The sequence below is a fragment of the Balaenoptera acutorostrata genome, chromosome 3 (genome assembly GCF_949987535.1).
Source record: "Balaenoptera acutorostrata chromosome 3, mBalAcu1.1, whole genome shotgun sequence".
Taxonomy (NCBI): domain Eukaryota; kingdom Metazoa; phylum Chordata; class Mammalia; order Artiodactyla; family Balaenopteridae; genus Balaenoptera; species Balaenoptera acutorostrata.
This window is the reverse complement of record NC_080066.1, coordinates 104,569,580-104,634,382: the sequence shown is the minus strand read 5'-3', so window position 1 is coordinate 104,634,382 and position 64,803 is coordinate 104,569,580. Positions and strand designations below refer to the sequence as shown.

Below are 64,803 nucleotides of genomic sequence, written 5' to 3'. Positions count from 1 at the left end.
CCCGTGTGCCACAACTACTGAGCCTGCGCTCTAGAGCTCGTGAACCACAACTACTGAGCCCACGTGCCACAACTACTGAAGCCCGCGTGCCTAGAGCCCGTGCTCTGCAACAAGAGAAGCCACCGCAATGAGAAGCCTGCACACCACAATGAAGAGTAGCTCCCGCTCGCCGCAACTAGAGAAAGCCCGTGCACAGCAACGAACACCCAACACAGCCAAAAATAAATAAAAATGAAGATAAACTTAAAAAAATAATAAAGAAGTAAAAATGAGAAGGAACCATATAGCATTATTGGCAAGAGGATTGTGGATAGACTATTACAAGGTCATTTGTCAGATTACCTTATAGAAACCCCACAGGCAATTAGTTTCCTCAGCGGAACCGAGCTGAGGACTAATGCAGCTTGGTGTCTGGTGCCAACACACTGGCATAAAAGTGGAGCATGGAATATGTTCCTGAATCTTGAGCTTTTCCTCACTCTCTCTCACAGGACCAAGTCTATTTTAAATACAGTAGGCCAGGACCAGAAGGGGGCAGTATTAGGTGACCAGCAGAGTTATACAAGTTATAGAGCTAGTTATTGATGGTGAGGGTGTTGGCTAACCACGCACAGGGCAGGCAGCAAGCAGTGCTGAAATGCCACACTAAAGAAAAGAAACAGCATAATTGGAGTCAGTGGACCAACCAGCTCCTAGAGAAACATGAGGAAAAGGCAAAGAACTCACAGCCTTGACTGGCAATAGCTGCTGTTGCTCATTATGGAAGGGAAGGCAGGTCTTCTCAGTACATTTGCCTAAAAAGATAACACTGTTAGCAGGGTAATCTTCGGAAGAGGGAGTAAATTACAGTTGTGTGTACATAGGAGAGAGCGTGTGTGTGTATGTATCTGTCATGGAGGTGGTGTGTGAAACGGGTGGTGACTCTGTGTGTCTCTCTCCTACAGATGCCTCTGGATCTGTAAGGAACCCGAGAGTTAGGTAGAGGGAGAGATGCTGTCTGCTGGGAGCAAGGGAGAAGGGCTTTGCTGTCCTTGACTGACCTCTCTGCTTTGTGGGCCCTGCACACTCCAGGCTAGCCCATGGGGATTCAGTGCCCCCCTGTGGCTGGCATGGTTCTTCCTAACTTTCCCCAGCTCCCAGGTCCCTTCCTGAGTCCCCCACTGTTCTTTGTGATTCTAGCAGTAGCTATGGTGGGAGGGCCTGATACCATGGTCAGCCGTGGTCTGTGGCTCCTGCCCATTCTCAAGATCGGCGCTCAGAGGCTCAGAGGAGAGGTGGGGCGACTTCACAGATGTTGAACCGCAAACTACCGCCCTTCTGTCTCGGCTTCAGGCTTAGGACTCTGTTTCTCCCTTCCTCTCATTTTCAAGGAATGTTTCCCTGACTTTAGGAACAGAAGCCCAAGATAGCTAAGCAAGGGTGCTATGGGAAGGAGATTAAAACTAGAAGAACACGGTCATGAGAGCCTTGGGTTGTCAGCTTGAAAATTCTGGAACTCATAAAGAGATATTAAAGGGTGATTCTCCAAAGGAACACACAAAGCAGTGAAACTACAGCAGGAGGGATAGATGTTAAGCTTTAAAGAGTACTCCTCTAATAGGGAAAAGCCAGACTGGGAGACGTGACCTTTCTAGAGAGATTTTAGGACTAACTGGAAAGTGAGAGTCTATTCTGACCAGAGGCCAGGGGTGTGGTCAGGGTAAACCATGCCCAGAACAAAGTAGTCGTTTGCACACTCTCTCCTCACCAACATCAGAATTTTTGGCCAGTTGGATAAATATACAGTAAAAGTAGAATGCTTTCTGTTTTTGACATTCAATGAGTCTAAAGACAGTAACTCAGAATAAAACTGAAATAAAAAGGAAAGCATTGACAACTGGTGTCTTTAGATTTAGTCCTTAAGCATTCCCACAGACTGGGGGTGGGCATAACCCCTGTCTGCACCCCTTTGGCTTCACCTTTGCTAGTAACCATGGGCTCTTCCTCAGGTCAGCGGGGGGAATGTGAGGGTATCTGGCCAGTCGGCACACTCACATGTACCAACCCACTCCAAATCTGGCAGCTGCTTCTTGTACTCTGTCACCCAGAGCCAGGAGCAAGGGACCGTTTCCTCTGGTGAGGGAGGCAAGACACTGGAAAGCTGTCCTTCAGGGGAGGGCGAAGTAGCATGAATTGTCTCCTAAGAATTAGTCTGGAGCTCTTTGGTTTTTGTTCCTGGGTGTATCTTGTTGACGTGTGTTCTCTAACTGGCCTCCCTCCTGGCTCTGGGGTATTCACAAAACTGGTTTCCCTTTGATGCTGTTCCCCGGCTCCCTTTCTTCACAAATTCTTATCTTACAACAGCAATATCCAAGCCCGATTCTCAACTTGTAAGCAAGGGAAAGGTGGAAAGCTCGAGGGGGTTGCTTCAGAAAATCATTTATTGGTGCAAAAATGGAAAGCTGGCTCAAAGCGGGAGGGCAATTGGAGGTCTCATTCTTTTGTTTTTGTTTCTGTTTAAATATATAAAAATAGATGGGGTGGAGAACGAGGGATGGGGAAGGGACACAGGAGTTGAGAAGACTTGAAAACTGATTCACATAAACTCTCTTGTGACTATTCCAACTAGCTTCTCCTCTTATCTACTTTCCTAACCTGTATATCTTCACTCCTATTTTTATCTTTCAACTCTCATGATTCTAATTTTCTTCAGTTACAACCTATCTCTCAAGGCTGAGAGAATCAAGGTTCACTCCTGAATCTGGCTTCTAGTCACCATGCCCCAGCTAACTCAGTTGTCCCTCCTGTCCTATGGTTCTCATGCCTGTTCTTATTCCATTCTTCCTCATTTCCAGCTCATTCAGAAATCACGTTCATCTTCTGCTCCCTTAGAGCCCTCTCTGGCTCCTTGCTGGGGATTCAGAGCTTTTGAAAATGATCACGATTGTTCCTTTTCCTGATCCCAATGTTCTCTCTCTGCAGCATTCCCTGTCTCTATTCTAGCTCTTGATACAATAGGGTTCAAACTAAAGATGATTCCAGTCCTGGTTGGTAAGGATCTTGGGAAAGGAAAAGGAAATGGTCATTGGAAGGATGGCTGAAAGCAGAGGAGGCTAAAGGGGAATCTAAAGTCTCCTGGGATGGGAGGAGGCAAGAAAATGCATGACCCACCCATGCTTGAAATCTCCAGCCTCTGTTCATTGACCTCAAATGCTGAGCGCATCAGTGACACAGAAACATGTGAAGAGCCTCGGAATCTAATGTGCTTCTCCTCAAGCCTCCTTTCTATAGCCATACAAATCCTCTGTACCAGAAATAGCTCTCTAACTTCCATATAATCATGTCCTTTCCAATTTCTCCTTCCAAAGTCTGGGCAAGATCACTGGAGCTGAAAGCAGCAGAGAATCAGTGGTGTGTGGGACGTCTTCTGTTTGCCTCTCCAGACTTCTTTAGGACCTGTACCTCACAAGGCTGACCTATCTGCAGTGCATCAACAGACATTTTCGTCCTTGGCTTCTTTGGTTTGGCTTCTTTCGTTCTTGGTTTGGGTATGGCCAACAGGAGACATTGGCAGTAGGTCAAAGAGTAGAAGGAGAGTGAGGGTATTCCTCTGGTTTCCTCCTGGTCGAGTCCCTGCAGGTTGGTTGCATCCCTGCACCGAGGCCACACCTCTTATTGGATGGCCCTCTAGTTTTTGGTAACTGCTCCCTCTGTTCAGCCTAGGTAACAGTATTGTTATTATTCAGCCCCAGGGAATTACACCATCCCTTGTTGCTCTGTCTAAACCCTGCCCACACCTTTCTATATACTCCCTTTATTAAACTTGCCTCACTTATCCAATGTGTTCTCTGCTTTCTTATGAGACCCTAACAAAGAAGATGGGGAGGGAAAGGTAAGGAAGAAGAGAATCTACACCTTGAGCTTTTCTTAGAATCACAGAAACACGGGTTTGAACCCCAGCTAGCTATCAAGTTATTTCACTTTTCTAAATGCACTTCCCTAGACTTAACATAGGGATAAGATCTACCTGGCAGGCTTGGGAAGGGGAGATAATGTATGTGAAAGCAATAGCACAGCGCCAGGTGCTCAATGTAGAAATTCTATTATTACTACCTGTGAGTGTATTCCATGTGAGAACATTTAATGCTGAAGGGAAAACGGAATAGGATGGTGCTTCAGGGAGATTATTTCCCATGTCAGACATTTTAATTTAGCTTTGCCTGAAGCTTGCCTTCTCGCTGACCCCTGTGTGTGTAAGCTGGGCTGCTGAGGAGGTGTGTGTATCTTAATTTATGGGGAGGGGGATGGGACGGACAGGGGACAGACTGAGACAAGAATGAAACGCGGGAGGCCTGGTCCACGTTAAGGCCACTTGGGCTTCCACACCGAAAGTACGAGAAGGGGCAAAGTGGGAAAGCTGTTGCGCTCAAAGGGCACACCTTCTCTTTCCCAGTTTCTCCACTAAGTCTGATATATTCCTCCATCTCGCGGGTCAGGGGCTGGGCAACAGCCATCCTGCTCCTCCTCAGTTGCACATAACGTACATGTCCTTAGCAGCTTCTAAGAGAAGCAACACATTGTGGGAGTCACTCAAACTGAAAGGCAAATTGTCCAGCAGGGAGGGGCTGGAGCCCTAGCGGCAGGTCAGGCATGCAGAAGGAAAACCGCTAAGTCGTGGCGGAGCCAAGTAATCACCCCAGGCATTTCTCTGGTGCCTTTCTCCCTCTCCAAACACACTGCTTCTTAATCCCTCAGCACAAGGCAGCTGGAGGGAGACAGAGACTCAAAGAAGAGCAAGAGTGGCCCTGAAGCCACACAGGGCTCAGCGTGAAACATAGCAACCAGATGGAAATAGGCTCCATTTAGCCTTATCTCAAGAGTCTGTTGGACACTTTGTGGGAGACTGATAATAGGCACTGGGAGTGGGGTGGGTGTGGTTAGCATAGGAAAAAAATCTAGATCCCTGTGGTTTCTGTTTTTAAACCTCTTCTCTCTAAATTCTGGGAACTCTGGCTCAGTTTCTCAACACCTGTGCATAAGGTGGTAGTAGGTCGTTGGAATTTCAGCAATGCTCCCATGTCTCGAGAGGCATGGCCTGCAACTGACAGAATGGCTGGGGGCCCAATTCCAGAAAATAAGACTGCATCCCACACTCACCCTTCCCGCTCTCCACTCCACCACACCTCCTGTACCAGGTGCCTCCTAGGCAACCCGGAGAAATGAAGTATAGCATGGCTGAAGGGGAAGGATAAAATGGACATTTTATTATACAACAGTAGGATAAACGGGACAAGAGTCAAATCTGGTGTGATGGTCTTTATATCAATCCTCCAGTTTATAGGCACTCCACTGAAACATCCTTTTCTCAGTTCTGCATAAGAAATGGCATCTCGCGTAGCGAAAAGCTGGGGTCCAGGTTACGGAATGATGCCTAGTGAATGTCACTTTGTCTCAGTGAAGAAATGTCAGAGGGCTAAGGTCATTTGGGAGGCATCTCTTGGGGGTAGGGAGGTCATCTTAGATCCATCAGAAAAGTCAGGTATCTCTCAGGCCCACAAGGCAATAAAGGCCATGAAAGCAAAACCGGCGGCTACACAGCCCCACTTGGCCAGAGGGGCTTCAGGACCTGCGAGCTCCTGGGGCAGAATTTCCAGGAAGGTGACATACAGGAAGGTGCCAGCTGCCATGCCTTCTAACACAGCCTGGGCCAAGCCTTGTCCCCCTTCAGAGATTCCCTGAGGCACAGCCAGCCCTAGGGCTAGGCCCACGGGGGACATGAGAGCTAATGACAGTATGGAGAGCATGGCCCAACGTGATCCAGTGCCTACCTGCACCAGCCGCAGTCCTACACCAAACACTACGAGCCCCTTGTGAGCCAGGATGGCAAGACAGAGCTGCACGGTAGCTGCGACTGTTGGCTGCAGTCCCACAGCTAGACCTTCAAACACGGAGTGAAAGGAGAGAGAGAGCAAGAGGACGAGGGCTCGCAGGGGACCTCGTGATGGTGAGGGTAGAGGTCCATGGCTATGGGGTTCAAGGACATTAGCCATACCCCATTCTTGCTCCTGCACTTTTGATCTTCCAGCAGCCCCAGGACAGCACTGCAATGCCAGCGACTCCAAAAGGAAGACAAAGAAGAAGCCCAGGGAGATGATGAGCTCTCCATAGGGATACTCCATCTAGGAACAGAAAGAAGGGTTGTGAGATGGGAAAGGAAGGCAAGAAATTGCATTGGATGGACATGGGATTGGGAGACTGAAGAGAATGGGAAGTGTGGTAATAGAACGAAAAAAAGGGAAATGAAGCCAAGAGTAGACACGGACGTTCGACAACAAGAATACCAGAGGAACTAAGGGAAACAGTATCAATAGGTTTAAAAAATGGGAAAATGATATGAAGCATGTCAAAGGGTCCAGAGAAAGAATGGAAGGCTAAACAAGAGTTCTTTCTGGGGTTTCATAAGCCCAAAAGGATTGGGGGGCTCCTCTTTTCCTCCACAATGCCAGAGCTGAGGAGCAGAAGGAATTCCTGGAATTCCACACGTAAATCCTCTCCAAAAGGTCTGGGCATGAAAGGTATCTCTGGTTCTCCTTACTCTCCAGGTAGGGGCTGGTGGGAGATACTTACATAAGCTGAATCAGCATCATCAGAATTCCCCTCACTGTTTGTGCTGTTCTAGGGAGAAAAAAAGCACAAATTAGACGAGGGAAAGAGCAGCTCAGCTTCCCGTCCTGTGCCTTCGGCTCCATCACTTTCCTTAAAGGCCAGTCTGACCTGCTTCCATCATTCCGCGCAAGAGCTGTCATCTTCCCTGCTGTTCCTCCTGTGTCCTTGGCTTCATTACTTTCCCCCCTTTCTCCTCCTGGTTCTGTTCATCATTCTGACCTCACAGCCCTGCAGCTCAGCAACTCTGCTGCTCACCTGTATCACCAACTTCTGGATCTCTGATTCAATTCCCTCCAAGGCTTCAGCAGTCATGTGCATGAAACCCGCTCCCAGGAAAATGCCAGCAGAAGTGCAACTCAGGAGGCTGAGGACTCGGCGATGACGACCTAATAAAAAGCAGGAGTTACAATCCAGCTGGCAAAGAGGAGATAGACAACGATGACTAAAGAGCCACAGGCAGCGCCCCATGTCCCAAGCTTGGGGATGATGAGAGAATCAGAGCAAGATATCAGGATAGGGTGACAAGGCTGAGTCAGACTTAGGTTATGGGGACAAAGACGTGGTCGGGCTGTACCTGTGGCTGTAGCAGTCTGGAACCATTTGAAGCAGACGGGGAAAAGGCCACAGACCAGAGTGAGAACCAGCAGGGAAAACAGGCAGCCAATTTTTACTCCTAGTAGTGGCTCCATCCTTGTGGTGCAGGGTAAGTAGAGGCCTCAGAATAACAAACGGAGTTACAATCTCGGCAGCAGGAGTGGTGTCTCAGGTGGTCAAAGCTGGAGCGTCCACTCTTCTGAGTTTCAGAAGGCTATTGGGTCTTCTTTCTGGTCTGTGTGGCCTCTTCTTGCGCAGCCTTGCATAGAAAACTTGCCCAGCCCCAGCTTCCCACCCTTCCCCTACATGGAGGCCCCTCCCCTGGCTGACGCCTTCCTGAATTTAGAAATCAGAAACTCCAGACTCCCTGCCAGGCACAGCCTGGTGCTGTGTCTTCGCCTCCTCTTCAATGCTCCAACTAACCCAAGGGCTGTGCAGTCTTAGTTCTAGCCTAGGGCTGTTCTAATCCAAAACGGGAGTCTATGGTAGCTCTCCCCAGCTGTTTTGTGTTGGGGACAATCTGGTCCTGCCTCACTCAGGACATTTGATCTAAGCCTTCTATACCCTCTCTACCCCACCTCGTCTTATAGGTTGCTATGCTGATACCTGAACTGCACCCTTTCAGAGGGGATTTGGGGCCACTTGGGGTAAGGAGGAGGGCCTGGGAAGTGGAGCTGCCACCATTCCGTGGGAACTAGCAGAGGAGGGGGACTCCCCTATCTTGTAACCCCAGAAAAACAGCTCCAGGCATGGAAATGTCTAGAAGGAAGATTTCTAGTACTACAACATCAATACTGCTATAACTTTTGACTATGCCTGTTTCCTGATATAAATTATAGGAGAGGGACTGAGAGTTTTAAGACAAAGAAAGTTGCTCTAGCTCTGAAACAGCAAGGCCTAAGGGAAAACTGAAGGCTCCTGCCTGGATATATGAGGGTGGAGATAGATTCAGGCCTGAGGGGAATCAACTCTTGAGAGAAATGTATGAAGTGAACTCTGAGGGGGCTGAGAAAGTTGAAAGGGAAGGAGGAAGAAAAAAATAGAAGCCAAGCAGCTGCTGATTCCCCTATTCAGGTGGCCTGCCTAACAACCCTGAGACCTGTTGAGCCAGTTCTCAGGGAGTTGCGGGTGGCTTTCCCCACTACTCCAGATTATCTCAGGACTCCCTGGGAAGTCCTGGAATCTGGTGGAAGCAGCAGGGTTCTTCCAGGACAGGGTGAGCTGGAGATTTGTGTGGGAAGCATTGAAAATCTGAGGATTCTCTTCATTATAGGGCAGGCCATGACAACAGACTTCTACACCTTTTAAGAATCACAAGATCCATTTCCATTCTTTGAAAACTTTTAATTATTATTAAAACCTAAGCGAACACAGCTATATAGGGGTACTGTTGCTGAAACTCAGCCTCTGTTCACCGGTGCTGAACAGACGCAGAGGTAGAGTTTTCGGTGAAGTATAAAAGAGTAGCTTTTATTGCTTTGCCAGGCAAAGGAGGCCACAGCAGGCTAATGCCCTAAAGACTGTGCCCTCCCTTAAGAGAGAACAGCAAGGGGTCTTATAGTTTGGAAGTGGAAAATAGGGCCATAGATAAGGATCAGGGTAGATGCAAGCTTGCATTCTTCACTTCTGGAAAATTTCAAAGCTCGTGTTAGCTGCTCTCCAGACTGGTTCTGGTGGTCCTTGAGATTACTGCACGGTGACCTTCTTTCTGGAATGAACAATGCTCACAAGGGAAGGGAGTGTTAGGGAGTGTTTCCTTGGAGGAGTAAACACCAGGTGCATAGTACAATTCTAGCTAGAAGGCAATCATCTGCAAAGTGCAATTAAACAAGAAAGAAAAGCATCTGTGAAAGGATGGCCGAGTGAGCTAAAAGAATAAGGCCTACTATAATGGAGGCTATTTTAACTAGTTTTTTGCTGTAAAAGTACCAGCACTCGCATCCTGGATACCAGGTAGCTTCAGCCTTGGCAGTCATGATAGAAGAAAACACTCGTTACACATCCTTGTCAACTCTCAGGGGGATCTTGAGCAGGTGATGGAGGAAGCTCAGATGGCGTGATCACAGGTAAACGATCTCCCCAGGAGCTGACACGGGCACAGCGATACAAATCCCTATATAAAACAGAGGGTCAATGTGGGCTGCAGGTTCTTGCTACCTTCCACTAATTTTGGTCACACCCTCTATACCTGCCATGTCTGCGGGCTGTGATCACAGCATGCTGCATACGCCCATCTGGACAGCACAGGTGACAATGCACATGGCGTGGCCGTTTAAGAACAGGCTGAGTGATTCGGGGCCAGCGATTAGCCTCCTCCAGAGACCCTCGGGCAAGGATTACCATCGAGAACTTTTCCTCCTTTGGCTTCTTGTTCTAAGTTAAGGATATAGAGATGGCTTAGAGGTAAAAGACAAGGGAAAAAAAAATTTTGAACTCCATTCCTGCAGCCCTTTTCATATTCTATAAGTCATGCACATTCAGGGCCTAAAATCTCCAAGCTATTCTCTGAATTTTCCAAATCCTCCTGCCTCTGAGTCTTTTTCACTGTGCTCTCCCAGGCTATTTTCTCCCTACCACAGCATTCCCAGAGTACATACCCAGCTGAAGGGGATGGCATGGTAGGCCTGGGAAAAGCTACAGGCCAGGGGCTTAGAGGCTGTCAACTGGGGACACGGAAGTTCATGGGGACACTGTGAACACAAACAAAAGACATGAAGTAAGACAAAAGAACAGATCATAAAACTGAAAACCTAAGAGTGAGAGTCAAGAAGGGCTAGGGATAAGGGAGCACAGGAGCAGAGGGTAGGAAAGCCAGAGGAATCACTAAGAAAGAAACTGGATAGGGACACAAAGTAGTGGAGGTGGCTTAGCTTTACTCTCTTACTTTTCCTGGCCACAGCTGAGTTCAGATCTTTGCGTGCTGGGAAAGGGAGAAGTAATACTCACCGGGGCAAAGACAAAACCAGGTCGAGGGTCCAAAGGTGACTTCTCTTTTCTCTGAAACCAAAGGAAATCAAAAAAATTAGGTTGGGCCTGAAGGGTCTATTCTCATAACTCAATCTCTGCACTCAGTAAATTGAGGACTCCTCTAACATTCAATTCTGGTAATTATTAACTATGTTCTTTGAATTAAGCTGGCTGCTTCTTTAATCCTCCAAACAAAGAACTTTCTCTTTGCAGCAGGAGAAAGGCAGAAACTTGGCACATAGTATGGTGCTCTCCCTTGTCAGCAACCTCCACTCTCAAAAAGATCCCACTCTAAGACAATTAAATTTATGATTATACACTGGCTCATACTGTCCCAAAGAGATAAGGTTCTTGGCTCAGAAATGCCTTGGATCAGGGGTCGGCAAACATGTTTTTTATAAAAGGCCCAGAGAGTAGGCAAAATCTGTTTCTTTCCTAACTGTTAAACTGCTGTTTGTACTGTGAAAACAGCCACAGACAACAGACATACAGCCACAGACACACAAACAAGCACGGCTCTTATAAAAACAGGTGGCAGGCCGGATCTGACCCACAGGCCCAAGTTTGCCAACCACTACCCCATATCATAATGACTTCATATGCCTACTATCTTGAGAGTCATCCTCACCATTGTATGACAGAGTCCCTTCAGTTTTCACAGGCGTGCCAGTAACTGGTGAGAATAGGTGGGGTATGGAGGGTAAGGTGAAAAAAGGAGAAAGAACCTTACGTTAAGGACCAGGTCCCTGGCGTCCATGAGAAGGGAGTGTCCAGCTTTTGTTCCATTCTCCACCAATACCTGATTACAAAAGGGGAAAATAAGAAGCCCCAAATTACACGAAAACATAAATGTCAGTAGCTCTGTAAGAACATTCCCAGATGGAATAGGGATCCTAAAAGAAATGGGCATTATATATAAGATGTGGATGGAGACCCTAAAAGAAGGACAAAGGGATCTATGTAAGAGAAAAATGGTCAAGAATGAAGACAAGCTCCAACGGGGAGAAGGAAAGGCATGAAACCCATGAAGCTGCTTTAAAACTTGAAGGGAAAAAGGGGTTTCTACTCACCAGAAAATGACCTGTCTTGCGCCACAAGGTTTGGACTACGTCCGTCCGGTTGGCCTTGCTGGGCAGTTCACTGAGAGAAAAGGCTGATACCACCACATCGAATTGTACCTGGTGCACAGGACAAGGAACATGACAGACCTGACATCTCCCTCTTCTAAGAGTACAACAAAGGTCTATCCCACTAAATTTCTTCTGCTTTCTTTTATTTTCTAACACTTAATGCTAGGTTGCAAAGCCAAGGCCACAGTTTTCCATGTGCACACTCCACATTTAGCATACTTTAAACATCGCCACTTGCCTTGGGTGATACAGGTAGAAACTGTCTGAAAAAGACACCTGGCACATAAGGCATCCCAGATCCTGAACCACCTGTAGAGGAAAAGAGAGATGTGGCAACTATGAGTGTACAGGTGTAAACTGAAGTGACATTCCGATAAGAAACATGGCCCCGAGAACAAAGAAAAACGCTAGCTGAGGGTGAGATGCAATAGAGTAAGCAACTATAAAAAAGGGCAGAGAGAATACTGGGTCACCTGTCCTGTTATTCTTACCCTACCCATTCACAGTCCAACAAAGGTCTCCAGCATCTTCTGCTGGACTATTGTATTGGAAGATCAGACTCATTTTTAACTTTTAGCCCTCTCCTCTACTCCCCAATAAAAGACCCTCTCTTGTACTCCTTTGCTTTTTTAACTCCTTCAACTTTGGAAAAGCCCTTCCTTATACTTTGTCCTCACCTTTCAGTAGCTTTTCTGCCAATTCCAACATGGCTGCTGAGCTGTCCACGCACATATATTCACGTAGGCTCTGGCCCCAAGTACTATGAGCAGCCCTAAAATGGCAAAAAGTAAATCGCCAGTTCTCATGACAGAGTCATCCCTACAAGAGACCCCTCTGTTCCCAACCCACCCTTGGAGAAACAGAGTGCTATGTTAAAATAGTTGGAAAAACTAATAGTGTTATTTTCTTATTTCATTTACAACTCCTTAAAAAAAGGCAGACTCAAAAACTATTTGTGCACAAAACAATCTTGATAATATGTAAAACCTCTACCCTAGACTAAATTCCTTTCCTTTTTTATCCTTCTAATCATGGATCTTTTTTTCACTTGACATTTCTTTATGTTCTGGCCCTAATCCATATACCTTCTCATGCCTTGTCTAATCTGAGGGAAGAAACATTCCAGTCCCCAACTTTCCTATTCTCCCTCTGGTTCTGCAGGTTCTTGATATTGGCATGGTGTAAGCAAGGCTCTCTAGAGCTAGAATTGACAGAGAAAGAGAAAGATACTCACCAGATGACAGAGCCAGTACCTGTGCCAAAGTCCATCAAGGTTTGTGGCTGGAACTCTGGAAGTCGAGCTTGGATCTAAAGAAATATACAACACCCCACAGTGGGGAAAGTAGATGCTTGGTCAACATGAATTAGGGGACCACAACAGAGAAAATGAGATATGAATGCCTTTTAAGATTCAATGTAAATGCTTTATAGAATAGAAAGCTCTTAAAACAGTGCTTCTAAACCTTTCTTGGGTCAAAAATTCCTTTCAGAGAATAGAGAACCTCCTAAAAAAAAAAAAAAATATGCACATGCAACGTCCCAAGTATCCTACCCCAGAAGACTACTTTATGAATAAGGGAACTGACGGTAGGAAACTGAGCGAATTTCACCTCATGGAATGCCCTGGAGACTGCTGCAAAGCCACCATCCAGTCTTGCTGCCATATACACCAGGCTCAGTCCCTCATTGTAGCTGCCAGAAAAACCAGAGAGTCATACCACTGGGAAATAACCTCTATCCCGTAGCTACCCTCTAGACTTTTAGGAAATGAAATCTTTGGAAAGGGCTCTTCCAGCTCAACACTTTCACTTCTCAACACAGAAGAGTCCTAGGGAGGCTTACAAGCCAGGTCGCTTTTTCAAACACAAAATTGTGTAACTGTACTTCCCCAAGTCTCCTTCTTCTGCAGCCCTTCTAGTCTCCCTTACCTCAACTCTTGCCAATGATAGGTAGTTCTACGCAGAGCATGCAGCACTTCTCCACAAAGTTTTTCCATCTGACATGAGTCTGGGGTGAGAACAAGGACTGGAAGTGAGGACCTAGGAAGAACAGGGCTCAGATCCAATATCTGAATAGACTGCCTGCCCATTCATCGCCAATTCCCACCTGGGAAAAGCCTCAAAGCTTAAGAGAGAAGTCAAACCTAGAGAAAAGTTTCAGGTAAGAATAACAATGACCACCACCACCACCAAAGTGTAACAGATAGTATATTTCCTCTAACAGCAGTTTATTCAACTCAACCAACTCTATCCCACAGGTGTGTTCTATATTAAAAGGAGGTGTAACAAAAATTTAAAGGCTAGGATAAACACAGTATTTTGTGGATTTCTTCACTTCCCCAAAACTTAATATTGTGACGTCTCCAATGCTCCTATAGGGAGGAAAGGGGCTTGAAAAACTAAAGTCTCATGATTGTGTTTTGTTCAATACTATCTTATCTACCGAGCACCTACTATGAACCAGATGCTATGAGAAGTTCGGGGAATACAAGATGAATAAAAGGCAGGTTCCTTAATAAGAGACAACTCATAACCATAAAAATAACCCGATAAATTATTCTCCTTTCCCTGTAGTGGGTTTTAGTACTGGAGACGAACTTTATTTTACTTGAACAAAAACTTAGATGGTCTTAATCCAGTGGACTTGGAGGACAAAACCAAAGATCTAAGTTTTGACAGGATACTGAAGCACTCACTGACCTTTACTCAAGCCCCAAGCGCAATCTCTGAAATAATCTGTCTTCTCTTAGTAAGGCATCATTGTAATAACTGCTCTCGTGAGAAAGTCAAATAAGAAATTGCAGTATCTACTTAAGAGACTGCGAAATTATTTCTTGCTCTTCATTTCCCTCTGTTTTTTCAATTTGGCCTACTCTTTATTCTTAAGCCCTACCTGCGTTTTCCAGGAATTTTTTCTCAAGATGGACAGCCCGTCTTTGCAACTCCTCTGGCTCTACAGGTAAATGCCGGCTCCAGAGATAATTGGTCAGTGCTTGCACCTTCTCCTCCATATTGGGCATCGAGCTCTCTAAGGACCAAAAATGAAAAGTGGCATCACTTGCACGCAGGCCCAGTTTCCGCTTCTTCTCGAGCCTCCATTTCTCACCGTTACTCACCCAGCAGCAGTAACTGCGCGGCGTCAACCAATACTTGCGGCAGCCGCACGCGCGACAGCTGCAGGATGCCGGGGTGCCGGCGATGGGGCCTCTTCCCCAGGAAATCAGACTTGTTATCCACCTGGGATACGCCGGGCACGAGGGCAGCGAGAGCCTGCAGGCCGGGAAAGAAAAGCTGATTTGGGGGCAGAAAGCATGGCTGCGGACGGTGGCTAAGGAAGGGGCAGCAGAGAGCGCTCCTCCTCGGAGCGGAGCTGTTTCTGAGATCCACAGCCTCTTCGACAGCAGGGAAAGTAAGCACTCACTCGGGACTGGGGAGCTATTCCAAGGCCGCGGCGCCATCTGCCTAATGTCAGCAGATACCCTGGTCCTCTAGCGGTCGCCATGGAGCCAGAGGTGAACCGGAACCGGAAATTTAGGTGCAGTGACCCTCTCACTCGCCGCGGCGAACATCCTCCGCGGAACGTCGGCGCGGGGCAGAATCAGCCAATGAGGAGAAGGAGTGCTTGCTAGTAGCCAATAAGCAATCGATATGTAAGTCTCCTTGAAGACCGTACGTGCGCCTCAGTTCCGACGGAGCGAGCCGGAAGCGAGGTGGCCTCGACTGTGTGTTGGGATTTGTCTCCGCCTCCAGAAATCGAGAGGGCGGGAGGAGGTAGGAGCAGGCCCTTTGCTGCGGTCTGTAGAAACGCGTCAGAGACAGGCAGCGTTTCTGTTTGTATTAACTACCTGTGTTCTTTTTTTTCTCTTCTGGAGAACGCTGAAGTCTTGGGATTTTTACCTCCTGTGTGAAACGGAGAGAATGCAGTATCGGAAAGGTGAAATAAGGAAAGCCAGATTTAGGCGTCCGAATTTAACAGAATAATAGGTAATACTAGATTTAATGGGTTTTTTTTTTTAAACATCTTTATTGAAGAACAATTGCTTTACAATGGTTTGCTAGCTTCTGCCCCATAACAAAGTGAATCAGTTATACATATGTTCCCATATCTCTTCCCTCTTGCATCTCCCTCCCTCCCACCCCTCTAGGTGGTTACAAAGCACCGAGCTGATCTCCCTGTGCCATGCGGCTGCTTCCCACTAGCTATCCATTTTACATTTGGTAGTGTATATGTGTCCATGACACTCTCTCACCCTGTCACATCTCACCCCTCCCCCTTCCCATATCCTCAAGTCCATTCTCCAGTAGGTCTGTGTCTTTATTCCCGTCTTGCCACTAGGTTCTTCATGGCCTTTTTTTTTCCCCCTTAGATTCCATATATATGTGTTAGCATACAGTATTTGTTTTTCTCTTTCTGACTTACTTCACTCTGTATGACAGACTCTAACTCCATCCACCTCATTACAAATACCTCCATTTCATTTCTTTTTATGAGATTTAATGTTTTTTGCATGTTAGTTTCTCTTAATATTAAACCAGTACTCTTAGGTAAATAGCCACCATGAGAACGTTATGTGCCAGATAGTGTGGCAAGCACTTTTATATGGTACTGCCTCATTTAGTCCCCACGATTCTATATGGTAGGTTACTTTAACCCCATTTTGCACCCAAGGAAGGTGAGTGTTCAGGTGGCTATTACGCCCAAGATCACAGAGCTTGTTAGGTGAAAACAAGATTTAACCCTTGGCAGTCTAAGTCTGATCGTCACCTTTAAACATATGCTCTACTGCATAATGTTGGCACTTAGAATGCAAGTTACCAAGTGCCAACTACAAATTGGCACTTGCCATCTACCTCTACAAGGATTAAATCATGAGCTGCTGCAGGTGCTGAACTTTAACACTCTCTGAAAGGAGTTAAGGGTGGAGATCAAGAATGAGGCACTCTGTGCTCTGGGAAGAACTGGCGGAGAAGACCTTCAGAGAGTTAGATATTTTCAGGAGATGATTTTTATGAGCCCAATTCTTGCATCTCCGCATATCTAGAAAAGCACTAAAATCTTTCATGGTGAAGTCTGCTCCTCATGACTAGAAGTAACCTTCACGAGAGTAGCAGCAACCTTCTGCAAAACTGTGTGCTTGGGACCTCCCTGGCGGTCCAGTGGTTAAGACTCTGCGCTTCCACTGTAGGTGACACGGGTTCGATCCCTGGTTGGGGAACTAAGATCCCACATGCCATGTGGCTTGGCCAAAAAAATAAATAAATAAAAAAATTTTTTTTAATGTGTGCTTGATTGCAGGTATCCCCCGCACCCCTCACCAAAATCACATATATACTGACCTAACCCCCTGCCTCTTTGGAGCAGAGCTATCTGAAATGCTGTCTCCCGGGCTATAGTCCTCATTTTGCCCCTAAATAAAACTTAATTCACAACGCTCACATTGTGCGTTTTGTTTCAGTCGACACAAGTTAACTAAGAACAATAAGCTAAATGTTCTGAAGTATTAAATTAACATGTAGCATTAAAAAGAACTTACCCACTCTAACCTCTTGATTCCTATAGCAAACACATTAGTTAGCTATGGTGTATTTTAACCTTTTGGGATAGAAATCTGGTGGCTGGATGGGTAGCGGTATTGTCTTTGGTGTAACTGCAAGCGTCCAAATATGAAAATTATGTGATAAAGTATGGGGAACTATATCAGTTGGAGAGTTAAATGTCTGGTTTGCATTTGGGTTATTAAACTTTGCTTCTAATAAAGGAGGCCTTTTCATAATCTGAATGCTCCGGAAGGAGACTTAGGGGCGCTTAAGACCGCTGTTGTAAATTCCCCACTCACTGCTCTTCTCCCTTTCAGGTTCACCTTCTCTCCTCACCACCCCACCACTTTGATTCATGCTGCCACACTTAGTCTCATTTCTTGTGACACTTTGTTTTACTTTATATTACTGGCTCAAGTGTTAGCAAGATAAACTGTATCACTGTAGGTTAGCTATAGCATAAGATTGGCTATGTTATTTTTTGACATAAGGAGGTAGCAGAACATAGGGATAAAGTGCTTGGCATCTGGAGTCTGGCAGTCTGAATTTGAATTCTAGAGCAGCAAGACAATAATAGTTGCTACCTCACAGGGTTATTGGAGTGAGGATTTAATAAGATAATGTCTGGCCCAAAGTAAATGCTCAATGTGTTTATGCTATTATTATTATCATACGTATTTTGGGAACTTAAAGGGACATGATCACATTTTAATTTTTATCATGAATTCATGTCTTATTTCCAAGACAGACTTGAAAAATGGGGATATTTGGGACCAAGTAAGACAAAGCACTGGAGACTGAGAAGTAATGAGCAGGAGAGCTTGGTGGTGCCTCTGAATGTCCCTCCTGCTTTTCCTTTAGAACTACCAACAGAGATGTGGCTTCATGTATTTTGACACTGGCCTAATTAGGATTGTTCCCTTCCTTCGATAATACAACATCTCAAAAGCTGACATAGTTCTGAATTTATGTGTCTTTGTTCTTAAGCCAAAGTGTTGTTCATAAAAACAAAATAAAACAGAAACCTCCACATGAGCCTCCTCAGGGATCAAGGATGTCCTTAACACAACTAAAACAGTGCACATAATTTTTTGTACATTGATAATGCTTAATCAATATTTGTTGATGATGTTAATAAAGTGACATATTTGTTTCCATGCTTGGAAAATCTCAGCAGGATAGACTAGGTTGAGGAGCTGAGTCTAGTCATTTAACCAGGTCACAATCCCATAAAGCATAGATGAGCCCATTTCATACCTAATCCATGAATTCTACCAACTTAACACTGATCATACTTTGACCTGGGTAATATTTCCAATTAGTGGCTCAACATTTAAAAAGCAGGTAAAAGTGTGGAGAAACTAGACAATATTAAAGAGAAATACCACCACCACCCCCCCAATTAAGTAAAGGAAAATAAGAAAGATTCTTTGAGGAAGGTTTGGATAAGTTGGTTAGAGATGGATAATGACCAATGGAAAGAGCTAATAATTAGATCTAGAGAAAGTCTCAGTAATGAAGATGTGAAGCAACTGGAATAATATCTTGGGAAGTTAAAGAAATTCTACCATCAAAGATCCCAAGTAGTACCCTTTTTATCACTTTCTTCATTTCTTTTTGTTGTTTTCCTTTTTAAAATCTTCTCTTAAGGCATTATTTGTTGAGTTTATTTGCATTTGTGTGTCTTCTAGATTAGTCTTTATCTTTTAAACAATTTTCACTTTTATTTGTAACTTTCCTGACTATGTCACCCTTTTTTCTGAATTTTTTCTAATTTTGATACATGTTCTTTCATGTCTTGTATTATTTTCTTAGCTTGTTTTGAAATCATGGATTACAGTTTTAATCTGTTTTGTGGACAGGTCTATGTTGGTTTACGTTCTTAAAGAAGCAGACATTAAGATGGAATTAGATTTATGTGAGATTTATTGGGAGAATGCCTGTGAGGGAAAGAGAGAGGAAGCCAGAAGAGGCAGGAGGAGCTGTCAGACTGTGATGCAGGTCTGACCTCTGTGAAAGAGGGAAGGAAGGAAAACAGGTTGGATAGGCACAGTTCTAAAAGTTTCAGCTAGGTTACTGGATGTTAAGGTGGCCATCAGAGGAGTCTTGCATCCTGAGAAATGGATCTGACTTAGTATCCCTGCTACACTCAGTCATTGTCTGAGACAGCCCACGGGAAGCGTAGCAGATTCAGAGGGTGGCAGTTGGGGCCATCGGTTAATTATGATCCCCACAGCAGGAGATCTGAGTAGTTCATTTCCACAGCTGCCCTACAGCCACACAGATCTAGTTCTCCAGATAGGTTCAAGAGACAATTCCTTCAAGCTTTGTATGGGACTCTGTTTTTGAAGAGAAACTTGGAAGATGGAGGTTAGTGGGGAAAATTATAGTCACTGTTACTGCAGTTGATCTCAGGGCTGCAACTGGCACCCATCCTCTCCCTCCTTTACTATCCATTCTCATTTCCCTTCGCCTTCAGCTATTATGTCTTATTGGCTTGTCTGGTGTTATGACCCAAACCCTTGTTCCTGAGTGGTCCAAACTCTTGATAGTCATAGCTTTCTCTGGCTGACGTTGCTGCACATATACACTCACAGCTACAATGGAGCATGGGAATGCTGGGAAGCACCCAAGTAGAACACTTGGGTTCCATATGAATTCTTCTCTACTCCCATTGTGTAAAAACAGCCCTACCTCTTCCTGCTAATTAGGGTTATTTAGTCCTGATAGTATGGTAACTCCTCTTCTCATCTGCTGCTCCCTAGACCCAAGAAATCCAAAGTGTCGTGGCAGCAGCTGTAGCTTGCAGTTCAGTTAGACCCTTGATATATCGCCTGGCAAGAGTGCATCCTCTTTGGGGACCTGGAACTTCGACCCTGCAGAGCCCAGAGTTACAGAGATGAAAGCAGCATGAAATTTCTGTGGGTCAGTAGGAGTGATGGTAAGTGAAGCCATTCCTGCTTCTACTTCTTGATTACCAGATTTGTGTATTCTTCCTTTTAGGGACACAGTATCATTTAGAGGTTTCTGGTTCAATAAATACACTGCATCCTGAAGGACCGTACCCCATCCTTTCAGAATGTTGCCTCCAAACTGTTGCTTCAGCTGTGCCTTTAGAAAGCCAGCCTGTTACCCTCCCCTCTCCTCCCCTTCCTTTCCCTTCCTTCCCCTTTTCTTCCTCTCCCTTCCTCCCTCCTTTCCTCCTTTTTTCTTATCTATCTATCTATCTTTTTTGGACCTGGAGTGACCTTCACTTTCTCTTTTGTTTTGAAGTAAATACCAATTAACTCTTCCCATTAGTCCCTTACTTTCCTCTAGAGGTAAGTGATATTGTTGAAGTAACTTCAACAGAAGTTAGGGGAGCTCTTATGAACTGTGATTAAATAGAATGTGGTAGTTTAGCTAATTCTCCTTGGTTATAGCCCTCTGTATCTTTGATTTTACTTATCAAGCCAGCAGAGCCACCTGGTGATGACTGCACTACCTTTTCCTCTTATGATATTTGACTTCTATCTTTCCCAGATTGGATAAATAATTTATCCTCACCTGATTCACTGATGCAGGCCACATAGGAGGTCCCAAGCAATAGTCTTGATGCCAAAGGCAGGGTCATTCTTCCCCTTGCAGTGTCCGTGGTTATGATGGTAATGAAAGTGGGCTCTCACTGCGGGTATTTAATTGCTGCAACAGAAGGATTTTCTCTTCTTAGTTCAAATATACCCCACTGAACTAGTTTGAGAAATATCCAAGGTATGTGGGTGAAACCAAGCGATGCCCTGTGGGGCTCCTGGGCACTGAGGCCTTTTTTTTTTTTTTTTTAAATTTATTTTTGGCTGTGTTGGGTCTTCGTTGCTGCGCGTGGGCTTTCTCTAGCTGTGGCGAGCGGGGGCTACTTTTTGTTGCAGTGCTGAGGGCTTCTCATTGCGGTGGCTTCTCTTGTTGCGGAGTACGGGCCCTAGGCTTGTGGGCTCAGTAGTTGTGGCACACGGGCTTAGTTACTCTGCGGCATGTGGGATCTTCCCGGACCAGGGCTTGAACCCGTGTCCCCTGCAATGGCAGGCGGAGTCTTAACCGCTGCACCACCAGAGAAGTCCCACGGAGGCCTTTTTTGTCCCCTGTTTCTTGTAGGCAAGACTCCAGCCTCCATGACCTTCCCTCAGTTCCAAAGGGCAGATTCGAACAGTTGCTAATCAAGGGAGGAGCAGCCAAGAAACCACCTGAAGCCAGATTAAAGGGACCAGAGGAGCTCATCCAGATTAGGGGACCGACCACCTGAGACGAGATGAAGGGAGCACAGGCCCTGCTCACCCCTGACCTTGTCAGAGACCCCGCCCTTGAACCGTTGCTATAAAACTTCTCCTCCAATCCTCCCGGGTTGGGACACATAGTTTTCAAGGACAGGAGCCCACTGTGTCCCCCTTTGCCTGGCAAAGTGATAAAGCTATCCTTTTCTACTTCACCCAAAACTCTGTCTCCAAGATTTGATTCGGCACCGGCGTACAGAGCCGTTGAGCTTTTGGCATCATGGGGACAAAATTTCTAAAATGCAGGCACCTGTCTGTTTTGCTCACTATACGCACAGCACTTAGAATAGTGCTTGGCACATCAAAGACCCTCAGAAAGAAATGTCAGGGGCTTCCCTGGTGGCGCAGTGGTTGAGAATCCGCCTGCCAATGCAGCGGACAAGGGTTCAAGCCCTGGTCTGGGAAGATCCCACATGCCGCGGAGCAACTAAGCCCGTGCGCCACAACTACTGAGCCTGTGCTCTAGAGCCTGCAAACCTAGAGCCCATGCTCCGCAACAAGAAAAGCCACCGCAGTGAGAAGCCCACACATCGCAACGAAGAGCAGCCCCCGCTCACCGCAACTAGAGAAAGCCCACACACAGCAAGGAAGATCCAACGCAGCCAAAAATAGATAAATTAAAAAAAAAAAAAAGAAATGTCAGTTAAATAAATGTTAGTAATCTAAGAATGACTCTCTGTTGTCTTCACATAAGAATACATAGTTAACTAAAGTATCCTTTGTTTCTTGGTGTCCACATGGTAGTTTTTATTTTTTCAGTGGAATGCCATGGATTATTATTATCTGTATTGCTCTGTTAGTGGTCTGCTTTTCCTACTTAGCAACTTTCAGAAAGTCTTTCTTTTGTTATGTTTTAGACATTCTTTTTAAAGGCAATGGTATTGTGTTGCTTCTGCCTGTGGTGGGAATCTATGAGGTCTACCTATTTCTAAAACCAGATCCCTACCTCCCGCCAAAGAATATTTCTTCTATCTTTGATTATTGATTCTGTGTCTTGTGTTTTATGTTCATTTTTGGAATCTCAGTATATTTTAAGTTAGCTCTCTGAGAATCAAGTGAGATGCATTATCATTTTTCTCCCCCCTGTGGTTAAGGACAGTATGAATATCAACTGAATTAGCACCTCATTCTAATGTTTAGATGTTTAGGTTTCTGGCATTTGACTGAGATTTGTAAACTGTACTTTCTACAGCATGGGAAGGGGGAGTTATAGAAAAAAATTAAAATACATATTTTAAAGTAGAGATTTGGGGCCCTTTCAGGTTAGTAGGTCCTGTTAATAGATTTGGGACGCAAGTTAGATATTCAACAAGTAGGCATGGTACATTTCTACTGGTTCGACTTCTGTGTTGCTGGAATGCAATTTAAACATGACTCTGTGCTCAGAGTGACAGTTGTCCCAGGGAGGGAAGGTAAGGCCAGGAAAATTCTGTTGCAGTGATAAAGTCTCACTAGATCGACCAAGTTGAGTCAGAATGGGTGGCTATACATCTCTCTTATGGCTTTCAAGAATTCAGCAGGCCAAGAACTACAAGAAGAAAGGATATGTGTTTTATTTTGAGTAATAAGGTTAAATGTGAAGCCCCTAGGTTCAGGATTTCAAAGTATAGGCAATCCTGAGAGAAAATATTTATGACACATACACACTCACTTGATTAATGCAGCATTTACATTTATTTCTGTCAATTAGCTAAGCAAGCAAATGTGTAGTGTAGGAAAATAGGGACAGACACACATACCAACTTGGAAACCATTAGTGTCTCCATGCCAAGCTGCTGCTGCTGCCTAGTGACTGCTGCCCATCAGTGACCTCCATCTGCAAGATTTTCTCCACAAGGAGACTGGAGTCCCTTCAAAGACTGGTGGTAACGGTCTGCAGGAAACCTGATTCAACCTTCTCCATTAGAAGTGCAGGGATATTGGTGCTCGGTGCTCAATGTTCAGAGATGGTGTGGCTGCCCAAGCTTTTATGCTAAAACTCACACCAGGGATTGACGGTTACTGCAGGCAGCCAGGAACCTGACCCCAGGTCCTCACCAGTTCTTCCACAAAAACAAACAAGATGGTTACATTACTTATTTCAGACACAAACACATTTTCTGCTTTAAAAAATTTCTCTCGAAAACAGGTTTAAAAGTAAGATTTACATAAGCATGTTTATGAAATTTTAAAATAACAATATGTTTATAATTTGACAAAGTGAAGTGAAAACCCTTTGTCAAAACAATTCACTTCAGTGGGAAGTGAGGCATCCTTTTAAAAATACCTAAACAAATCGCACAAATCACCATATGTGTCCAGTATTAGTTGGCTGGCTTCTGTCTGATTTGTCCCATGTGCTGTAGAGCTATAAGCAGTCTCCTATTGCTACTCAATCTTTCCACCAACTTAGGACCACAGCCGGGGCTGGCCGGATTCATTCAAGGGAACTGAGTGACCATCCCCTGCTCCCTGTCATCAACCTAAAGGAAAACTTTTTCTTGTTTGTTTTGTTTCTAAATACTGTATTTTTAAAAAAATTTCTTTAAAATAATTATGACAGTAAAGATCATACTATGTGAAAGGGGACAGGTGTGAGTGGCCTAGAGCAGAGCCTCACCAATAGGAGAAAAATAGTGCAAGGAGTGTTTCCTTCCTATGTGGGGGGATGGGGGAGAGCTGCAACATCTCTACACTGGGGGACACCACTCACTGAGTCAAGCTGTGCTGTCATCTCTGAAATCTGGCAGAAAGTGGAAAAAAATGACCATTTTTATAAAATAGGTAAAGAAAAATTCTGGAACAGTACATTCATTTTGTTTTTTGCTCACCTCGAGAAAAGTTTTAGTAGAATGAAACTGTAAGTAGGTGAAGTCAAGCAAGCACATGGTAAGTCTGGGGTTGCTTTGGTCCATCCATCCTGAATTTTCAGTGTTTCATCTGTGAAATACCAACAGCCATTGAGGCTGGCCCAGATATCCCTTTTGTTTCACCAGCACTGAGGTATGTTGTTAACACTCTAAACTGAAACAAAAACCAAGGACTTTAAGGAGAACAAGTCCCCACCCTGGTGATCACGAGCACTTGAAAGAGCTCATGAGGAAAGGCCACCACCACTGAGGGCCACGTTTCAGTTATCAGCTCTCAGGCTGCTGTCCTGAGTAGGGAAAATAACTGAAATACTCAGCAATAGGAGAAAAGGTTAAACAAGTGATGGCACCAACGTAGGATGGCGAACTAAGCTGCCATAAATTCCTCCCTAGGAGAAAGTTTATGGGAGTGGGAAAACATTCCTTTTATATTGCTGAGCAAAAAAGCAGAACATGACACGTGCCGCAGCTACTGAAGCCCGTGAGCCTAGAGCCTGTGCTCCGCAACAGAAGAAGCCTGCGCCCTGCAACGAAGAGTAACCCCCGCTCACTGCAGCTAGAGAAAGTCCGCGAGCAGCAACGAAGACCCAAAGCAGCCAAAAAAAAATTAAAAATAAAATAAAAAAGCAGAACATGAAATAATATGTATCATATCACACATTTTAGTTTTGAATATAATCAGAAAAAAATACTGGTTGGAAATTTGCAAATACAGAGAGTGGTTGGTGAGATTACAGCTGACTAGGTTTTTTTTTTTTTAAGATTTGTAACTTTTCCAAATTTCCTAACAATTCTTTATTGAATACGTGTTACTTCTCTAATTAGAAACATTTTAAAAAATGTTATTTAAAATATTTGCCCCTTAAATCAGACATTCTGAGGTCTTTTCCAGCCTCACAAGATCCTCTTCTTGCTGCAGTGGGGACTGCATATTTGTCTAGAATTTTGTACTCTTCCTCCCAGTAAGTGATATTGATAGAGGGATGTTTAAAATCCCAGGGCTGCTCAGAGAATTTCTGACTACTTTTGAGGGGGTCAGTCCACTTCTTTTCCTGAGGCGCCCCTCAGAATAAATGCTTTACTCTCTTCATAACTGAAATTTTCTCTTTGTTGTCTTTCAGAAGGCTGATGGGGAATACATGCCATCCAAAGACCCTCTCCTCTTTTTTTTTTTTTTTTCTGTGATGAGGACTTTTAAGATCTACTCTCTTAGAAACTTTCAATTATGCAATACAGCATTAACTATAGTCACCATGCTGTCATTACTTATTCATTTCATTGAATACGTAATGAAGTTTGTACCTTTTGACCCCCTGCACCCATTTTGCCCACCCCTACCCCCTGAAACCTCTACTTTTTTTTTTTTTTTTTTTTTTTTAAACCTCTACTTTTGATCCAAGAATATTTTTTCCAAGATGAATCATCATTCACTTCTCCCTTGGTCTCCTGCCATTCTATCTTATGAGGCAAAGCTTGGTGTCAGGAAGAACATACAAGCTTAGTATGAGCACAGACAGAGTACCATTAAAAGCCCTGATATTTTTAAGCTGTGGTAGAACATGAGGAAAAGGCAAAGAACTCCAACCAGCAGCAGCCTTGACTGGCAACAGCTGTTATTGGGGTAATCTTCCGAAGAGGGAGTAAATTACAGCTATGTGTATATATGTGAGGGTGTTATCAGGCCCTTTCCATATTTTTGGACAGCAGTACCACAGAAATGAATAATTGCTTCCACAAGACTCTTAGGCAACCAACAAGGACCTACTGTATAGCACAGGGAACTATACTCAATACTCTGTAATAACTGTAAGGGAAACGAATCTGAACCTAACATGATATTATAAATCAACTATGCTTCAATTAAAAACATAGGACTTCCCTGGTGGCGCAGTGGTTAAGAATCCGCCTGACAATGCAGGGGACACAGGCTCGAGCCCTGGTCCGGGAAGATCCCACATGCCGCGGAGCAACAAAACCCGTGCGCCACAACTACTGAGCCTGCGCTTCAGAGCCGGTGAGCCACAACTACTGAGCCCGCGTGCCGCAACTACCGAAGCCAGTGTGCCTAGAGCCCGTGCTCCACAACAAAAGAAGCCACCGCAATGAGAAGCCCGCACACCGCAACAAAGAGTAGCCCCCGCTCGCCACAACTAGAGAAAGCCCGAGTGAAGCAACGAAGACCCCACGCAGCCAAAAATAAATAAAATAAATAAATAAATTTATATATATATAAAAAAAGATAGCTTGTGCACAAGGGAGAAGATGGGGAAAAAAGTGCTAGCTCCCTGAGTAGAAGGGGCAAGTTGCTTTTATAACAAAAAGGAGGGTTTGTCTCATGATTACCAATGATTTCCAGAAATCATCAAACGTCTTTGACCAGCAGCAGGTGGCTCCATGATGGCCAGGGATGGGGAGGCTAACGGCGCACAGGGCAGGCAGCCAGCAGTGCTGAAATGCCACACTAAAGAAAAGAAACAGCATAATTGGAGTCAGTGGACCAGCCAGCTCCTAGAGAAACATGAGGAAAAGGCAAAGAACTCACAGCCTTGACTGGCAATAGCTGCTGTTGCTCGTTATGGAAGGGAAGGCAGGTCTTCTCAGTACATTTGCCTAAAAAGATAACACTGTTAGCAGGGTAATCTTCGGAAGAGGGAGTAAATTACAGTTGTGTGTACATAGGAGAGAGCGTGTGTGTGTTATGTATCTGTCATGGAGGTGGTGTGTGAAACGGGTGGTGACTCTGTGTGTCTCTCTCCTACAGATGCCTCTGCATCTATAAGGAACCCGAGAGTTAGGTAGAGGGAGAGATGCTGTCTGCTGGGAGCAAGGGAGAAGGGCTTTGCTGTCCTTGACTGACCTCTCTGCTTTGTGGGCCCTGCACACTCCAGGCTAGCCCATGGGGATTCAGTGCCCCCCTGTGGTTGGCATGGTTCTTCCTAACTTTCCCCAGCTCCCAGGTCCCTTCCTAAGTCAATCCTGAATTTGGTTTCTAGTTACCACGCCCCAACTAACTCAGCTCTCCCTCCTGTCCTATGGTTCTTATTCCATTCTTCCTCATTTCCAGCTCATTCAGAAATCACTTCTGTTCATCTTCTGTTTCCTTAGAGCCCTCTCTGGCTCCTTGCTGGGGATTCAGAGCTTTCAAAAATGATCAAGATTGTTCCTTTTTCTGATCCTGATGTTCTCTCTATGAAGCATTCTCTAGCTCTGCTCCAGCTCTTGATACAATATGGTTCAAACTAAAGATGATTCCAGTCCTGGTTGGTAAGGATCTTGGGAAAAGAAAAGGAAATGGTCATTGAAAGTATGGCTGAAAGCAGAGGAGGCTAAAGGGGAATCTACAGGCCCCTGGGATGGGAGGGGGCAAAAAATGCATGACCCACCCATGCTTGAAATCTCCAGCCTCTGCTCACTGACCTCAAATGCTGATAGCATCAGTGACCCAGAAACATGTGAAGAGCCTCGGAATCTAACGTGCTTCTCCTCAAGCCTCCTTCCTATAGTCACACAAATCCTCTGTACCAGAAATAGCTCTCTAACTTCCATATAATCATGTCCCTTCCAATTTCTCCTTCCAAAGTCTGGGCAAGATCACTGGAGTTGAAAGCAGCAGAGAATTGATGGTGTGTGGGACGTCTTCTGTTTAAAGGAAGCAGGGCAGACAGATCGACCTTCTAAAGGCACAGCTGAAAAATTTTTTTGGCCCTCATTTCAGCAAAATCACTGTGTTGTTCCAGTCCAGATTTCTACATAATTTATGTTCTTTGGACAGCAATTGATGTCAAATTAGCCAGTCTTTCTTGAATCATTGTAGTTATTAGTTTTTAAAAGTTAATGTAATTTGAAAATATTTTGCTCTGTTAAGTCGATAGCAACTGGTATTGTTAATACAGTTCTTAAAGCAATACTTAGATTTGGAAATGAATTGGTAGTTTTATATACCATGTTCTCACACTGTAATGGGGTTGCATATGTTAAATTAACATGATCACATTAAATGTTAAGGACTATTTTATTATATAAAGTACTATAACTTACACTGTGATTTTTACCATTTCTTAAAGCATTATCTAGATACATAGATAGTTATAAAGAATTTGTATCAAGTTCACACATATTGTCCAAGCCTACATATACAAATTTAAGAGTAAAGACATTGTTGTCTATTGCAAACTGTGCCTCAGCTGCTAAGTACAACTATTGGGGATATTGTGCTAATTTTTGAGTACCTTCAGAACTGTGCATTGGAACATGAAGGGAAAAAAGAAATAGGTGCTTTGTACCATGTTACATCATAATATAAAAATGCACTGCGGTCATGCTCTCTGAGAGGAAGAATTTGACAAATTTGTCTTTTTTTTCCTATATGCTTCTGCTGCCTAGTCCTTCCTGTATTTGGAAGCAGTGCCTGTCTCCTATCCTGGAAGAGGCACAATCTATAAGGAGTCTTGTCACTCGACATAGTCACCTTTAAGGATTTGGGCAAGAGATGTGGAAAAGTGTTTCCCCTGGATTAGAGCCATGTCAGTCCGAAAGCAGAAGTTTAGGATGATAGGTTGCACTGGATCCCAAGTAACAGAGGCACATCTGTTGTTTAGTAAATTTATTATTTATATGTCTACATTAGTTACTTGTGGGGCTTCCTCAAATGTGAGGCCCAGGGAAGGGGCTCTCCTTTCTTGGGCCTAAGGGTAGTTCTGGCTATATCTTCAGCACTTAGGCAAAGTCAGGCATATAGTCAGAGCAGATTCCTAATAAGCATCTGATCAAAAAATTTTTTGAGTGAGTTGGATGAGTTCCTGAAAGAGATGGTTGCTGGCTCTCTGGATGCTCTATAGTTCGTGAACTTTTAAACAAGAAGAGAATGTTTTCAGGGCAGGAAAAGGTTAGAATTGTCGGCCAGGAAGAGACTAGTTTAGAAATGTTCTCTAAACAGAATACAGATGAGCTCTCAAGTTGACTTTGTATGGACCTAAGGAGGGTAGTTTCTACTTGAGCCATGAAGGCTGGACCCAGAGTTCAGACTGAAAGAACCCTGCTTCTTCAGAGATCAAGGGATAAAGAGCTCTGGCCTAAAATGGGGACTAGCTGTACATGTGAACTTTGAAGTGCACTGCAGCAGCCTTCACAGCCTGAATGGTGGCTGAGAGTGTGGCAAGCACGTTGTGTGGCTTGAGACAGTACCCAGAAATGTTCCCTAATGCTCTCTAGTTAGCATGTACTGTGAAAAGTCATTGTCACCATGGTGACAACGCGCTTTACGTAACTATCTATCAGAGGAAACGGGAGAGGCCTCCCTCATGCCGGAGAGGTATAGGGATAGAATAGGATCTCTCAGGCCACACTTTTTGGAGAAAAAGACTTTGTCTTTCAAATTTATATCGCAACAAGTTAACCAGCTGACTGCAAAGCTGGCTAAGAAGTTTTCAGTGTGGGCATGTCCTTGACCTGTGCTCTGGCAAAACCACATGCTGCCTACTCCTGCTTTCCCTCTCCATCGAGAGGTTTAAGGGAAGAAGTTCTAGAGAACAGACTTGACAAATTTCAAGGGATAGATGGGATAGATCTTTTTTTTTTACAGACTTGCACGTTTCCATAAATTTTAGGCATCTGCTGAAAACTGTCAGACTGTATTTCTTATCTGTAGCTCCTACCAAGAAAATAAAGTCTGTAACGTGGAGAATCTTACCTGTCTTGGGCCTTGTAGCAAACTTAGGTTGTAAGCTGCCCTTCTGGGGCATGTTGATATGGATCTACAGAGCTTAGGAAACAAGTCCTTCATTCAACTGCAAGGTTGGGCCTGTGGCTCCTTGCTTAAGGGGAGAAAGAAATTTGGCGGTAGCCTTGGCAAGCTGTCAGAAAATGATTACTAAGATATAAAGAGACAGTTCACAGTAGAGGATTATGATTAGTGAAATAAAAATTGGGGAAACTATTTAACCTCACTAGTAAAGAAATACATGTTAAAACATTAGGATAGGGACTTCCCTGGTGGGCCAGTGGTTAAGACTCCGCACTTCCACTGCAGGGGGCACGGGTCTGATCCCTGGTCAGGGAGCTAAGATCCCCGCACGCCGCGTGGCACAGCCAAAATTACACCCCCCCCCCAAAAAAAGCATTAGGACACAGTTTCTCCCATTAAAATAACAAGGTTGCAGTGAAACTTATATTCCACAGCAGATGGCATTATAAATAGGTGTTAACGTTTTGGAGGGCAGTTTGCAATATATCAAGAGCCGAAAGGATTGTTTGTGTTCTTTGATCCATTGATCCCAATTTTGTTATTCTGTGAACATTTATAGGGTCCCTTCCAAATGACAGATAACATTCTAGGCAGAGACATCAGAGACTGGTGTTGCATACTGTGCCCTTCAGGAACTGACGGACGGCTGGGGAAAAACATACCAATAATCAGATAATAATAATACAGAGGTGAATGGGGAAGATGGGGGCCTACCTGCAGGTCTGGTGAGGGTGCGGCAGGGGACAGGGAAGGTTTCCTGCAGGAGATGACACCACGCTGAATCTGGGAGGATAAATAATTACCCTGGAAAACCACGTGGGGAAGGATGTTCCAGGCAGAGCCAGAATAAGACCTGGAGGTGGCTGTCCATGGTTCAGCTTGGCTGGAGGAGAGGCCTGGAAGTGATTTCAGCAAGTTAGTCAACCATTCTCAAGGCTGACATTAGAAAAACTTTTTACACATTTAGTTTCTTTCCCTTGACTCTGTTTTTTTTTTTTTTAATTTTATTTTTATTTATTTATTTTTGGCTGTGTTGGGTCTTCGTTTCTGTGCGAGGGCTTTCTGTAGTTGCAGCAAGCGGGGGCCACTCTTCATCGTGGTGCGCGGGCCTCTCACTATCGCAGACTCTCTCGTTGCGGAGCACAGGCTCCAGAGGCGCAGGCTCAGTAATTGCGGCTCACGGGCCCAGCTGCTCCGCGGCACGTGGGATCCTCCCAGACCAGGGCTCGAACCCGTGTCCCCTGCATTAGCAGGCAGATTCTCAACCACTGCGCCACCAGAGAAGCCCGACTCTGGTTTTTATTTTCTGCCTAGAGGTACATATTCATCCCTTCACTTCCCTGGGACAGACATAGGCAAATCATGCCACCTTGGCTACAAACTCCCATGTAGTAGCAGCTGGCAAGCATGAGCTGCATTCCCTGGGTCTCTTTAACACAATGCAGGACTTCAGTGATCCCTGAGCCCCTAATAAGAAGCAGAGATGACTTCTTGGGTAGGAGAGACTGGCAGCTAGAGCCACAGGGCACAAGACAGGCAAGACCTACATGATCCTTTCCCTTTCCCATGGCAGCTCCATCTGGCATGGGGCCCCTGGTGCCTTGGCAGAGCAGAGAGTCAGGCCACAGTATAGGAGAAAGTGATGGGAACATACACTAACTGTCTCCAGAGAAGAATGGACTTAATCCTGCTCACCAGCGTTGCCAAGAGTGAGATGGGAAGATTGAAAGCCTGAGAATTATAACCTAAAGGAAAAGTTAAAGGAGAGGGCCTGGGGAAGAAAAAGTTTTGCAACACTAAGAAGAGTCAACATGTAGTTTGTTTTTATATTCCATCTCCTCCAAAACAAGAACAAGCTGAATGGGGTCACAATTGCAGTACATTCGTCCCAAAGGCATTTAGACATATGAGAAAGCACTCTCTAGCGGTGATCATGTAGATGCCAGCATAGGGATCTGGGAGACCCTGGAGAGCTCTATGGATAGGAGAAGCCCTGTTATCACCCCACCATGCTGTGAATGGCTAGATGGCTGAGAGGCCGGGTTTAGGGACTCAGGCACTCTCCTTTCGCCTAGGGGGTGGCTCCCTTTCATTCGGTAAAGATCTGCTTAGCAAGTGCTATGGACCATGCATCATAAGTGAACGTGTGTCTATCTTTTACTTCAGTTTTCCAGATGAGGGATAATGATTCTTGTCTAAGCGCCTGTGGCAGATCAGAATAGGGTCTGAAGCACAGGGCAAGCCCTGAATCCAGGAGGAAGAAGGCCAATCAGGGCTGAGCGGTCAGGCTGAAAGAACCAACTAATAGAAAAGCAAAGACTTGGCTGAGCAAGAGGGTGACCCAGTCTGCAGTGCATGAAGTTGATGAGGCATTTAGAGAGCTGTCCCCAAGTGTGGACTGTGACCAAAAAAGTCTTGAGACCAAAGTTCTGGCTCTCATGATGGAAGGAGGAGAGGACTAGGGGGTTAGGATTTTTCTTCATGGAACCTGGGAGGGCATTAGAGGAGCAGCGTTACTTACACAGTCAGCACCAATTCTTTTCCTCAGATCTCAGCTCCTGCTTTTCCTGCCTTCCGTCCTCAGGTCCTCTTCCCTTCCTTCCAGCTGACTCTGAGGGACCCTTCTTCACTGGGAACCTATGAATATTCTCATCCCCAGGCCCTTTGATTTCCTGGCTTCAAATGAGAGAGCCCCAGGGCTACTTAGGGGAGAGGACAGTCAGGGTGGAGGCTGGCTTGTTGCTCAGACTGGGTTGCATTTGGTGAAAGGATTTACGCTTTCTAGTTAGACTCTCTTCTTCCTTACCACTGCTCTTCCAGATGAAATGGAACAATTGGATTCCTTCCCCTTACAACCTGTGGCAAAAAAAAGAGGCTCAAGGAGAGGAGACAATTATCTGGGGAGTCCGGGAGTTGGGGCTGCTTTCTATTTGCTTCTTTTCACCCTCCAGGCCATGCCTGGGTCTGATTTCCCCAAGGACCACTGGGCTCCTGCTATGCAGTCTCGTCACATATTGCTTGAGGTCCTATTTGAGTGTCAAGACTGAAAGTCTCAACTTTCATCCCTGGAAGATAATGGGACAGTACTCCTTACTCAGCCCCACCACATGCAGTCCCTCCCTCCCTGGGCAATAGAACAATACACCTTGGGAGGGAAAGACCCTCAACACTTCTCCAGCCACAGAATCCTCAACTCTAACTCTGCGAGATCCTCAGCCCCAGGGCCTATTAAAGGGGGCTGCGCACATGAGATCAAGACTGTGGGAGTGAGGATTCTCACTGGAGGGGTAGCAATAGCTGTGGCGACCCTTCTGTGGTCCTGGGCAGAAGAGTGGGTAAGGGGCTGAGTGAGGTAGTTATAAATAAGGCAAAGTGAGCATGAGAGGAAGAGGAGGCTGGGGAGGCTTTCTTAGTTTGCAGCATGAGGCAGGTTTCTAATGGTGGAGAACTTTGTTTTTATTGAATTTGAAGGGCTCACCATTATTCTAGCCTGCCTCTCACTTTTTAGCTGTCTGACTTCGGGCAGGTCGCTGAAACTTTCTGAGAGTCAGTTATCTCTTTATAAAATGGGATTGTAAAAATGCTTGCCTTAACTCATAAGGTTGTGGTGAGGATCAGATGGGAAGAAAAAAGAAAAAAAAAAAAAAAAGCTCTGTAATCCCTAAACCACTTCACAAATGTAAATTATGGCAATTACTGAGGAGCGATTAGGTGAGGATCATAGATCCTTTGGGATAAGATGAGATCTCTGCACCACGTTTAGAAGGAGGTGAGATGTGGCCTCTTCTTGTGTGACAGCTCCCTCTACCTCAGTTCCTTGAAGAAATCTAGACCCCAGCACTGTGATTAGGAATGTGCTGGGCCAGTGCAGAGGGATGGGGAATAAAGGAAGGGGAAGCCCTAGAGAAGAAAAAGGAGATGCGTCAAGTAGAAGAGGGTGTGGCCAAGTGAGTGTCCGGAACTGGTGCAGAAGAGGGAGTGTCAGAAAATTCCAACAGAGTGGCGAGAACTTGCAGTACTACATTTGCTGACTAGGAGGGGGGAAGACACTGCGTCTCGGGGAAGAGACATTCTCACTGCGTGCCTTTCACAGAAAACACGGTTATGACGTGGACCCTCCTCCAGTTTCTGCTGCTAGATCAGACTGTTTTTCTCCCAGGCCCAGGACTGCCACAGCGTCATCATGACTACCCCAGGTCCAGGATCCCGCGTGGGTCCAGTCAGTACCACCACGTGATGACGCAGCACAGGGGAATGGTCTCTAGGGTCTGCAAGTCCCTCAATACCTTCCTTCGCCGGAGCTTGCAAAGGGTAAATGACGTGCAGCGCCATACCTACCAGGTGCCGGAATGAATGAGTTTTCCGCCTCTGAAAACTCACCACCAAGTGGTATCTCTGGGGTCCCAGCCCTCTGACTGTCCTTACAGGTCGAGGATCTGGTCCTGGCACATCCGAGTGGCCTGTGTGCGGAATCAGCAGGTTCATCTGGAGGGCTGGACTCCCGGGTCACCGGGTCCTCCGTGGGCCGTCTGAGGATCTCAGCGCCCCAGCGCCTTAATTGGACCGCCTTTTGTGGTGCTTCCCCCTCGTTAGACTTCTTCCCCGAATCTGCACAGCTCACTGACCCCAGCCCACCATCTCTCTCAGGGCGCCTCAAGTGACAGGGAGTGGGGTGAGGAGACATGGGTGTACGACGGGAGAATGGCTATGCTGTCTCCTCCGCGCGTCATTGCCCTGCCTGCCAGATGAGTGCAGGGCCCCCGTGACATCCTAGGCTGAGACTTGCCACTTGGCCGGCTTTTCCCTGGTCACCCTTTCGCCTGGGGAATCTTCGCAGCGTTCGCAGTGCGTGGGGTGGGAGCGGGGCAGCATCTACTTCGGGAAGCCTTGATCCCGCCCTAGGGTTATGCTCTCTGAGTCATGGAGGCAATTTGCTCACGAGCTGTTCTCATAAAACGGATCCTGGCTGACAGCGTTTCCTCTGGCGGCTCTACCCTCTTCTGTGGCGGAGGCGCCGCGCACCGCACCGGCAGGCAGGGGGCGCTATGCTGCTGCCTCCCCACGAGCCGAGAGCAACAGGTCGAAATTTCCCTCTTGGCTCTGCTTAGCAAGGCTGAGACCGGCTTTATCTTTTAAAAGCCTTTTTGAGCCCTGAGAGGAACAACAGAGAAATAGACACATAGGTTTCAATATCCTAAAACAGATCAGCTGCCAAAGTACAAGATTTTTACCCTTCCGCGGAGAACTGGCCCCCTGCCTTATTCTACCTGCTGCCTTGGGATAGTCACACTTTTTCAAAGACAGAAGAGCAGCAGCAGACACATCTACTGAGCATCCATTGTGTACCATGAGCCGCCAACAGTAGAGTGAAGATGGAGGAGGACCAGGGGAGGAGGGAGAGAGTATCAGCAGAGCGCTTCTCTCTTCTGCTCCAAGAGCAGGCGCTCTCTGTGAGCGTGTCTCTCTCTCTCTGTCTCTCTCACTATCATCATTTGTATCTCTGTCTCTGATAGTACGGGCGTATGGTAAAAATATAACCTCAAACATTAGCGATGTGTATCCAGTGAAAAGAATATCTTCCTTTAATATTTGTCTTTTAGGCCCCAGTTTCTTTTCTAAAAGCAACAGATATTTAGTTTCTTTGTATCTTTTCACAGTCGATACATAATATATATGCCTATACACCTATATATATTTATTGGTATGTATAGAGGTTTGTGTGTGTTTGTGTGTATCTCTTCCATTTACCCCACGCATAGTAGTATCATATACAGTGTTCCGCACCTTATTTTTTAACTACTATGTTTTGGCGAAGGATGTACCTCACTCTAGTTAATGGCTGCATGGTATTCTCATCTGTGGCTATTTAATCATAGATACAATCATACAGTTTGTTCCAGTCTTTTACTGCTAGAAACAAGATAGAATGTATATCCTGGAACAAAACAGCAACATCAAACCCTTTGTATTCAGCTGTTGACCAGCTCACTCCCATACATGATTAACGCTCCCAAGACCCCAGCACTGAAGCTCCTGCAAGCTGTGGGGTGGAGGGGAGTTGTGAGTTGGCAGCACCAAGTCTTCCAGATGCACCCAGTATCGTTGACCCCAAGGAAGCCTGGGAGACTATTATTTTTCAGAACATAACAACACGACCAGGGGACGTTTCCTTGTTGTGAGAGCCCAGTGACATATGTGCACATGGAAGTCAGCATTATAGTTTCAAAGTTCTGGTCTTTTAATCCTAGAGAAAGCAAATACCTATTTATATGTGTTAGATAAACTAGATACAAGTAAGAACAGCTAATTTAGTTTCATATAGAGAGAATTTTAGAGCAAATTGCAAGCTCTCATTTTCAAGCAACTTCTGTGGGGTAAGCACTTTACATAAATTGACTCATTTAACCCTCATGACAACCCATGAGGTAGATACCATTAGTCTCATTTCTTTTTTTTAATTAATTTATTTTTATTTTTGGCTGCCTTGGGTCTTTGTTGCTGCGCACGGGCTTTCTCTAGTTGCGGTGAGCGGGGGCTACTCTTCATTGCGGTTCGCAGGCTTCTCATTGGGTGGCTTCTCTTGTTGCGGAGCACGGGCTCTAGGCTCACGGGCTCAGTAGTTGTGGCTCGCGGGCTCTAGAGCGCAGGATCAGTAGTTGTGGCGCACGGGCTTAGTTGCTCCGCGGCATGTGGGATCTTCCCGGACCAGGGCTCGAACCCGTGTCCCCTGCACTGGCAGGCGGATTCTCAACCACTGTGCCACCAGGGAAGTCCCCATTAGTCTCATTTTAAAGGTGATCAAACAGAGGGCCACACAGTTAACAGACAATAGCGCAGAACCAGGAGTGTCTCCCTCAAAAGCCAAGTGTTCCCATTTATTCCGGGCTGCCTCTGAAGAGGGAGCTGGGGTGCACCGTATGTTTAGGGTATCTCCTTTGGCAAAAACCTATGTTGAAGAGAGCAAGCTGGTTCCAGAGGGCTCATACATTTTAAAAAAACTGGTTGAGTAGACCCTGCCAGGGCTCCCTACAGATATAGGACAGAGGAGTAGGGGAACTCCAGTCCACATAGTGTCACAGAGCAGTGCTCCCCTCTGCATGGGATGGCATGAATGGATCCCTGACATCCTCAGAACATGAGTTTTGCTCATATAGGAGCTTCTCTAGAGGTACAAAGGATTGGACACCCACTGGGAATCTCCCGTATCTCTCCTAAGGACCTGGGACTTCGACAGAGGCACCAGAGTGGCCATGGCAGTGAGAGGATGTAGAAGTCTTCCTGCTCTCAGTTCATGACTCTCTGAAGGAAACCTTAAAATTATCCCAAATGTAGTCATCTGGGCCAGGGGCCTCCACTGTTCAACAGCTTACTTATTTAGCAGTTTCTATTCCAGTCTCCAGAGAGGAATCCCAAGGAAACTTGGGTTCCTCATTAACTTCTCCACGCCTTCTAGAAATACCATTTCTAATATACTGCCCTGCAGCAGGAACTAATTCAAGAGAGAATTCTGGAAGGATCTGTCAGTGTTTTTGAGAACCAACATGGGCAACCTAGCTACTCAGCCCAGGAGGTTGTCTAGAAAATGAAGAAGAAATGTGAGAAGAAAGGGGTGGAAAAAGAGAGAGAAAAGAGAGAGGAGAGAAAGGTATATAATGAGAAAATATATTTATTTATGATATGGAAATTATTTTTCATTTCTAAATTAGTGGAATCCTTTACTGATTGCATTATATGTGCCAAGTCTTGTTTTAAGGGCTAAAACCAGGAGAGGAGTGGAATGTGTTATGGGAGGTGCTATCTTCTTTTTCTTGTACAAACCTTGCTCCAAATTTACGTTTTTATTTTTTAAAAAGGGACATTTATTTATTTATTTATTGGCTGCATTGGGTCTTCGTTGCTGTGCGCTGGCTTTCTCTAGTTGCAGTGAACGGGGGCTACTCTTCATTGCGGTGCGCGGGCTTCTCATTGCGGTGGCTTCTCTTGTTGTGGAGCATGGGCTCTAGGCGCGCGGGCTTCAGTAGTTGTGGCACGTGGGCTCAGTGGTTGTGGCTCACAGGCTCTAGAGTGCAGGCTCAGTAGTTAGTTGCTCCGCGGCATGTGGGATCTGCCTGGACCCGGGCTCGAACGCGCGTGCCCTGCATTGGCAGGCGGATTCTTAACCATTGCGCCACCAGGGAAGCCCCCAAATTTCCATTTGGAACTCAGTAGGGTGCCTTTATCCAAGCTCTGAAAGTACTATGGCATCAGATATCAATAAAATCTCCTAAGATTCTACAGGCCAGTTCAGTCTTCCCCCAACCCCCTTCAACTCTTTAATCCTACTCTAGCCCACTAAAGAGCCATGTTATGTAAAAAGAGGCCCGGAATTCCCTGGTGGTCCAGTGGTTAGGACTCCGTGTTTTCACTGCTGAAGCCCCGGATTCAATCCCTGGTTGGGGAACTAAGATCCCGCAAGCCCCACGGCACGGCCAACAAAAAAAGAGTCCTAATAGTTGGAACAAATAGAGCCAGGGAAGGCTGTTTGCAAAGGAGAAACCCAGGTTCCTTTTTGTTTTTAGTAATGCCCCTTGTTTTCTCTTCACACAAACATTCTGCATCTCATCACCTCCTGATGCTGCAAACTGAGTCTTTGATTTTTTTGCTGTTCAGTTTTGCAAAGTGTTAGAACAGTTTGTTAAGTACTTCTTGAGTTTTCTTCCTCTGTTTCACTTGCATTGGATTTACTTTCTCTAATTTTCAGTCTGGACCTGATCATTGCTTCTACTCTATGTCAACTAACAACCTGAAAAAACACAAAAGTCTTTCTGTAAAATCTGTAAAAGAATGAACATCTGGTGTTGTATAAAGGACTCCAGTCTAGGTTTCTAGAATCTTGGATTTATTCACATATGTGCTGTTTTCTACACAATTGTCATGTACGTTCTTAGTGCTTGTATTTCACTATGTAAATTGGGAATTTTATCTTTTTTTGTAAACCACCCATTTATGGACAGTGTACTCTATTCCTGAAACTGTGTTACCCACAAGGTATATCAAGATACATGAAGTGCAGTCTAGATCCCCAAGTGGCCTGTGGAAAGTAGAGAAACTGATTTTGTGATAGAAGTAATATCACTTATATAAACATGCCTTAGTGGGAGTTCAAGGGGTGGAGGAAGTTACTTCCCCTGATGGGTCCAGGAAGGCTTCCAGGAGTAGACTCCATCAGAGCAGGGCCGTGAGGATAAGCAGGGGTTTGCTCAGCATTAGGGAAAGGCTGGGCATTCTAGGTGAAGGAATTGGTGTGGAACAATGCACAAAGGTGGAGAAGGACTGAGTCCTAAGAGATAGAGGTTAAATCACTGGTCCAGCTTCTAGGTGAGAAAAATTGGAATTAGACTCTTGAACTGGCATACTATAATCCTTCAACAAAATTAATCCACGTAATTTTTACTACCTTTCTATATTCTCATCTGAAAATGTGATCCTGTTACCACTGTTGTCCTTATATAAATATGGACACAGGGCTTCCCTGGTGGCGCAGTGGTTGAGAGTCTGCCTGCCAATGCAGGGGACACGGGTTCGTGCCCCGGTCCAGGAAGATCCCACATGCCGCGGAGCGGCTAGGCCCGTGAGCCACAACTACTGAGCCTGCGCGTCTGGAGCTTGTTCTCCGCAACAAGAGAGGCCGCGACAGTGAGAGGCCCACGCACCGCGATGAAGAGTGGCCCCCGCTCTCCGCAACTGGAGAAAGCCCTTGCACAGAAACTAAGACCCAACACATCCAAAAATAAATAAATAAATAAATTTATTAAAAAAAAAATATGGACACAAATGTTGACCTAGACAGGACTGAAGGCCAAGCTAATAGCACTCTATTTTGTCATATTGTTTTGTGGAATTCCTTTGACTATTAAGCACGTTTTTTTTCATATATATTGTGTGTGAAGCGTTTTTATAGGTGATGAGGGTATAAAAGTGAATTAGGTATATTGTACCCCTTCTGTGATGCTTTAGTGTCTCAGTGGGCAGCAAGGCTGTACTCAAGTGTTTATAATATGAGGCAAAACCCATATACTCCAGTCATAGTCTACCTGGCTCAAGAGCTGATCTGATTGGCCTAGTCAGTGGGTTTTGTTGTTGTTGTTAACAATTTAAAATAATTTAAAAATAATTTTTGGAGTTGATGATAACCTTTCCAAACAGGGATTTTCACATAGAAAATATGGATCCCTGGTTTGCCTTAAAATAGCCTGCCAAAATGTGGCCATGTAACCATCAGCTAGAGCAGAGTAGCAACTGCCACTTCTAAAAAGCTCAAGAACTCTTCCCTGATTCCACTCCTCCCTCCTGACTCCCATCCTGTCTGTTCACTCAATGATGATACCTATCTGGCTCCTGTAGACATTTGTGTTTATGAGCCATCAGACTTGTTAAGTGTCCTGAGAGAAGTCTAGGTGATACTCTACCCTATCCTTGACCATTCTCCTTTAGACTGTATTCAGAGAACATCCCCAGACACATTTTCTGATAGTTTTTTCTATAGATTCCCTCTGCACATTTTTAATTGCCCTCCATTGCCTTCAAATTAAATCCAAATGACCTAGTTGACAGGAAAGACCTTGGGCTGAGGATCTGTTTATTTGAAAAGAAATTAATACAAACCCATATTGAAAGTATACTGGATTCTCAGCATGATATTGTCTTTAGTATCAAAACGCTGCTAAATGTGAGCTTGTTCTGTTATTTCATTAGTTTAATCACCACATCAGCAGCCACTGAATTATCAGCCAATGTCATCATGCCATTATTTGTAATCCAGGGACATTGTAAGATATAGTCTTGGGAAACAGTCTTCTGCATTGTGGTAAAAACAACTGTTGAGGACATTGGCCACAGGGTTTCTCAAAGTCATCTGATGTCTAGCGCTTGCAATTTCTTCAGCCCCAGGGTACTCTTGCGATGTGTGCCCTTAACCTGCTGAAAGGGAGATGCCAACTGTCAATACCTTTCTGCACACGGCTTTCCTAATGCAGTGGTAATAACATTTTATAATTATAAACACTGCTTGGTTTAGCCTCTCTTTTGAACAGAGTTGAGTAAATATGACCAAATCTTTGATTTGGGGCTTCATTTTTTCTAGTGTCCTTGGGTTTTTTATTCTTCTGTGAAAGCATTTTTCCAGGTAGAATTTTTCAACTTAAAACTCGAGATACAGCTGTTTATGAAAGTATGAAACGTGTATAACTGCTGAGAAGTGAGCTGACTGATGTTAAGGAGTACACAGAGAAATATTTAAGGTATTAATTGTTATGGGTTTATTTTAACGTGATGAATAATCAGTGTGTCAAATCTGTGGTTTCATATATATTATTGCTTAGAACAAAACTGTGTGAAAAACTGAGCTGATAAAAAGGAAATATTAATAATACAGATGGAATGGAGCTATGGTGCAGGATATCTGATGTCTGGGAAATCCTGAGATGAACAGTCAGGCTTACCTGGGTCTATGCCCTAATTGTCTTGTTTCTCAGTTTGAGCTATTCCACTTGTTTCTCAACAATCATCATTACTGCTGATAATTTTTAGTAGTTAAGGCTTTCCTTTTGATGCCATTCAGGCTAATTTTGGGCCTCCTAATTGTTAAGGTATGTTCTTTCTCCAAAGCCAGGATATTTTCCTGTGTGGAACGTTATCTCCTACTTCACCTCGGTCTCACGTGAGAGGAACAAGCTTGTTTGTCTGTTAAAGTGCATGGGCTTTAAAAAAAAAAGATCAGAGTTTGACTCACAGCTCTGCTATTCACCAACCATGTGACCTCACTCAAGGAGTCTGCCTTCCCTTTTCTACCAGGGAAACAGTAAAATTCTTTCTGGATACACAGACATCCTAAGTCTGATGGTGGGTCATGCTGGATGTTGAGCACAGGTGAAAACACTAGAAAGTGTAGGAGTGTTACCAACTGGACAGCATTACTGTGAGGCTTAATCCCAGTTGCCTTGTATGAAATAGGTGCATCAAAGAGGTGGTGGCTTTCTTGTTATTTTCAACCCTTTTTGCATTTATTTTCAACACTCCATAAGGTATAAATATCGTGAATGATGCTGAGATATTTTAGGCTGTATAGCACCCATCAAAGCTTTCTCTTAGGTTTAATAAGTTTTAGGCCTTCTGTTTTCCTATTAGACCAGAAGTTGGTGAGCCTCACTGGAGAGTGCCAAGAACGGAACTACTCCATGAATGTTTGCTGACTGACAGGTATCCCCAAGTGCATTAGCCAGTTAGCCAGTCTTCACATCTAGACAGCCTCAGAGGCCTAAGATCACCCTGTAGTCTTCTGTGATGATCTTTTATCTTGCTCAATTAAACAACAGTTCTGAGGGGTAGGGATTTGCATGCTGCCTGCGATATAATAGTTAAATGTTTTTCTCGATAAGAGTAAAGCAACAGTAACAATAATAAATATACATGCTCCATTAGTCAGGTTTCTCCAGAGAAACAGAACCAATGTTATTAAATATATATAAAGAGATTTGTAGTAAGGAATTGGTTCATGCAATTATGGAGGCTGGCAAGTTCTAAGATCTCCAGGGTGAGTCAGCAAGCTAGAGACCCAGGAGAGCTGTTGGTGTAGTTCTAATCCAAACGCAGGCAGGCAGGCTGTAGACCCATGAAGAGCTGATGTTTCAGTTTGAGTCAAAAGGCAGGAAAAAGCCAACGTCCCAGTTTGAAGGCCATCAGGCAGGAGAAGTCTGTCTTATTTGGGGGAAGCGTCAGCCTTTTTGTTCTATTCAGGCCTTCAACTGACTGGATGAGGCCCACCCACATTAGGGAGACAATCTGTTTTACTCAGTCTACCAATTTCAATATTAATGTCATCTAAAACCACCCTCACAGAAATGCCCAAGATAGTGTTTGACTGAACATCTGGGCACCCCATGGCCCAGTCAAGATGACACAAAATTAACCATCACATATACATACATATATTTTATTTCAGGTAATCGAGCTATTTCTTCTGGATTTAGGTATAATCTTTAAAAAAAATAAGATTTACATAGTAGAAAAATTCAGAAATGAGGATTGCGTTTTCTGTAGACATTCCACTACACACACCCACACACCCACACACACACCCACACACACCCCTACTCCTTTATCAGGAATTCAGAGAATTACAAGAGTCTGAGTTGGAAGGAACTTGGACATTTGTTCCAAGTCCTTCATTTAACATCTGAGGACCAGAATGGTGGAGTGATTTATCTAGCTGACACAGAAAAGTAGAGATAGAACTGGGAAAGAAACACATGGCTCCTTGAAACAAGGATTCCATAAGTACTACGTGGCTATTTAAAAAACAAGGTGGGTCTATGTACAACCTGCAGAGATCTCCAGGAGAACGTGCAGAGTCAAGGTAGTGGGACAGAGAGAAGTAAGGAGGGAGGAGCTGGAACTCGATACAGAAGAGGAAGGAAAGTATGACAAAGTGAGCTTCTCAAATGAGTACTTAGACGAGTGAGGAAGAGGAGAAAGGGAGAGTCCTGAGGGCCTGGAGTCTGGAGGAGGAGGGACTGGTAACTAGGGCAAGTGAGACAGAGATGCCCTGCTCTCTCTCTCTCCATTCCCTCTTCTAGGACAGAGAACATGACTCAGATGCGTATCCTCTTCCTACTCACTCCTGGACAAGACAGTCTTCTTCTAGGCCAAGAACTTTGTAAATTTCCTCAATTAACTCCTCAGCATCATTAGTAAGGGTTAGGGGGCACTGCTTGCATTTGAAGTAAGACCTCCCCACCGCAATAGGGTTGATTCTCCAGGCTCAGCAGCATCAGGCATGGTTGATAACTCCCTCCTCCTTGATGAGGCTGACCTGGCAGTGGGGCTTCTTGTGACACAAACAAGGGTGAAAAGCATTGTGAGATCAGTCCCAATGCCCTCAAGACAGATAGTTGTGTCAATCTGCATGTTGGGTGTGGGACACCACTGTCTCCTGGCTCTTTCATGACCCCTAATTTAAAATGCTGCAGGTAGAGAATTCCCTGGTGGTCCAGTGGTTAGGACTCTGCACTCTGGCTGCCGAGGGCGGCTGGGTTCAATCCCTGGTAGGGGAACTAAAATCCCACAAGCTGCCCTGGCAAATAAAAATAAATGAAATGCTACCCGTAGTTTCCCCACCCCTCCGTTCTCCTTCCTGCTCTATTTCCCCCATAGAGCTCATCACCCTGTCTATATAACTTACATATTTATTATTTTTATTGTCTCTTTTTTGTCTGCTGTATTCTCTGAAGAGTCCCACATACCTCTAACGGTGTCTCACACATAGGTACTCAAGAAATGTTTGCTGAATAAGCCTCCTCAAATCAATTGCCATGACACAATATTCCTGAGATGTCAAGGTCCCTGACTGATTTAGGCTCCATGCCAGCCCTTACCAGCTGCTTTTGCAACTGAAGCTCCACACTGATCACCCACGAGGCCTAATAGGGGTCTGGTGTAGACACCTCCTTTCCAAGTAGGACAAGTGCTGGTGATCCAATCCCCTTTTGTTTGGTGAACCTCAGTCTTTCCTTCTAACGCTTCCGGTCCGGAATCCGCACCCCTCGCTGAACCCAGCCGGCTGCCTCTCTCACAGCCTCTCCGGTGGCTGAGGGCCTTTGACCGCAACGCGGAGCCATCTGTAAATGCGCCTTCCCGCCAGCAGAGGGCAGGTGCTGCTGCGAAATTCCGTGCTGGGCTCGCGCCTTGCTCCAGCCTTGCCGGTTTTCTTGGCTAGTTCTCCCTTCTTCCCTCCTCGCCCTCTTCTTGGGCAGGATTGAAGGAAACCGGGCCCGGAGAGTCAGCAAGTTCTTGCGTGCGCGCGACTGTGGTGATGGGACGGTGGGCATCTGGTCGGGAAAGCCATGCTCCCACCATGGGATGATGCTCTCCAGGCTCACTGACCGATCTGCGCACGGCCGCTCTAATAAAACTCCGATGGTGCTGACCCTGAGCCCCGAGTGACCGGGTCCACAGCGTTTTCCTTCGAGTCTCTTCACCCCCAAAGCCTCTGCCACCGCGGGGGCAGATCACAGGCTTCTGAGAGGGGTCTGGAGGCTCTACCCCGAGGGTCTCCGCTTCCTTCATAGAAACAAACCCCAGGACTTGCAAGCACAGCCCGAGGACAAGGCGCTGCCAGGAGAGGAGGGGCCGCGGAGTAGGGGCGACCCCACCTCTCCCCTCGCCTTTGCTCTAGCAGGCGGGTTCCCACGGCCGCCACCTTGGCCGGCAGGGGGCGCTGCGCCGCCTGGACCCCGCGGGCCGAGAGGGACCAGAACTTTTACCTCCTGGTTCTTAGAGATGGCTTCGAACTTTCAAAAGCCTCCTTCAATCACTGAGGGAAAACCGCAGGATAATAAGTAAGTAGGCTTCAGATAACGAGCGCCTACTGTGTACCACGAACTCTCCGTCACGAAGGTGGTGATGTGCGGAAGGAGGGCCGGGCGAGGAAGGAGGGATATCTGCGGCGCTCTGCTTCTCCGCCTCGAGGGGAGAGGTGGGAGTTTCGAGGTCAGCTCTATGCTGCATCACCAAGGCAATTTACGTTTTATTTCATCACTTTGTTTGAACTTTCTATGACCAGGGACCTTTCCTTACTCGACTGAGAAAGGGCTACAGTGCGGTAGCCTATTTGACTTTTTCCGTTCAAAATACAGATGCGTTGTACCTGCAAATGGCAGACGTAAATTCAAACGTTGAGAGCAAATCTAGTACAAAGGATGTCTTCCTCTGGTCCTTGTCTAATAGGCCCAAATTTTATTTTCCAGACGCAATAATTTTTCAGTTTTTTTTTTTGGTATACTTTTACAGTCTTTATATAATCTACACATGTTAAACACATTTATAAGTTTGTTGACATGAGTATAGATGCGAGTGTTTCTCTCCTCTTCTCCCCCCCCCCCCCACAAATAGTAACATTTTATATTCAGTGTTCTACACCATTACCTCTTTCCCAGCGACAATATATTTTGGACATATTCCATGCCCGCAGCAAGAGTGTACCTTATACTATTTAGTGGCTGTATAGTATTCTTCCGTAAGGATATACCATTGTTTTTTATCCAGTCCCATATTCAGGATATTCTGTTTGTTTCCAAACTTTTACTAGTATAAACAAGTTGGAATGATTATAGTGGAACAAAGCAGCAACATTAAGCACCATGTGTTTACTTCAGTGCATGTGCTATTGGCAAGTCACCCCATGTACTTGTCATGGGCTTCCTAGGGCCTTACGTGCTGAAGCTCCTGCATGGGTGGAGGGTGGGGAATGCTGTGGTCTGACAACAGAAAAGCCTTCCAGATGCACATGGTGTCACTGGATCTAATGAAGCCTAGGGAAAGTGAACATTTTCAGCACAACTCAGTTATTTTTTCTTGTAACGGGAATCTGAGGAGTCAGTATCAATTGGATGAAACTTTGGTCTTTTAATACGGGAGAGGGTTAAAATAATAACCATGTTTATATATGGAGGACAAACTAAGATGCCAAGAGAGATAACTAACTTATTTTTATATTGACACTGAACATATTCTAGAGCAAATTCAAAGTTCTCATTTGTAAAACAATTTCTTTATTTAAACTGACCCTCACAATAGCCCATAAGGCAGGTATTATTATCCCCATTTTAGAGGTTATACTGAGGTCCAAAGAGTGACGTAATAGCAGGTAGAAGCAGAGCCACAAGCGACTCCTTCAAAGCGTGATGTTATCCTTCATTGTGGGCTGCTTCTTAGAAGGAGGCAGGATGCATAGTAGGTTTAAGGTAAGTTTCATCCATTCAGGTGGCCTCTGAGTCTCTTGTCTAAGATGGGCATATCATCCAGGCTGAAATACCTGCTTCATCAGGTACGTCAGGGTTTTGTTTCCTAGGTAATAATGTTTCCTTAATAAAATGTATTTATAGAATGTGAGTCTCCATTCTAATGGTTCTCTCACCTTTCATACCCCCAAGGACCCTTGTTATTTTCCCTTCATGCAGAAGCTATGTTTATATACACAAGTAATAAAATTATTTTTTGCCATTTTAATTGATCACATATAATATATATATATATATATATTATATGTATAATTGTTACGTGATACTTTTGCGTACCTGAGTTAAATGGTTTTACCATGGCATAGGTACTTTCTGTTCAGTTGTTTCATTAGCCTCTGCTATTCCTCCTTAATATAGGTAAACGTGTGTTTCTTTTTGGATATTTGCAATAACATATAGTATAATACTTGCACTCTAGTAAAGCAGTTGTCAAAATGTGGTCCAAGGACCCTGATGGCTGCAAGGAAATAAATTCTTCCAATAATCTGAATGAATTTGGGAATAGATTCTCCGTTAATCAACCCTTTAGATGAGAATGCGGCCTGGCCAACGCTTTGATTGCAGCCTTGTGAGACCCTGAGTGGAGGACCCAGAAAAACTGTGCCTGGATTCCTGATCCACAAAAACCGTGAGATAATAATTATATGTTGTTTATAAGCTGCTAAGTTTTCATTAATTTATTATGCAAAAATGAAAAATTGATACGATCTATGTGTCTTCATTCATTCAAAAACTTTACTTAACATCTGATTGGTACCAGGTACTGTTCTAGGCACAAGGGATGTAGCAATGTACTGAGGCCTTTTATTCCATGTAATGGGTCTCAGCCAAAACCTTTGATCATTTCTCCCTTCATTCAACGGGAAAATGTCACAATGACAGGTAGGTCAGTTGTGTGCACTCAGGTGATGATTGGGTCAAGTTAACACAGGGTTTTCCTAGGATATAGGTGCATGATGAGAAGTATTTGTAGCTGGAGTTGTCTTGGGCTCCCAAGGCAAATGGTACCTCCACTTCCTCTCACCTTGGAATAGCCCCAATATCGAGACACTATCAATTTCCATCATAGGCTTCTGAAGTCAGGATCAGTTAAAGTGAGTCCCAAATGCCAGGCTGGGGACAGGTTACAACAGAAACACCTGAAGAAAGATTTGGAAGTGCTGACTCCTGAGCTCCCAAACTCTGCAGTTTTCTAAATGAACAAGGGCATAGGCAAGATTCACTTTGTGACCGAGTGGAACACAAAGATGAGGTATCGGTGATCACCACAGTGCCTTAGTTTCTTCTAAGGCGTCTTAATAAAGACCATGGAAAGTACCCACTGAATTCAACCTCATTTGACCTCTCAGTAAAACAACCCCCATTCTGAGACTCTGCGGAGGTCATGATGAGTGACCAAATACGATGTTGTATATGTTGGTTGGCTACGACCAATATCCACTGCCTAGAATAATAGCTTGATACCAGAAAAACCATGGTTGGATTTCTGGCCTCACAGAATGTCAAAGGAGAGCAGCAGGGTGGGTATGAACCCAGGTTTCAGTATGGGACAACCTCACCTCGACCACACACCCCGACCTCTGCCCAATATTCCGTAGCAGCAAGACTAAAAGTTTTTGCTCTCAGTATCACTTTACACTCTAAAAGTTACTGAGAACAGCAAAGAGCTTTTGTTTATGTTGATTATACCTATTTATACTTACCTTATTAGAAATTTGAACCAAGAAATTTTAGAATGCTTAGTAATTAATTCAAAAATCATTTAATAACAATATCGAATCATTAAATGTTGATATAATATTTTTTAAAAAAAACTTATTTTCTAAAACAAAAAATAGTAATAAGAAGAATGCCGTTGTTTCACATTTTCTTTAATGGCTGACTCTATATTGACAGCTGGATTCTCACATCTGCTTTTGCATTCATCCATTGTACTATGTTGTTTCGCTAAACTATGTAAAGAGAACCTGGCCTCACATAGATATGTGGTTTGAAAGGTAAGAACCTAATAGATACTGTGAAAGGGTTTGTGGGACCACCAGGTTCCTTGAACCATACTTGACCTGATCAGTGCATGCATCTCTCATTTCTCAGGTCACAGTGGTTGATTCTGAGATCAACCCTAAACACAGTCAGATACGTTTGATGGGAATGTTGGCGTGTGAAGACAGGGCCCTCCTCTGCTGGACTTATTCCTGAGAGGGTATATGGTTTGGCGTTGTTGCAGTCACCTTACAAAAATGTGAGAGAAATTTGCCTGAAATGAGCACCAAGGTCTAGGAGAGATGGAAATGGAGAAAGAGAGAGAAACTTTGGTTCTCTTTTCATCATCTGAGTTCTGATAAGCTGCACATTAAGCCATAACAGCCCGTTATTTCTCAGGGCAGTTTAACTGTTCTTGCAGATTGTTAGGACATCATCAGCAAGGCCAAGTACTTGTGGAGGGAAGGGGTTTCGGCACACCGTTGTGGCCGGAGGAGCTCCTGAAACAGTCAGAGCTGTGGAGGACCCAGTGGGTCACAAGCTGGTCAAAATCCACGGGAAAGTGTAGAGGATATTAAAATAGATGAATAAATGAATTAATTTAATCCTCCACTTGGTTTTGAATCTCTTTGTTTTTTAGATAACTGCTCATGATGAAAGGATTGTGGCAAATGGCTCTCGCATTTTGTTAGAAAGCAAATGAAGAATTTGTTGTTTCTCATTATTAGCTGTGTCCTAGGTTCTCGACTCCCCTCCAGACAAATTTCACCTCACAGGCGAGACTGAATTTCTGGTAAGTTCAGAAGTGCACTGACCTAATATAGGTGGGTCCTGATGTCTTTTGCCAGATTTGGTAATGTCCAGATGGTGCACCATGGGTCGTATTTTCTAACTCAGTGGGTATGTGTGAACGATTTGATCTACTTGGTGTTCCTGTTAGCCACTGTAATCACCCTGCTACTCCCATTCACTAATGTCTCTCATGTCACCAATTCTGAATCCAACATACCTTTGAAATACTGAGAATTTTGAAGTAGGCATTGTTCTTTTTTTTTTAATTTTTAAATTAAATTAATTTTTTTATACAGCAGGTTCTTATTAGTCATCAATTTTATACACATCAGTGTATACATGTCAATCCCAATCGCCCAGTTCATCCCACCCCCACCCCACCGCTGCTTTCCCCCCCTTGGTGTCCATACGTTTGCTCTCTACATCTGTGTCTCTATTTCTGCCCTGCAAGCCGGTTCATCTGTACCATTTTGCTAGGTTCCACATATATGCGTTAATATACAATGTTTGTTTTTCTCTTTCTGACTTACTTCACTCTGTATGACAGTCTCTAGATCCATCCATGTCTCAACAAATGACCCAATTTCGTTCCTTTTTATGGCTGAGTAATCTTCCATTGTATATATGTACCACATCTTCTTCATCCATTCGTCTGTCGATGGGCATTTAGGCTGCTTCCATGACCTGGCTATTGTAAATAGTGCTGCAATGAACACTGGGGTGCATGTGTCTTTTGGAAATATGGTTTCCTCTGGGTATATGCCCAGTATATACCCAGATTGTATATACCCAATGCCCAGGGATTGCTGGATCATATGGTAATTCTATTTTTAGTTTTTTAAGGAACCTCCATACTGTCCTCCATAGTGGCTATATCAATTTACATTCCCACCAACAGTGCAAGAGGGTTCCCTTTTCTCCACACCCTCTCCAGCATTTGTTGTTTGTAGATTTTCTGATGATGCCCATTCTTACTGGTGTGAGGTGATACCTAATTGTAGTTTTGATTTACATTTCCCTAATAATTAGTGATGTGGAGCAGCTTTTCATGTGCTTCTTGGCCATCTATAGGTCTTCTTTGGAGAAATGGCTATTTAGGTCTTCTGCCCATTTTAGGATTGGGTTGTTTGTTTTTTTTAATATTGAGCTGCATGAGCTGTTTATATATTTTGGAGATTAATCTGTTGTCCATTGATTCGTTTGCAAATATTTTCTCCCATTCTGAGGGTTGTCTTTTCATTTTGTTTATGGTTTCCTTTGCTGTGCAAAAGCTTTGAAGTTTCATTAGGTCCCATTTGTTTATTTTTGTTTTTATTTCCATTACTGTAGGAGGTGGATCAAAAAAGATCTTGCTGGGCTTCCCTGGTGGTGCGGTGGTTGAGAGTCCGCCTGCCAATGCAGGGGACACGGGTTCGAGCCCTGGTCTGGGAAGATCCCAGGTGCCGTGGAGCGGCTGGGCCCGTGAGCCACAACTGCTGAGCCTGCGCGTCTGGAGCCTGTGCTCCACAACAAGAGAGGCCGCGACAGTGAGAGGCCTGCGCACCGCGATGAAGAGTGGCTCCCACTTGCCACAACTAGAGAAAGCCCTCGCACAGAAACGAAGACCCAACACAGCCAAAAATAAATAAATAAATTAAAAAAAAAAAAAGATCTTGCCGAGATTTATGTCAAAGGGTGTTCTTCCTATGTTTTCCTCTAAGAGTTTTATAGTGTCCGGTCTTACATTTAGGTCTCGAATCCATTTTGAGTTTATTTTTGTGTATGGTGTTAGGGAGTGTTCTAATTTCATTCTTTTACATGTAGCTGTCCAGTTTTCCCAGCACCACTTATTGAAGAGGCTGTCTTTTCTCCATTGTATATCCTTGCCTCCTTTGTCATAGATTAGTTGACCAGAGGTGCGTGGGTTTATCTCTGGGCTTTCTATCCTGTTCCATTGATGTATGTTTCTGTTTTTGTGCCAGTACCATATTGTCTTGATTACTGTAGCTTTATAGTATAGTCTGAAGTCACGGAGTCTGATTCCTCCAGCTCCGTTTTTCTCCCTCAAGACTGCTTTGGCTATTCGGGGTCTTTTGTATCTCCATACAAATTTTAAGATTTTTTTGTTCTAGTTCCATAAAAAATGCCATTGGTAATTTGATAGGGATTGCATTGAATCTGTAGATTGCTTTGGGTAGTATAGTCATTTTCACAATGTTGATTCTTCCAAGCCAAGAACATGGTATATCTCTCCATCTGTTGGTATCATCTTTAATTTCTTTCATCAGTGTCTTATAGTTTTCTGCATACAGGTCTTTTGTCTCCCTAGGTAGGTTTATTCCTAGGTATTTTATTCTTTTTGTTGCAATGGTAAACGGGAGTGTTTCCTTAATTTCTCTTTCAGATTTTTCATCATTAGTGTGTAGGAATGCAAGAGATTTCTGTGCATTAATTTTGTATCCTGCAACTTTACCAAATTCATTGATTAGCCCTAGCAGTTTTCTGGTGGCATCTTTAGGATTCTCTATGTATAGTATCATGTCATCTGCAAACAGTGACAGTTTTACTTCTTCTTTTCCAATTTGTATTCCTTTTATTTCTTTTTCTTCTCTGATTGCAGTGGCTAGGACTTCCAAAACTATGTTGAATAATAGTGGCGAGAGTGGACAACCTTGTCTTGTTCCTGATCTTAAGGAAATGTTTTCAGTCTTTCACCATTGAGAATGATGTTTGCTGTGGGTTTGTCATATATGGCCTTTATTATGTTGAGGTAGGTTCCCTCTATGCCCACTTTCTGGGGAGTTTTTATCATAAAAGGGTGTTGAATTTTGTCAAAAGTTTTTCTGCATCTATTGAGATGATCATATGGTTTTTATTCTTCAATTTGTTAACATGGGGTATCACATTGATTGATTTGCGTATACTGAAGAATCCTTGCATCCCTGGGATAAATCCCACTTGATCATGGTGTATGATCCTTTTAATGTGTTGTTGGATTCTGTTTGCTAGTATTTTGTTGAGGATTTTTGCATCTATATTCATCAGTGATATTGGTCTGTAATTTTCTTTTTTTGTAGTATCTTTGTCTGGTTTTGGTATCAGGGTGATGGTGGCCTCATAGAATGAGTTTGGGAGTGTTCCTTCCTCTGCAATTTTTTGGAAGAGTTTCAGAAGGATGGGTGTTAGATCTTCTCTAAATGTTTGAGAAGAATTCACCTGTGAAGCCATCTGATAGAATTCACCTGTGAAGCCATCTGGTCCTGGACTTCTGTTTGTTGGAAGATTTTAAATCACAGTTTCAATTTCATTACTTGTGATTGGTCTGTTCATATTTTCTATTTCTTCCTGGTTCAGTCTTGGAAGGTTATACCTTTCTAAGAGTTTGTCCATTTCTTCCAAGTTATCCATTTTATTGGCAGAGAGTTGCTTGTAGTAGTCTCTTAGGATGGTTTGTATTTCTGCGGTGTCTGTTGTAACTTCTCCTTTTTCATTTCTAATTTTATTGATTTGAGTCCTCTCCGTCTTTTTCTTGATGAGTCTGGCTAATGGTTTATCAATTTTGTTTATCTTCTCAAAGAACCAGCTTTTAGTTTTATTGATCTTTGCTATTGTTTTCTTTATTTCTATTTCATTTATTTCTTCTCTGATCTTTATGATTTCCTTCCTTCTGCTAACTTTGGGTTTTGTTTGTTCTTCTTTCTCTAGTTCCTTTAGGTGTAAGGTTAGATTGTTTATTTGAGATTTTTCTTGTTTCTTGAGGTAGGCTTGTATAGCTATAAACTTCCCTCTTAGAACTGCTTTTGCTGTATCCCATAGGTTTTGGATCGTCATGTTTTCATTCATTTGTCTCTAGGTATTTTTTGATTTCCTCTTTGATTTCTTCAGTGATCTCTTGGTTATTTAGTAACATATTGTTTAGCCTCCATGTGTCTGTGTTTTTTTTTATGTTTTTTTCCCTGTAATTCATTTCTAATCTCATAGTGTTGTTATCGGAAAAGATGCTTGACATGATTTCAATTTTCTTAAATTTACTGAGGATTGATTTGTGACCCAAGGTGTGATCTATCCTGGAGAATGTTCCGTGCGCACTTGGGAAGAAAGTGTAATTTGCTGTTTTTGGATGAAATGTCCTATAAATATCAATTAAATCTATCTGGTCTATTGTGTCATTTAAAGCTTGTTTTTCCTTATTTATTTTCATTTTGGATGATCTGTCCATTGGTGTAAGTGAGGTGTTAAAGTCCCCCACTATTATTGTGTTACTGTCGATTTCCTCTTTTATAGCTGTTAGCAGTTGCCTTATGTATTGAGGTGCTCCTATGTTGGGTGCATATATATTTATAATTGCTATATCTCCTTCTTGGATTGATCCCTTGATCATTATGTAGTGTCCTTCCTTGTCTCTTTTAACATTCTTTATTTTAAAGTTTATTTTATCTGATATGAGTATTGCTACTCCAGCTTTCTTATGATTTCCATTTGCATGGAATATCTTTTTCCATCCCCTCACTTTCAGTCTGAATGTGTCCCTAGGTCTGAAGTGGGTCTCTTGTAGACAGCATATATATGGGTCTTGTTTTTGTATCCATTCAGCAATCCTGTGTCTTTTGGTTGGAACATTTAATCCATTCACGTTTAAGGTAATTATCGATATGTATGTTCCTATGACCGTTTTCTTCATTGTTTTGGGTTTCTTTTTGTAGGTCCTTTTCTTCTCTTGTGCTTCCCACTTAGAGAAGTTCCTTTAGCATTTGGTGGTGGTTTGGTGGTGCTGAATTCTCTTAGCTTTTGCTTCTTTGTAAAGCTTTTGATTTCTCCATCGAATCTGAATGAGATCCTTGCTGGGTAGAGTAATCTTGGTTGTAGGTTCTTCCCTTTCATCACTTTAAGTATATCATGCCACTCCCTTCTGGCTTGTAGAGTTTCTGCTGAGAAATCCACTGTTAACCTTATGGGAGTTCCCTTGTATGTTATTTGTCGTTTTTCCCTTGCTGCTTTCAATAATTTTTCTTAGTCTTTAATTTTTACAAGTTTGATTACTATGTGTCTCGGCGTGTTTCTCCTTGGGTTTATCCTGTATGGGACTCGCTGCTCTTCCTGGACTTGGGTGGCTATTTCCTTTCCCATGTTAGGGAAATTTTAGACTGTAATCTCTTCAAATATTTTCTCGGGTCCTTTCTCTCTGTCTTCTCCTTCTGGGACCCCTATAATGCGAATGTTGTTGTGGTTAATGTTGTCCCAGAGGTCTCTTAGGCTGTCTTCATTTCTTTTCATTCTTTTTTCTTTGTTCTGTTCTGCAGCAGTGAATTCCACCATTCTGTCTTCCAGGTCACTTATCCGTTCTTCTGCCTCAGTTATTCTGCTATTGATTCCTTCTCGTGTAGTTTTCATTTCAGTTATTGTATTGTTCATCTCTGTTTGTTTGTTCTTTAATTCTTCTAGGTCTTTGTTAAACATTTCTTGTATCTTCTCGATCTTTGCCTCCATTTTTTAAAAAAAATAAATGTATTTATTTATTTGTTTGTTCTTATTTTTGGCTGCGTTGGGTCTTCCTTGCTGTGCGCGGGCTTTCTCTAGTTGTGAGCGGGGCCTACTCTTCGTTGTGGTGCGTGGGCTCCTCATTGTTGTGGCTTCTCTTGTTGCGGAGCACAGGCTCTAGGCACGCAGGCTTCAGTAGTTGTGGTGCGTGGGCTCAGTAGTTGTGGCTTGCGGGCTCTTGCGGCACATGGGCTTAGTTGCTCCGTGGCATGTGGGATCTTCCCAGACCAGGGCCTGAACCCGTGTCCCTTGCATTGGCAGGCAGATTCTTAACCACTGCGCCGGCAGGGAAGCCCTGCCTCCATTCTTTTCCCGAGGTCCTGGATCATCTTCACTATCGTTATTCTGAATTGTTTTTCTGGAAGGTTGCCTATCTCCACTTCATTTAGTTGTTTTTCTGGGGTTTTATCTTGTTCCTTCATCTGGTACATAGCCCCCTGCCTTTTCATCTTGTCTATCTTTTTTGTGAATGTGATTTTTGTTCCATAGACTGCAGGATTGTAGTTCTTCTTGCTTCTGCTGTCTGCCCTCTGGTGAGGCTATCTAAGAGGCTTATGCAAGTTTCCTGATGGGAGCTACCTAGGCACTGTTCTTATGTTATTATTATAACTCATACTTGAGACATGAATAACAGTTAACAGTGCCACATTTCTATGTGCGTTTTAGGAAGCAAATTTAATAACATAAGTAAAGTTTTAGTTTCAAAAAAAGGCTATTTTTCATAGGTAATTTGAATTGGGGATGGGAACAGAATTTCTGTGCTCCCTTCCCTACTCATTGCCTCACTCTCTTTTTTTTCTTCCAGTTTTACTGAGATATAATTGACATACAGCACTGTATAAGTTTAAGGTGTACAGCATAACGATTTGACTTACAAACATAATGAAGTAATTAGCACCATAAATTTAGTGAACCTTCATCATCTCATATAGATACAAAATTAAAGAATTGGAAAATATTTTTTTTCCTTGTGATGAGAGCTCTTTGGATTTATTCTCTTAACAACTTTCATATATAACATACAGCAATGTTAATTGCATTTATCATGTTGTATATCACATCCCTAGTGCTTATTTATCTTATAACTGGAAGTTTGACTCTCTTTATCCAATTCCCCCTCCCTCTCATCCCCCACCTGTGGTAACCACAAATCTGATCTCTTTTTCTATGAGTTTGTTTTGTTTGTTTGTTTGTTTGTTTTTGAAGTATAATTGACCTACAACACTATGTTAGTTCCTGGTACGTAGCAGAGTGATTCAGTATTTCTATACATTTCAAAATGAACACCATGACATCTGCTTATCATCTGTTACCAAAGATATGACATAATTATTGACTATATTCCCCCACACTGTAAATGTATACCTGTGACTCATTTGTTTTATAACTGGAAGTTTTTACATCTTAATCTCCCTCACCTATTTCTTTCATTCCCTTATCCTGCTCCCCTCTGGCAAACACCTGTTTGTTATCTGTACCAATGACTCTGTTTCTGTTTTGTTATGCTTGTTCATTTGTTTTGTTTTGTAGGTTCCACATATAAGTGAAATCATACAGTGTTTGTCTTTCTCTGTCTGACTTATTTCACCAAGCATGATCCCCTCTAGGTCCGTCCATGTTGTCACAGTCTCACTCCCTTATGTGATTCAAATGGAAACAGTGCCTAAAATCTCAATATCAGACAAAAACAAATCAGAAGGTTTAGATCAGATTGCTCTCCTCTCACATCTCCTGACCTGACCCTGGGGCCTTCTCTCCCTGATCTGAGGGTCACTTGAGACAATCTGCTTCGTACCCACACAGAGGAATCTGCTCCTGATGTTAAAACATAAACTAGAAACAATAACAATGTGAACGGCCCTTTCACTTCATGCTGTACCTTACAAAGTGTGTTACAACCACTAACTGCTTTCACTCTTCCAAGACTTCCTTGAGATTTGGTACTATTACGAGCATTTTACAAAGTTAGAAATGGAGGCTTAGGGAAGAGAAGTGGACTCCAAGGAACGTGTCCTTGGAACATGCTGACATGAACAATTAACTTCTCTAATAGTGGCCACTGTAGTGCTGGCCTCAGGTTCAGTGCAGTCAGATCTTGAGTGTCTATCACAGAGGGCGGTGGGAGCCAAGCCACGGCTTTGTCGTCACAGAGCACAGAATCCTCCTTGCTCTGCTTTGAATCCTCCTGCCTCCCGGGAGGGAGAAGCTACTTCTAAGCTTCAGGGCCACCAGCTGCCTCTGACCCCAGCCCAATCTTCAGCACAGGGACTGGGGAAGATGAGGAACAGAGGAAAAGCAGGAAGAGAGTGGGGAAGCATGGCCTCAGGGAGGGGGAACAGCATGGTGCTGCGGAGTGAGAGGATGAAGGTGCATTTTACTGACATGAGGAAATCTCTTCTGTTCCCCTCTCCCTCCGCTTCCAATCCTTCACTAAAGCCTGATGATTCGAACTTGGAAACATAATCCTAAACCTGCACTTTTTCTTCTGCCCTATTGCTATTACCTTATCCCATGCCTCTGGGATTTGGCCTGGATACCACGAGTTCCTGACTGTCCCCGCAGTCCCTGCACAGCTGCCAGACTGATCTTCAGGTCACAGTATTATCTAACATGCTCCATTTGTACCCCATAGGAAATTTACTCTTTATTTTCATCTCCATAGGTATGAAGCATCTGAGCCTCAATAACCTCTATCACTAATGCTCATGGTTAAAATGCTCTTGTCCTGCTAGACTAACTTTTATTTTTCTAACATGACTAATCTACATTCATGTTGGGCCCTTTGAATGCTCTCTCTCTGTCTCTCTGTCTCTGTCTCTGTCTCTCTCAGGAAGACTATCCCCTTAGTTTCTGCATGACCAGCTGCTTCTGATATTGTTCAGAATTCATTCCTTCATTGGGCCCCTACCAACCACACTGCAGATTCACTTCTATGGACTCATTGAGACCCACTACAGATGGCCCTGTGTGTGGATGTGAAAGCCACGGATGTGGAGGGCCAACGGTATGACCCCCTTTTATATAAGGGACTTGAGCATCTGTGGATTTTGATATCTGCAGAGTCTCCTGGAACCAATCCCCTGAAGATACTGAGAGATGACTGTACATCGTTTTCCTCAGTGCAGTTTTCTTCCTGACACTTATCACCTGGAAAAATAATTTTGTAAGTTCATTTTCTTCCCAGTAGAATAGGCACCCTAGGACAGAAATGTGTCTTTGTTTACATTGCATCCTCACGAGCTTAGAAATCTGCCTAGAGCACATCTGCACATGGGTTAACTACTGCATTAATGAATGATGAGTGAATGATGGGAGAGGGGATGACGACACAAGGCAGAGAGAGATGGGGCAGCTGAGTTGGCTGATCCCTCTACCATACGGTGTTAGAGATGCTGTGTCCATGGCTGGGAAGTGACATATGATCTGCTGAGACAAGGAAGGTTCACTGCATCATGGCAAATGTGACTCCAGCCTTGCGGTATCCCACCTTCTCCTTCTGTTACTCCAAGCCTGTTGGAAGGGTAAGCTCATTTCATGCCACTCTGTATTAACCTAAAGTCAGTGGATTCTGTTGAGCCCTGGAATTGTCCAAACCTAGTATCTCCATGCAATAGCTTGAGTCAACAGACCCGCCTGGAGGGACAAATCCTCCAGTGGCTTCTCCAGAGAAGATGCTCAAGTGCAGATGCCGTATGTAGTACTACCAAGAGCAAGAATGACTGCCCATATGGAGGGTGGGAGGAATGGAAATTGCTGTATATCTGGGCCTGAAAGAGGAGCTGAAAAATAGGAGGTCAGGAATCCCAGACTCAAGGACGGAGGTACAGATTTAATGACATGCTACCTGCGTTCTATTCTGAGTCAGGTGCTGCAAAAGACCCAACATGTCCCCCGAACAATCACTTGAATGCTGCATCTGACCACAGTTTGCAAAGAGCTTTCCCTTCCTGTTCCTCATTGATTCCTGAGTGCAGCCTTGTGATGGAGGCAGAGTAGGGGCTTTCATTATCTGCTCCCTTTTCTGTCTGTCTACATTTCTGTAATCCTGGAGCCTGTGCCCCTTCCTGACCTGAATGTGAACAAGCCACTGATTCTCTCCTTGGGAGAGAGCCCAATTCCATGTCTCCTTCTTTACCTTCTGCTACCAGATGACCAGCTGTTCCCTTCTCCAGGACACAGAAATCGCCAGGAAAGAGTTTCATCTCTTCTCCAGGTAGTACTGGAATCTGTCCATATACTACCTGAACAATTTGTCTCATTCCACATTAGACTCAAACTCTGGATCCACCCCTAGGATAACCATTAATATCTGAAGATTTGATACACTTATTTAAAAACAAATCTCGGGGGCTAAAATTTGCTTTTTTCTTTTGGTCTTATCACAATTATGGCATTTCCCCCTTTCTTTTTGTTTTTACACCATATCGTTCTCTTTTATCATAAAATGTATGGTTCTTAAATCAGAATCAAATACATTTGTTTCTACTTACTGGGGGCTCTTTGCCTCCTGGTATTGAAATAGGCAGCTATGAGAGGAAGCCTCAGCTTCCTGGCCTAAAGCAGAGAGCAGGAAAAGTCTGCACAACTTCATGACACAAGGAGCCTCTTATCCTCACATCTATTTATATCCCACAAATCTCAGATTAGAAGAAGGGGAAAAACCTCTAGACCAGAATGTAACTACATGATAGAAGAGCACAAACAGACACACGGAGCCTTGTAGGTAATTCTGTAAAGTTTATTGTGCGTGCACAAGGAGCTTCAGCTGAGCAAAGCTTAAAGGGACCTGGAGGCTGGTGAGATGAGGACTGATGCTGATATCTGGGGTGGAGGGTGGGGCAGGACTGTGGCGCTTGGCAGATGAGCACGGCCCAAAGTGCTGGCCCAGAGTTTAGATGATCGCATCCAAGTGAACTGGAACCACGGGGTATGTGGCATTGTCCCGCGGTGATCTGTTGTTACACGCAATGATGTAGATCCTCTGTGCCTGTGTCTGTGTATAACGGCAGTCCATATAACGTCGTGCATTTCTTGTGAGGTTGCAGTAGGTTACAGGCACTTGAACTGAGCTATTATGACAATTCATGCTGCGTGATGTAGGGCAGCGTACATTTTCGGTGGTACAAACATGAGCTACTTCAGCAAACGTTGTGCGGAGAAAAGTATTTTGATCTTTGCATACCATTCTGCGACGGTTAACCATCCCCATTCTGTAACGGTTAACCACCTGCATTGCATCACTGCATTGAGGGTGGGCCATATTTATGTGCTGAATCTCAAACCACTGAGCCCAGGTTAAATTAGGAGGTTGGGCATGGAGTGAGATCACCATTCCCAAGAGCCCCAGCAGCAAAAAGAGAGGAAGCCGGGCATTCTGCTGTCTTGGAACCATGTTTCCTGTGAAAAGAAGGGTATCTTCTGCATCCCGGCCCACAAATAACGCACTCCCTCCTCACTCACCCTGCAGACACCCTGCTGTCACTGTGGTTCTAGCTCCTCTCCCCTCTGCTCCCCAAAGTCTGTCATGTGTCCTGGGCACTAACTTCAGCTCACCGCTCCCCCAGTTGCTGCTTCCTTGCTGTCTCTCCTGTTCCAGGTCTGGGGCTCATTGTCTTACCCAGTGTCTCTGCTGTGGCTCCTGTGAGGACAGATCCAGCTGGCGGTCCGGGCGCTCAGGGGCAGCTGGTTTCCCCCCAGTTCTTGGGGCTGGAGATACAGAGCAGCCCCTGTGGGTGGGGCGAGCAGAACAAGGAGGGCTCTGAATCTAGGACATGAAGAAACGCACAGATTAGGACATGGTCCACTTATGCAATGAGCCCTTTGTTTTATCATTTGCTGATCAATGCGTACCCAGGGATGAACCACTGCTGCTTCTGTTGTAACAAATCTAATTCCAGGCATCCTGTGCAGGGCAGAGCTCTGCCACTGGGTCTGGATTTCCTAAATGAAAAATATCACTGGCTGCAGAATGGCCATAGATGTTTTATTTTTATTTATTTATTTGGCTGCGTTGGGTCATTGTTGCTGCGCATGGGCTTTCTCTAGTTGCAGCGAGTGGGGGCTACTCTTCGTTGCGGTGCACGGGCTTCTCATTGTGGTGGCTTCTTTTGTTGCGGAGCATGGGCTCTAGGCACGTGGGCTTCAGTAGTTGTGGCACAAGGGCTCAAGAGTTGTGGCTCACGGGCTCTAGAGCTCAGGCTTAGTAGTTGTGGCACATGGGCTTAGTTGCTCTGCAGCATGTGGGATCTTCCCGGACCAGGGCTCCAACCGGTGTCCCCTGCATTGGCAGGCGGATTCTTAACCACTGCGCCACTAGGGAAGTCCCAGAATGGCTATAGATTTTATAACTCAACTTGGGGACAACACATTGAAAGACTGAAGTACATGAAGGCAGGCCTGGTACTCAGAACAAATAGAGCCAGGAGGCTTGTTTGCACCAGAGGAACCCAGGCACCCCTTTCATTTTAGTAATCACCCTGGTTCCTTCTCACCCAAATGTTCTTTATCTCCTCACTTCCCTGTGGTGGAAACTTGAGCTCTGAATTTCTCACTGCTCAAAATCCTATAAGTAATTAGTTTGTGACAAATCTATGACTTTTTGTTATTGTTGTTGTCTTTTTTTTTTTTTTCTGCTTCCTATGCATTGAATCCACTTTCTCTTGTTTTTACCCTGGCGCAGTTTTTGCCTTCACTTCCTGTGAAGTAGCATGACCTAAAAACACCCAGAAGAAAGTCTGTAAAATCTGCCAGAGAATGAACATTTGGTGTCATGTAAGGGATTCCAAGCTAGAGCTTGAATTCCTGTGTTCTTTTCAATCTGTGCTATTTTCTACAAAACCGTCTGTCCTAGAGTTGTCATTTATCTTACTAGTACATTTCATTTCTTGATGTTAACAGGAAAAAAATTTTTTAATTTATAAAATGAGCATCAATGGATAGGACACTGTATTCCTGAAATTATGGAAGTCATAGTATGTAACTTGATGCATGAAACATACTCTTGGTTCTCAGAGAAGCAGAGGAAAATAATTGTAGACCTATAATAGTTTTATTATTATGTGATAGAGGTAATAACACTGTGTGAAGATGGTTTTATGGGGACCCTGAGGATGAAGGGTCTTACTTGGCCTCATGGGATAAGAAAGGCTTCCAGAAGAAATGTCCATTTGAGCTGGCCCATAAAGGATAAGCAGAGTTTAGGGACTTTAGGGAATAAATGAGCATTCTAGGCTAAGAAGATGGTGTGGGACATTGTACAGACAGGGAAAGTGCATCAAGGTAGGAAAGGCCTCCAGATAAGAGATATTAAATCCCTGGTCTAACCTCTTAGTTAGAAAACTGGGGCTTCCCTGATGGCGCAGTGGCGCACTCTGGCTGCAACTAGAGAAAGCCCGCGCACAGCAACGAAGAACTGACGCAGCCAATAAACAAACAAACAAATAAATAAATAAATAAATAAAATTTAAAAAAAGGAAACTGGATTAGGTCCTCAAATGGCACTGTACAACCTTCCAAGAAAATTAATCCACATTTTTTAAAACTACCTTTTTATATTTCTGTCGTGTGGAAATGCAATTATTTTACCACTGATGTCGTTATGTAAACATGGACATAATGGTGACCTGGACAGGACTCAGTGCAGTGCTAATAGGAGTCTGCCTGAAATCTTGTTCTGCCTAAAAGGCATTCATATCTTTTACCATGAAGTAAGTTTTTCTTTTTTCATGTATATTTTGTGGAAAGCATTTTCATGAGAGATGAGGATGTAAAAATGAATTAGGTGTAGTTTAGCCCTTCTGTGATACTGACAACCACACTGGGTAGAAGGACCTGTACTCAAGTGTCTATAATATGAACTAAAAATCATACACTGCAGTCACAGGGAGTGCATCTGGCTCAAAACCTGTTCTTGATCAGCATATAGTTTTACTTTTAATATTGGGTTTTGGAATATTAACACTTCAAGTTGGGATAGTTCACATAAAAATTTGCATTCCTGTCTTACCTTTAAAAATCGGGAGATGTTGTCGGTGCACTGAGTCTCCATTACCACAAGGGATCAACTAGAGCTGAGTAGTTCCCACCTCTGTTGAAGGTGGCAATAGTTCAGGGGTTTTCACTCCCTCTACTCCTACCTACTGATCACATCCTGTCTGTTCACTCAGATACTGCCCATCACGCTTATCACAAGCATCCTGAGAAGAGACTCACCCAATATCATGCCCAATCTGCAACCATGGTCCACCTTTAAAATTGTATTCGGAGCACACCTTCTATGCTTTTCCTGATTGGTTCGTCCATAGCTTTCCTCTATGCATATTTACCTTACACTAAATCTCTTCATAGAAATTTTTGTTGGCTAATCTACATATCATTCAGTAACTGCCACTAATCACAACTAATAATTTTAGGTAATGTGCTTTTTCCTCTTGGTTGTTTTCAGACGACTAGGTTAGTCTCTCACTACAAAGGCAACTTTTCCCTCAATATAAAGACAAGTTTTTTTCATGTTGAATGAATTTCTAAATCTTTGCTTGTCCTGCGGCCTGCCACATACCCTCTTCAAAAAGTTAAGGTCAGGTAAAGACCTTGATTTGAATCCGAGCTCTACTAATTCTGAGAAATGAGACCCTATAGGTACCACTTGGCCAAAGGGTTGGATTCTTTAAGCCCAATGGCCAGTTATGCAGAGCCATGAACACACGAAATTGTGAAACCTGTAAATAATAACACATACTTGTTAGAACTATGGTGTGAATTAAACAAGAATAGCTAAGCATAGTGAAGTTCCAAAAAAGGCAGTTCCTCTTTTCTTGGCCAATTATAAAGGATATTGAGATCTAGTTATTAGATCTCAACTCAGTTTCCTGCCAGCTGTCAGTCAGCTTTTGCTCTGTTGCCTAATCAGACAAAAGGCTTCTGAGGCCTATCTGCCAGGGAGACCTATCAAGATAAGACCTATGAAATCTACTTATATTACAACTTGTTGATTGACTGTATGTGCCCCTGCCACCACCTTCATTAGCAGGTCCCCTAACATAACTGATTTTGGAGCTCTGGAAAGGCGTATGTACTATTTCTTCCCTTACCTTACTGAAATGCAGACCCACGTCTCAGGCAGCTTCTCCCATAATAAGAACATTCACAGTTTAAATTGTGAAGCCAAAAAGAATGTAATCTTTACATAAAAGAGATGGATTTTTTTTTTGCCTAAATTCATTAACAACTGTTTTTAAGAAAAATTAGATTTAATTGGATTAACAGTTCTCAAATGGAAACCCAACTTGCAAACAAAATATTTCTGCTTACCTGAACATGTACAAAACAATATGTACACACAGAAAATCACACATGGACTCATACACACAAGTAATGCTTAGTTAGGGAGTGAAAGACAGAGAATGATTGAGGTGAAAAAGATCTTTAGTCTATAACCTTCACTTTAGAGTATAAGGATGAGGTGATTTGCCCACCTCCAATAATAGCAAGCTAGCGACAGTCACCAAACTGCAGGTTTTTTTCTTCATATGTGCGGTGGTGTCATAGGTACTCTGTGTGATGCTGGTAAAGACTGTGGGTGTGAAATAGTAAACATGAAATTAGTCCTACTAGGCAATCTGTTTAAGATCATTGACAGGGGCTTCCCTGGTGGCGCAGTGGTTGAGAATCTGCCTGCCAATGCTGGGGACATAGGTTCGAGCCCTGGTCTGGGAAGATCCCACATGCCACGGAGCAACTGTGCCCATGAGCCACAACTACTGAGCCTGTGCGTCTGGAGCTAGTGCTCCGCTACAAGAGGGGCCGTGACAGTGAGAGGCCCGCGCACCGCGATGAAGAGTGGCCCCCGCTCGCAGCAACTAGAGAAAGCCCCCGCACAGAAACGAAGACCCAACACAACCAAAAATAA

General features: G+C 44.1%; 3 protein-coding genes and 1 long non-coding RNA gene across 12 annotated transcripts; 1 reads left to right on the top strand and 3 right to left on the bottom strand.

Annotated features, from left to right (window-relative positions):
• Positions 1-4,749: 4,749 nt before the first annotated feature.
• SLC39A2 (solute carrier family 39 member 2) lies at positions 4,750-8,485 on the bottom strand. Of its 5 annotated transcripts, XM_057543674.1 has the most exons (5): positions 7,220-8,485; positions 6,901-7,031; positions 6,607-6,654; positions 6,032-6,158; positions 4,750-5,917 (listed from the first exon to the last, which is right to left on the bottom strand). In XM_057543674.1, the coding sequence occupies exons 1-5, from the start codon at positions 7,332-7,334 to the stop codon at positions 5,526-5,528; spliced, it is 813 nt and encodes a 270-aa protein (XP_057399657.1). In that variant the 5' UTR covers positions 7,335-8,485; the 3' UTR covers positions 4,750-5,525. The 5 variants fall into 5 exon arrangements, with proteins under 5 accessions (XP_057399657.1, XP_007180558.1, XP_057399656.1 ...); XM_007180496.2 differs by having other exon boundaries at positions 4,750-6,158; XM_057543675.1 differs by lacking the exon at positions 4,750-5,917 and having other exon boundaries at positions 6,053-6,158; positions 6,607-6,649.
• An 83-nt stretch (positions 8,486-8,568) lies between these two features.
• On the bottom strand, positions 8,569-14,882 carry METTL17 (methyltransferase like 17). The gene is made up of 14 exons (XM_007180495.2): positions 14,757-14,882; positions 14,452-14,605; positions 14,229-14,363; positions 13,265-13,343; positions 12,947-13,028; positions 12,571-12,644; positions 12,014-12,108; positions 11,575-11,645; positions 11,277-11,384; positions 10,937-11,005; positions 10,186-10,236; positions 9,837-9,929; positions 9,428-9,612; positions 8,569-9,352 (listed from the first exon to the last, which is right to left on the bottom strand). Exons 1-14 carry the CDS (start codon positions 14,835-14,837, stop codon positions 9,247-9,249), a joined length of 1,383 nt encoding a protein of 460 aa, XP_007180557.2. The 5' UTR covers positions 14,838-14,882; the 3' UTR covers positions 8,569-9,246.
• On the top strand, positions 14,622-51,027 carry LOC103015769 (uncharacterized). 5 transcript variants are annotated; one of them, XR_009007633.1, is made up of 8 exons: positions 14,622-15,106; positions 15,208-15,319; positions 17,191-18,456; positions 19,639-19,814; positions 47,134-47,232; positions 48,501-48,601; positions 48,699-49,380; positions 50,709-51,027. It is a non-coding gene; the product is annotated as an uncharacterized LOC103015769 (long non-coding RNA). The 5 variants fall into 5 exon arrangements; XR_009007634.1 differs by lacking the exon at positions 17,191-18,456 and having other exon boundaries at positions 49,316-49,380; XR_009007631.1 differs by lacking the exon at positions 17,191-18,456 and having other exon boundaries at positions 49,228-49,380.
• An 8,661-nt stretch (positions 51,028-59,688) lies between these two features.
• On the bottom strand, positions 59,689-60,578 carry LOC103015486 (non-secretory ribonuclease). The gene is made up of 2 exons (XM_007180494.2): positions 60,514-60,578; positions 59,689-60,293 (listed from the first exon to the last, which is right to left on the bottom strand). The coding sequence occupies exon 2, from the start codon at positions 60,286-60,288 to the stop codon at positions 59,788-59,790; it is 501 nt and encodes a 166-aa protein (XP_007180556.2). The 5' UTR covers positions 60,289-60,293; positions 60,514-60,578; the 3' UTR covers positions 59,689-59,787.
• Between the last annotated feature and the right edge of the window lie 4,225 nt (positions 60,579-64,803).

Bases quoted from the DNA above. Each gene is read 5' to 3' on its own strand.
- LOC103015486 (XM_007180494.2), bottom strand. From the start codon at position 60,288: ATGGTTCCAAGACAGCAGAATGCCCGGCTTCCTCTCTTTTTGCTGCTG.
- METTL17 (XM_007180495.2), bottom strand. From the start codon at position 14,837: ATGGCGACCGCTAGAGGACCAGGGTATCTGCTGACATTAGGCAGATGG. The intron at 14,364-14,451 runs GTGAGTAACGGT...TTTGGTCCTTAG, and splicing joins CGCGCAGTTACTGCTGCTGG to AGAGCTCGATGCCCAATATG. The intron at 9,613-9,836 runs GTATGTACTCTG...TCCTTAACTTAG, and splicing joins ATGCCATCCCCTTCAGCTGG to AACAAGAAGCCAAAGGAGGA.
- SLC39A2 (XM_007180496.2), bottom strand. From the start codon at position 7,334: ATGGAGCCACTACTAGGAGTAAAAATTGGCTGCCTGTTTTCCCTGCTG. The intron at 6,655-6,900 runs GTGAGCAGCAGA...TTTTCTCCCTAG, and splicing joins TCCAGAAGTTGGTGATACAG to AACAGCACAAACAGTGAGGG. The intron at 6,159-6,606 runs GTAAGTATCTCC...TTCTGTTCCTAG, and splicing joins ATGATGCTGATTCAGCTTAT to ATGGAGTATCCCTATGGAGA.